A 72,089-nucleotide genomic window follows, 5' to 3' on the forward strand; every position below is an offset into this window, starting at 1 on the left:
AAATGGCAACCCACTCCAGTATTCTTGCCTGGGAAATCCCATGGACAGAGGAGCCTGGTGGGCTACAGTCTAGAGTGTCTCAAGGAGTCAGACACAGCTAAGCCACTGAGCATGGTACAGTATACCCATATCTATGCTAAAGCAGCCACTGCGCGCGATGTACCGACTTGCCAAAATAAGGGTAGAAAACAAAGTCAAGGATGCCCGCCAGTTCTCATCCAGCGTTCGTTCCTTACATTCAGGGTGGTGCCCGTGCAGGCCTCAAAGAGAGAACACCTGCATGCAGGCTCCCAACTCAGCCTCCATCAAACTCTGTATCCTTGGAGAAGTTTTCCTTTGCTTCAGCTTGCTCTTCAGAAAAATGGAGAATCACAACTATTCCTATCTTTCGGTGTGATTTTATGGGTTAGATGATAAAATACATTGAAGATGCTTGGTATCATGACTGGAACATGCTATCATGACATCCTGACTCAGAACTAGATGAAAGAAATAATGGTCCACCTGGAGCAAGCCCCCAAGCTGAGTTTGGGGGAACGTTGAGTGTGACACAGTGAAAACAAAAGTCGCTCTGCTGTGTCTGACTCTTTGTGGCCCTGTGGACTCTACAGTCCATGGAATTCTCCAGGCCAGAATACTGGAGTGGGTAGCCCTTTCCCTTCTCAGGGGGATCTTCCCAGTCCAGGGATCGAACACAGGTCTCCCACGTTGCGGGCAGATTCTTTCCCAGCTGAGCCACAAGGGAAGCCCAAGAATACTGGAGTGGGTAGCCTATCCCTTCTCCAGGGAGATCTTCCCAACCCAGGAATTGAATGGGGGTCTCCTGCATTGCAGGCGGATTCTTAACCAACTGAGCTATGAGGGAAGCCGGAGTGTAATTCCCAGGTCCTGTCCTTGGTGTTCCCACCCAGCGTTATTTATGACGCTGGAGTGTGACACATGAATATCCCAAATAACAGGGTGGGAACACCAAGGACAGGGACTGGGAATTACTGACACGGTATTGGCTTTTTGGAGATGAGACAGAGGTGTGGAGAATTGGTGCCAAAGTAGCAAAGCAGCTCTTGGATGACAGCTGTCCATTGCAAATAAGGAAGACCATGGAAAACCCATCTCATTAAGAGTGCTGCCAAGTACCGCTTAGGGCAAGATATGAGAATAAGGAGTTATATACAAGCCAGCTCTGTAGGCATCTGCAGAGGGTTGGCATGGCAACCCCAAGCCCTGACATCATACCAGACATTTCATTTCATAGATCCTAGGAACTCATCTAATGGGACAATCAGTTTATGATGGAATAGTCACTTTAACTGGAAAATGTCTCCAAGAGAGGATCTTAAACTCTTGGAATTGATTTGTGGAGCTCAGAGTGGTAGAACAGATCCACAAGTTAGGATACCCCTTTGACACAATGCATGTTAACTGACTTCTCTGCCATAGTATGGCAATTACAACGTCTCCGTCTCTCAGGGTGTGGGGAGGATTAAATAAGAAAGACAAAACACTGGAAATTGCTAAGCAAAGTCTTGGATGCAAAGTAAATGATAAACACTTGTAACTTTCCTTTCTTTGTTCCTCCTAATTCCTTCTACTTTAAAAAGGAGGAATTCTACCTTTTCTCCAAATTACTTGTCTTTTAGTTTTCAGGCTCCCCCATCCAAACTGTGGAGAAGGCTTCTCGGTACACTGCAGGTCTGGGGCTCTCATCCAAGAACACGGTTGTCAGCAAAACCATTTTGGGCTCGACTGCTTCCTGACTTCAGTTTCATTCTCTCTCACTTTACAGAAAAGTCTGCAATGAAAGATTTCTCATAGCAGCCGCCTATTTATTTTCATGAGCAAACAGCAAAAGATTGTGCAAAAATTAAAGAGCTCTTTTGACACACGGAAGGAAGACTTGTCTGGAGTCATTCTTTTCAACACCACCCACTTAGAGTTATAAGCATCTTAATCATCACTCCAGGTTATAAAATTCCATAATGAATTCTATCTTTGCAACTAGCTTGCAGGGTGGCTTTAGGTAATTATGTATAATATGCTGCTTTGTTGTTGTTCAATAGCTTAGTCGTGTCTGACTTTTCGACCCTGTGGACTGCAGGATGCCAGCCTTCCTTGTCCTTCACTAAATCCCAGAGTTTACTCAAACTCATGTCCACTGAGTCAGTGCAGTGATGCCATCCAAACATTTCATCCTCTGTTGTCTCCTTCTCTTCTTCCCCTCAATCTTTCCTAGCATCAGGGTCTTTTCCAATGAGTTGGCTCTTCACATCAGGTGGTCAAAATATTGGAGCTTCAGTTTCAGCATAAGTCCTCCCAATGAATAATCAGGGTTGATTTCCTTTAGGATGGACTGGTTTGATTTCCTTGCAGTCCAAGGGACTCTCGGGAGTCTTCTCCAGCACCACAGTTCAAAAGCATACATTCTTCTGCATTCAGCCTTCTTTATGGTCCAACTCACATCCATACATGACTACTGGAAAAATTATAGCTTTGACTAGACTGACCTTTGTTGGCAAAGCGATGTCTCTGCTTTTGAATACGCTGTCTAGGTTGGTCATAACTTTTCTTCCAAGGAGGAAGCATCTTTTAATTTCATGGCTGCAGTCACCATCCACAGTGATTTTGGAGTCCAAGAAAATAAAGTTTGTCACTGTTTCCATTGTTTCCCCATCAATTTGCCATGAAGTAATGGAACCGGATGCCATGAGCTTAGCTTTTTGAATGTTGAGTTTTAAGCCAGGTTTTTGACTCTCCTCTTTTACTTTCATCAAGAGGTTCTTTAGTTCCTCTTTGCTTTCTGCCATTAAAGTGGTGTCATCTGCATATCTGCGGTTATTGATATTTCTCCCAGCAATCTTGATTCCAGCTTGTGATTTATCCAGCCTAGCATTTCGCATGATGTACTCTGCATAAGTTAAATAAGGAGGGTGACAATATACAGACTTGATGTACTCCTTTCCCAATTGGTTAATTGGCTTATATAACATATGTAAATTCTATTATGTTTATATCATATATAATTGCATTCTAGCAAATTAGTATATATGTTATGATACTATATATCAACCATGCAGTATATAACATACAGTATATACATTGTTTTGTTATCGTGTAGTCTCTAAGTCATGTCCGACTCTTTTGCGATCCTATGGACTATGGCTCGCCAGGCTGTTATGTCCATGGGCTTTCTCAGGCAACAGTACTGGAATGGGTTGCCCATTTCCTTCTCCAGGGGATCTTCCCAACCCAAGGATCAAACCTCTGTCTCCTGCTTGGCAGGCAGAATCTTCACCACTGAGCCACTTGGGAACCCATATACATCATATGTTAGGATATTTTATACACTATTATATATCTACCACATATTATAGGTAGATATCTACTATATACTATGCTGTTAAATCACTTCAGTCGTGTCCGCCTCTGTGTGACCCCAGAGACGGCAGCCCACCAGGCTTCTGTCCCTGGGATTCTTCAGGCAGAAACACTGGAGTGGGTTGCCATTTCCTTCTCCAACTATATACTATAGTAGATACTTAATATTACATTATATATGTGTGTGTGTGTATTATATATATATATCTTAATTTCTTCACAATAAAAGCCTTACTTTCCTCACAGAGATTTTTTGATGAGCAAATTTGATAGATGATGATATAAAAAGTCCTTTGAAACATTAAATATTCCAATAATGCTGCTCATTTACTTATGTATAAATATGTATACATACACATCAAACTTACCAAAGAAAACAATACATATATTGACGACAACTCCACTTAAGTTTCTGACCACTGAACAAAATAGCAAGACCATAATTATTCATTGAAGATAAAAGAGAATTCTATGTAACTTCAGGGTTTCAGTACAATAAGATCATTGAGAGCATACTTAGTTTTGATTGCAGTCTGTGAGCCAGCAGTATGCTAGAGAGGGATGGAATATCCAGGGTGAGCGATTCACATGCAACCCTTGTCCTTGTGGAGATGAGCACTTAGACATTCAGTAAATAATGGCACAAATAGATGTATAATTGCAAATTGGCTCCATGCACTAATGGATAAGAATAGAGCAAATAATATGGGCATGGGACCTGATCGTCAAAGTGTTCCTTAAGGAACAGACGTCCTCCAGTATCTGAAGGGTGATTTGCAGTTATCTAGACAGACAGCGTGGGAAGGGAGAGGTGGGATGCCTGCTCCAGGAGACGGGGTCTCAGGTGTCCTGGCTGAAGGAGGGAGTGTCCTACCTGAGGCAGGAGAGCTTGCTGGTTGGGGAACTGGAAGATGGTCTGTGCGGGAGACAACTGGGGCCAAGGTTGCCAGAGAAGGCTGACCTTGCTGACTGTGTCAGGAATGTTGCTCTTTTTTATTAGTATTATTCATTCATTCACGAGAACTTTATTGCATCCACGTGTACAGACACTTTGTAAGCACTGGAGCTACAGATATGAATGGCCTAATCTCTGCCTGAAAGATTTACAGTCTAATAGAAGAGGCAATTTTCCAGATACACTGAGGATACAGGTAAGGAGATTGGTCAGTTCTACAGGGACTGGAAATCAGGAAAGACCTTGTGGGAAAAATGACCTTTGTTTGGGATCAAGACTTCAAATCAAGAAGTCTTTCTTGATTTCCAGTCTCCATAGACCTGACCACTCACCTCCTGAACTCAGGACAATCCTAGCAGCAAATGAGAATTAGTCACACTGTGACAACTTTTTTGGCTTGAATTATCCACATAGACTATTAGACTGACTCTCACAAGTGTTAAAAGTGTTAATCACTCAGTTGTGTCTGACTCTTTGCAACCCCATGGGCTATAGCCCTAGGCTTCTCTGTTCATGGACTTCTCCAGGCAAGAATACTTGAGTGGGTTGCCATTTCCTTCTCTGGGGGGTCTTCCTGACCCAGGGATCAAACCTGGGTCTCCTGCATTGCAGGCAGATTCTTTTTTTAATTTTTAAAAATTTATTTATTTTAATTGGAGGCTAATTACTTTACAATGTTGTAGTGGTTTTTGCCATACATTGACATGAATCAGCCAGAGGTGTACATGTGTCTCCCCATCATGAACCCGCCTCCCACTTCCTGCCACATTCCATTCCTCTGGGTCCTTCCAGTGCACCAGCTTTGAGTACCATGTTTCATGCATCAAATTTGGACTGATTATCTATTTCACATATGGTAATGTACATGTTTCAATGCCATTTTCTCAAATCATCCCACCCTTCCCTTCTCCCACAGGTTCCAAAAGTCTGTTCTTTACATCTGTGTCTCTTTTGCTGTCTTGTATATAGGGCCATCATTACCATCTTTCTAAATCCCATATATATGCATTAATATATTATATTGGTGTTTTTCTTTCTGACTTACTTTACTCTGCATAATAGGCTCCAGTTTCATCCACCTCATTAGAACTGGCTCAAATGTATTCTTTTTTAATGGCTGAGTAATATTCCATTGTGTATATGTACCACAACTTTCTTATCTATTCATCTGCTGATGGACATTTAGGTTGCTTCTGTGTCCTGGCTATTGTAAGCAGTGCTGTGATGAACATTGGGGTACATGTGTCTCTTTTAATTCTGATTTCCTTAGTGTGTATACCCAGCAGTGGAATTGCTGGGTCATATGTCAGTTCTACTTCCAGTTTTTTAAGGAATCTCCACACTGTTCTCCAAAGTGGCTGTACTAGTTTGCATTCCCACCAACAGTGTAAGAAGATTCCCTTTTCTCCCACACCCTCTCCAGCATTTATTGTTTGTCGATTTTTTGATGGCAGCCATTCTGACCAGCATGGAATGGTACCCCATTGTGGTTTTGATTTGCATTTCTCTGATAATGAGTCATGTTGAGCATCTTTTCATGTGTATGTTAACCATATGTATGTCTTCTTTGGAGAAATGTCTGTTTAGTTCTTTGGCTCAGTTTTTGGTTGGGTCATTTATTTTTCTGGTATTGAGCTGCAGGAGCTACTTGTATATTTTGGAGATTAATTCTTTGTCAGTTGTTTCATTTGCTATTATTTTCTCCCATTCTGAAGTCTGTCTTTTCGCCTTGTTTATAGTTTCCTTTGTTGTGCAAAAGCTTTTAAGTTTAATTAGGTCCCATTTGTTTATTTTTGCTTTTATTTCCATTTCTCTGAGAGGTGGGTCATAGAGGGTCCTGCTGTGCTTTATGTCAGAGAGTGTTTTGTCTATGTTTCCCCCTAGAGGCATGATATACTGCTTCTGGCTTTCAACTAGAGTGAAGAAGTTTGTGTTTTCTAAGTGATTATGGTAATCAATAGTGAAGAAGAGAATGGCATCTTCAAAACAGCTTTCAGATTTCACACCCCTAACTTCATCTTAGGGGAGACTGATCTTATACAGAGAGAAATGGCATCTATACACTTAAATGTTGACTTTTTTCCTTTTTAAAATTTTTATTAAAATATAGCTAATGTACAATGCTGTGTTAGTTTGGGATGTACAACAAAGTGATTCAGTTATACATATAAATATATGTTCTTTTTGTTGTGGTGTAGTCGCTAAGTTGTGCTGACTCTTCTGTGACCACATGGGCTTATGGCCTTCCAGGTTCCTCTGTCCATCAGACTTCCCAGGCAAGGAAACTGGAGTGGGTTGCCATTTCCCACTGGCAAGTGGGAAGTGGATCTTCCCAACCCATGGATCAAACCTGAGTCTCCTGCATTGACAGGAGAATTCTTTACTCCTGGGCCACCTGGAGAAAGAAATGGCAGCCCTCTTCAGTATTCTTGCCTGAGAAATTCCATGGCAATTTGTGGAAATGTAGATCTTGGTGGGCTACAGTCCATGGGGTCGCAAAAGATTCAGACATGACTTAGTGACTAAAACAACAAAAAACAGCAACATATTCTTTTTTTTTAATATTCTATTCTGTTATAGGTTATTACAAGATGTTGAGTATATTTTCCTGTGCTTTATAGTAGGTCCTTGTGGTTATCTATTTTATATATCGTTGTGTGTATATTTTAATTCCAAACACCTAATTTATCCTTCCTTTCCTGTTTTCCTTTTGGTGACCGTATGTTTCCGACATTTTGGTAATGCCAAAAAAATCTCCAGTCTTCACCTTAAGCTGGAAATATCATCCCCACAAGAGATCTGAAATTCCCAAACCAAAAGGTTTACTCCTTTGGCTTAAAGGCTTTATCCCTATTAACATGGTTTAAAAAAAGAAACATCCTAAGAAGTAGCAGATAAACCTCTTCTGTATGATTGTATGAATAAATCACTGAGTCTTTTCAAGGGAAGAGGTTTTGTTTAGGAAGAGGTGGAATAAAACCCAAATATTGGAAGATGGGTGGGATGAAATGAGTAACACCAAGGAGACAAAGAGAAGACCCAACAACCACATTCAGAGACTTTACAATGTAAGGCAGTCACTCCCTTGTGTGAGAAATTTTGTGTTAAACCCCCAAATCCCAAGTTCCGGCTTCACTATGGCTTCTGTTGACCTCATCTTGAGGATCTAAGGCTGGTGGCTTCTTTTTCCCTCCTGTGATAAATAACACTTGTGAAGCCTAAACTTGGATGTATCAGTGGCACTCAGGTATAACAACTCACAAAAGCTCAAAGGAGTATTGCATTTTTCCTGGGATAGAAAACGCCAGGTTTCCAGTTGGAAGCCGCAGCCGGAGGGGAGGGGAGGCTCGGCTGCAGTGAGCACGTGCAGAGAGGAGGGCATCTCTGAGCTTCCTGCCAACGCAGGATGCTGCATTCCCCACCCACTCGGAGGGATTAGGCAGACAAAACCCAAACACAGAAAGAGATGCAAATATCCCCAGGAACTGGGACAAGTAGGAGCCTCAGCTCCAAGTGTCAATTACTGGAAGTCTCCAGAGCCTGGTTAAAAATAGATATGCAGGTTTCTTTGTTCACAAGTCAGAAAGGGTCATCCCATCAAATCAGATTCCCATCACCCTCTTTTCACCCAATAGCCGAGTTGTCAACTGTTTGCAACTGTAAATCTTGGTTACGGTGCTGTCACAGGCTCTAAATTAGCAGGCGCCCTTTCAATTATATTCAAATACTGCGGTTTCCAGGTTTTCACAGGATGCGCATGATATGGAGATGTACATAGACATAATATGTATAAACATTGCTCTACCCAGGTTTGTTTGTGTTTTTTTTTTTTTTTGCCTCTGTGTGTTGTGCAGAGGGGGAGAGAGAGAGAGAGGGAGAGAGAAGTGTTTGGGGGAGCAGTCAGGAGTGCCAGCAGGCAAGTTAGGCAAACCAGGAGTCAAGACAGGACGGAGGTGAGGACAACCACATCCAATCTTCTTTTTCCGGCTTCACCGCACTTACAGAGCTTCAGAAAGTCCCTCACACTGCAGTTTTCCTGGTCTCCATACTTAGGCAAATCCCTCGGTACCAACCTTTGCCCAAGAAATACTGTACAAATGAATTAGATTTAGCCTGAATGACTCATGAACTTCTCCTGCTAAAAGTGCTTAAATTTGCAGTCAACTCCAAATTAGACTTGGTAATTGAAGGAGCTGTGGTACAGATATTCCCAAATAACAGACAATCTAAAAGTCATTTTGACTTGATTCTGGTAGGCGATGTTTGATTTTCAAGGGGAGCAGTGGATTTGCTTCCATAATTAGTTTTTGTTTAAACAGGTATCCAACTTGGATTCTCTTCTAGGAGCCCTGCCTGTCTTGAAACAAAAGGAAACAAAACAAGAAGGAGAAGTCCAAAATGCAAATGTTGCCACTCAAAGGGGATGTAGCCACAAAATGAACAATTTGCAAATTCTCAGAAAGTCTAGGTTATAATTGTGTCTATGTTTGGGACATTTAACAGCATATTGCATCTCTGCAGTAGTTCCTTCCATGGATATGAAAGCATTTCAAAAACTAGTCCACCCTCTGAAAACTGGTTCAGATCTATTTTTGGTGATGAACAGAATTTATTAGAACCCAGGAGGACCTTCCTTTAAATATAAGCAATTTTATTCCCCTGGACCTTTTCTAGCATAAGTTTTCTTCCCCGAAATAGGTACAAAATAAAAGATCCTATAAAACTGACTCTGCTTCAAGCCATTCATGGTGTCTACCCAAAAGGGCCATCCTGTTCTTTCTGACAGCAGTCAGCAATTCTGTCTCCGGTGGCCCTAGCCTGATCTTTTTCAGAACCCACAGGCATTGTAAAGTGGTGCCTTTTGCTTTCTCTGTCTTTTGCCCTCCAGATCCCTTTGAATAACAACTCCAAGTTTCCAGTTCTTGCCGTGTTTTGAAACCTATTCTTAACCTTTCATGTATGTTAACTCATTTAATCACACCTGTATGGTTGGATACCTTCATTAACTGTATTTTACCTAATAAGCGGTAGAGTGAGAATTCAAACCCAGCAGGTTGATTGCAAGACTCATGCTTCTACTCCTTACTTCTACCTGACCGTGTGATGGTTCCCTACCCTGGAATCTAGATGAATCCCCACTGCTGTGGCTCTACCAAAGACACAGGGTGTAATACTGATGATGTGACATGAAAACAGCTATTTGTGAGTCCTTTCGACTCTCACCACTCTCCCAGTGACTCAGTCAATTAAGGCAGAATTTCTGCACATGAGGAATGGTGTGCTCAAATAGCTCCCCAAGTGACTCAGTGGACAGCAGGGTTGAGAACAATTCATCAAGATTAACAGAGGGAAGAGGGGGAGGAGATGATGGGAAAATGATGGATAATAAAAATCTAAGTGTACATGTGTCTCCCGTCCTGAACACCCCTCCCCATCCCATGTACACCCATGGCTGATTCATGTCAATGTATGGCAAAACCCACTACAATATTATAAAGTAATTAACCTCCAATTAAAATAAATAAATAAATAAAAACAACATTGTTAAATCAGCTTATGAAATTGGCAATATCAATAAAAAAATGATTTACTAAAAATAATATCTTAAGTGTTTGAGATTCTGAATCCCAACATTACCCCTGGGCTTGGGTCCCATTCCACATATGAAAATGTGTAGCCTTTTCTCTGGCAAGGGAGCATTGCATGTTATTAAGTTGGGCCTCCTCCTTTCTTGAAGGGAAGATCATAAAATCCTAATCAATACAGCAGTAGAGTAGACAAGGAGGTTGTGAGAGAGAACACATATGAGCTCTCTTCTGCCTTGAAAGATCTGTGATTGCAGAGAAAAAATATGAGAGTAACGCTAAATGCAACCATTTGTTGTTATTGTTTAGTCATAAGTCGTGTCCGACTCTTTTGAGACCTCATAGACGGTAGCTCACCAGGCTCCTCTGTCCTTGGGATTTCCTAGGCAAGAATACTGGAGTGAGTTGCCATTTCCTTCTCCAGTGGATCTTCCTGACCCAGGGATCAAACCTGTGGTTCCTGCTTGTCACGTGGATTCTTTACCACTGAGCCACCCAGGAAGCCACACGATAGATTAAAACATCTTTTTACCTCTGTTCCTCACTTTGCATCTACAGTAGACCTTGTGTCATTTTCACTTCAGTACTCTGTAAGCCAGATAATTATTCACAACCCCCTGCAGTCCCAAAGCGATCTCTGAGCAAAGATTTAATGTCTGACTTCTATAGTGAGACTTCTGATTACTAAGACTTCATTATCTTTGTGAAATAAGCGACGATACATTTATATCGAGGTACTGGAAAGTTTTATCATAGACTGTGAAGTCTGAACTACCATTGTCAAAACAAAGGGATGAAGCATATTGTGTGGTTTACATTCCTTGATTCTTGTCTGTCTGTTTGCATACCCACTCATCTGAAAAATTTGGTAATTCACAATGGGGCTCTCTGTCATTAGTCTGAATTAGGAAGTTTCTACTGTGTTTTAGAAATCAAATTGAAGTCCTCAGGAGGTGAAACGCTTGAAATTATCTAAATGATTTTCATTATTGTAGCTCCGATTTTTATTAAACATGTTATTACTTTTCAGAAATAATGAACAATAATATAATAATTAACAACCAAACATACGTCAAGGGGTACTTTAATTCAAACTAGAAGATTAAAAGGCTGATGATCAGCATCTCTGGCAGTGGAGGGTAGCCTCTGGTTTCTCTGTGAGGGCTTTTTTTGCTGGAAAGTTTAGATGCGGAGGACAGACAAGCCTGGTGGGCTACAGTCCACGGGGTCACAAAGAGTGGGACGTGACAGTGATTGAACGACGGCAACATCAGCAACACTGGGCTTAGTTTCATCCGTACGGCACACTGCTTTCTCCTTCACTCTGTCATCTGCGTTAGTGTTCTGCTGTATCACGTCTACTGTGCTGTGCTTAGTCATTCAGTCATGTCTGACTGTGAGCCCGCCAGGCTCCTCTGTCCATGGGGATTCTCCTAGGCAAGAACACTGGAGTGGGCTGCCATGCCCTCCTCCACGGGATCTTCCCAACCCAGGGACTGAACCCAGGTCTCCCTCATTGCAAGTAGATTCTGTACCAGCTGAGCCACCACGGAAGTCCAAGAACACTGGAGTGGGTAGCCTACCCCTTTCTCCACGGAATCTTCCTGACCCAGGAATTGAACTGGGGTCTCCTGCAAGGCAGGCGGTTTCTTTATCAGCTGAGCTACTGGGTCCCGATATTTGCTCTTAATCATAGAAGCAGAAGTTTTTTTTAATGATGTTCTTAGTATTTAATGGTGAAAGAGTGCCAGCATTCCCATTAAAATATCCCCCACACCATCTCAGCAGACGTGAGGAAACTTATATAAGAATTTTTCCCTTTTCTCTTTCCTCTCCTTTCCATCCAACCCACTTACCTTCAGACTCTTCTATGAATGAACACAGTCACAGTTACATTTGTGAAGCTCTCAAACTGCGTGAATGTGTGAGATCCATTTTCCTCTCCTTTCTCTTCTGGCTCAGCCATGCTGACCTCACTGCAGTATAGAAGTTCACCTCCTTCCCATAGGAACCTGGAAGTCTCAGGGGCAGACTTTACCAATGGGCTGACACTCAGAAGCATTTGCATTTAAAATAATGATTCCTGTTTTGGAATGAAAGGCTATGTTTCAACTTTAAGGTGGGACTAGGTGTGTAAGTGTCCTACAGGGTAAAAAAATGCCACCTGGAGAAATGAAATAGACTTATGGACATGGGGAGAGGGGAGGAGAGGGTGAGATGTATGGAAAAGTAACATGGGAACTTACATTACCATGTGTAAAATAAAAAGCCAATGGGAATTTGCTATATGGCTCAGGAAACTCTAACAGGGACTCTGTGTCAATCTAGAGGGGTGGGATGGGGAGGGAGATGGGAGGAAGGTTCAAAAAGGAGGGGATATGTATACTTGTGGCTGATTCATATTGAGGTTTGACAGAAAACAGCAAAATTATGTAAAGCAATTATCCTTCAATAAAAAAATAAATACATTTTTTAGAAAAGAAATGCCACCTGAAATTATACACCTGAAAAATGTGAAGTGGAGCCTCACATGTCTCACTTACTCACTTAGCACTTCAGTTCAGTTCAGTCGCTCAGTCGTGTCCAACTCTTTGTGTTCCCATGAACTGCAGCATGCCAGGCTTCCCTGTCCATCACCAACTCCTGGAGCTTGCTTAAACTCATGTCCATTGAGTCGGTGATGCCTTCCAGCCATCTCATCCTTTGTCATCCCCTTCTCCTCCTACCTTCAGTCTTTCATTTAGCACTTAGAGGAGATCAGAAAAGAAAATAAGTTTGGGCTCATTTCTTTCTGCCAAAATCTTCTTGAATTTCCCCTGTCACTACCCATCCCCCACCCCCCACCCTTTGTGGAAATCAGGATGAACTACTATTTTTAGTAGCATTTTACTGGAACAGATAAAATGTTCCAATATTTCGGAATATCTATTATCATATCCATTCATTTATATATTACCTGTGGCTGCTTTTGGACTAACACTGTAAAGTTGAATAGTGTCAGAGACTGTGTGGTTCACAAAGGCAAGCATATTTACTCTCAGTCCCCTATAGGAAAAGTTTGCCCACCCAATGAACTTCTTTACTTTTTAAAAATTTTATATAATTTTTTAAATTCACTTTCCATTTGCAGTTATTACAAAATATTGAGTATATTCACCACACTGGACAACACATTCCTATAACCTATCTTATGCCCAAGTGTTTGTATGTCTCACCTCTCACCCCTGCCTTGCCCTAGTTTGTTCTCTGTACATGTGACTCTGCTTCTTTATGTTATGTTCACTAGTTTGCTTTGCTTTTTAGATTCCACGTATAAGTGATATCACTCAGATCCTGTGATTATTTTTTTACCTAGATTTTATAACTTTAAGCGTTATTATTTTACCAAAACTTTAGACAAATAGATTTGCCATCCACCCAAAGATTCCTTCTCTATATGTCCCCTACTGGTTTGAAGGAGAGAAGATAAAGTAGATGCAAACACCAAAACTCAGAAAGTCTTTAACCGTACAAGTAGGAGAGCAACTAGTCCACCAAGATTGGCCTACAACTCAGACTTTTATCTCCTAAAAACAAGCCAGTTTTTCAGTGGGACTCAACTCTTGAAGTAAACACTAAAATTGTGAGCTTGTGGGGTGACTGACTTTCCATCAGTTTATCGATCTAGGTTAAATATTCAGATTCATTCAAAATGCCGGCTCTTTGAGTACAATGCTCTAGTGGACATGTAAATAATAACACAATGTTAAGGGTGCTAATTACAGACCCAAGTCACTATAATCAGTGAACAATTTGATCTAGAAAGTCTCCAATGGAGTGTGTAACCTCGATCTCCAGGCACTTCATTAAATGTCAGCAAATGTCTAGCCATCTGATAGTATTCAGGGCTTTTGATTCCATCAGGCAGGGTGATAGAAGATTTCTTTCCTCTATTTAAGGTAGGAAAAGTTGGTCAATCAAATGAAGTTAATGGCAGATAATGGGGAAATGATCTTTATCATTAAATACTTGGATGGTGACAATGTAGATGAATTCCTTGTAAATCTAGAGGCAAAATAAGAAAAATTGAATAAAGTATAGAGAGACAGACTTTTGGTTCATGTACAGAAAACAGTTCCCATCAGAGCTGGTCAACAGTTGTAAATGACCCACTATAAGAATATGTGAACAACTGGTCACTGCTGAAGAAGAAGCAGACTAGATAACCATTTGTCAAGTGTGGTGAAGGTGGGATTCCTATGTTGGGTGGGGAATTGAACAAGGTGACTTCCTTTATAATAATTTCCTTCTAATAGCAGGTATGGTACAATTTAGAAATTATTAATTTATTTTAGTAAGTTTTATATTATTAGTTTAATCCAATTACTAAGCATCTAAAGATGCACTTTACTAGACACTGTTTTAAAATATTCATTTTTATGTTTTTATTTGTTTGGCCTCACCAGTTCTCAGTTGCAGCACACAAACTCTTTAGTTGTGGTATGTGGGATCTAGTTCCCCAACCAGGGGAGTTGGGAACCAGGCCCCCTGAATAGGGAGGGTGGAATCTTAGCCACTAGACCACTAGGGAAGTCCCTAGATCCTTCATTGAGAGAACTTCAGGAATGTGGGTTTTATGAACATAAATACATGTACACAAACAAGGGAATATGTAGGATTTCACATTTTATGCTTTTGGAGCTGACTTGAGAAAGAGAAGTTATGACAACATTGAGTGTTTGAGGCAAGAATCAAAATTAAAAGGGAAAAAGAGGAAACATTAACTGTTAAATAAAATTTGCCTGTTGCACAATAATTCTATTTCAGTCTACAAGTTGAGAAACACAGGATCATGTTTCAGTAGTATAACATAATTGTTGATTGAAAAAAACAAGCAAACACACACATACACACAATGGGAGAATAAGGTTTTGTTTGGGGCAAAATGAGAACTATAACCCGGAAGACAGCCTCTCAGATACCTCTGAGGAACTGCTCTGAAGAGATGGGGGAAAGTGAGTATACATGCGATTTTAGTGAAGGGGATCCATGCAGTCAAGCACACACTGTGGCAGAAAGTTGCTGCTGATCACAAACAGCAGTGTCTCAGTCCATGATCTAGTGATTTTCCAAATGTGAGAAAATGCAAGAATTTGAGCTCCTAAAATCTCTTCCTGAAAATGTCAAAGGCCTGTTTCTGCCAGTTTTCCCACAGCACAGAGGACATCATTCCTGATCTCCACCCTGAACTCCGTTCAGGGTGTGTTGAAGGTCAGCAACTGCTGTGGCCAGTGACTTTCTCCTTGTAAAGGCAAATGGCAAGTGCCAAACTTTAGTTAGCAGAATGAACACATTTTATTTTATTTTTTTATCTACCATTATAATTTATCTTTATTTCCCATTATTCTGTGAATTCTTTTTTTTTTTTTTCTTCATTTATTTATATTAGTTGGAGGCTAATTAATTTACAATATTGTAGTGGTTTTTGCCATACATTGACATGAATCAGCCATGGATTTACATGTGTTCCCCATCCTGAACCCCCCTCCGACCTCCCTCCCCATCCCATCCCTCTGGGTCTTCCCAGTGCACCAGCCCCGAGCACTTGTCTCATGCATCCAACCTGGGCTGGTAATCTGTTTCACAATTGATAATATACATGTTTCAATGCTATTCTTTCAGATCATCCCACCCTCACCTTCTCCCACAGAGTCCAAAAGTCTGTTCTGTACATCTGTGTCTCTTTTTTTGTCTTGCATATAAAGTTATTATTACCATCTTTCTAAATTCCGTATATATGCATTAGTATACTGTATTGATGTTTTTCTTTCTGGCTTACTTCACTCTGTATAATGGGCTCCAGTTTCATCCACCTCATTAGAACTGATTCAAAAGTATTCTTTTTAATGGCTGAGTAATATTCAATCGTGTATACGTACCACAACTTTCTTATCCATTCGTCTGCTGGCTTCCATGTCCTAGCTATTATAAACAGTGCTGCGATGAACATTGAGGTACACATGTCTCTTTCAGATCTGGTTTCCTCGGTGTGTATGCCCAGGGGTGGGATTGCTGGGTCATATGGCAGTTCTATTTCCAGTTTTTTAAGGAATCTCCACACTGTTCTACATAGTGGCTGTACTAGTTTACATTCCCACCAACAGTGTAAGAAGGTTCCCTTTTCTCCACAACCTTTCCAGCATTTATTGCTTGTAGACTTTTGGAAAGCAGCCATTCTGACTGGTGGGAAATGGTACCTCATTGTGGTTTTGATTTGCATTTCTCTAATAATGAGTGATACTGAGCATCTTTTCATGTGCTTGTTAGCCATCTGTATGTCTTCTTTGGAGAAATGTCTGTTTAGTTCTTTGGCCCATTTTTTGATTGGGTCATTTATTTTCCTGGAATTGAGCTGCAGGAGTTGCTTGTATATTTTTGTGATTAATTCTTTGTCTGTTGCTTTGTTTGCTATTATCTTCTCTCATTCTGAAGGCTATCTTTTCACCTTGTTTATAATTTCCTTTGTTGTGCAAAAGCTTTTAAGTTTAATTAGGTCCCATTTGTTTATTTTTGCTTTTATTTCCAGTATTCTGGGAAGTGGGTCATAAAGGATCTTGCTGTAATTTATGTCAGAGAGTGTTTTGCCTGTGTTTTCCTCTAGGAGTTTTAGTTTCTGGTCTTACATTTAGATCTTTAATCCATTTTGAGTTTATTTTTTTGTATGGTGTTAGGAAGTGTTCTAGTTTCATTCTTTTACAAGTGGTTGACCAGTTTTCCCAGCACCACTTGTTAAAGAGATTGTCTTTTCTCCTTTGTATATTCTTGCCTCCTTTGTCAAAGATAAGGTGTCCATAGGTACATGGATTTATCTCTGGGCTTTCTATTTTTTTCCATTGATTTATATTTCTGTCTTTGTGCCAATACCATACTGTCTTGATGACTGTAGTTTTGTAGTAGAGCCTGAAGTCAGGCAGGTTGATTCCTCCAGTTCCATTCTTCTTTCTCAAGATGGCTTTGGCTGTTTGAGGTTTTTTGTATTTCCATACAAATTGTGAAATTATTTGTTCTAGTTCTGTGAAGAATACCATTGGTAGCTTGATAAGGATTGCATTGAATCTATAGATTGCGTTGTATAGTATACTCATTTTCACTATATTGATTCTTCCAATCCATGACACGGTATATTTCTCCATCTATTTGTGTCCTATTTGATTTCTTTCTTTAGTGTTTTATAGTTTTCTATATATAGGTCTTTTGTCTCTTTAGGTAGATATAGTCCTAAATATTTTATACTTTTCGTTGCAATGGTGAATGTTATTGTTTCCTTTATTTCTTTCTGTGTTCTCATTGTTAGTGTATAGGAATGCAAGGGATTTCTTTGTGTTAATTTTATATCCTGCAATTTTACTATATTCCTTGATTAGCTCTAGTAATTTTCTGGTAGGGTCTTTAGGGTTTTCTGTGTAGAGGATCATATCATCTGCAAACAGTGAGAGTTTTACTTCTTCTTTTCCTATCTGGATTCCTTTTACTTCTTTTTCTGCTCTGATTGCTGTGACCAACACTTCCAAAACTATGTTGAATACTAGTGGTGAGAGTGGGCACCCTTGTCTTGTTCCTGACTTTAGGGGAAATGCTTTCAGTTTTTCACCATTGAGGATAATGTTTGCTGTGGGTTTGTCATATATAGCTTTTATTATGTTGAGGTATGTTCCTTCTATTCCTGCTTTCTGGAGGGTTTTTATCATAAATGGATGTTGAATTTTGTCAAAGGCTTTTTCTTCATCTATTGAGATAATCATATGGTTTTTAATCTTTCAATTTGCCAATGTGGTGTATTACATTGATTGATTTGTGGATATTGAAGAATCCTTGCATTCCTGGGATAAAGCCCACTTGGTCATGATGTGTGATCTTTTTAATATGTTGTTGGATTCTGTTTGCTTGAATTTTGTTAGGGATTTTTGCATCTATGTTCATCAGTGATATTGGCCTGTAGTTTTCCTTTTTTGTGTGGCTTCTTTGTCTGGTTTTGGTATTAGGGTGATGGTGGCCTCATAGAATGAGTTTGGAAGTTTACCTTCCTCTGCAATTTTCTGGAAGAGTTTGAGTAAGATAGGTGTTAGCTCTTCTCTAAATTTTTGGTAGAATTCAGCTGTGAAGCCATCTGGTCCTGGGCTTTTGTTTGCTGGAAGATTTCTGATTACAGCTTCAATTTCTGTGCTTGTGATGCATCTGTTAAGATCTTCTATTTCTTCCTGGTTCAGTTTTGGAAAGTTATACTTTTCTAAGAATTTGTCCATTTCTTCCAAGTTGTCTCTTTTATTGGCATATGGCTGCTGGTAGTAGTCTCTTATGATCCTTCTTATTTCTGTGTTGTCTGTAGTGATCTCTCCATTTTCATTTCTAATTTTGTTGATTTGGTTCTTCTCCCTTTGTTTCTTGATGAGTCTGGCTAATGGCTTGTCAAGTTTATTTATCTTCTCAAAAAACAAGCTTTTAGCTTTGTTGATTTTTACTATGGTCTCTTTTGTTTCTTTTGAATTTATTTCTGCCCTAATTTTTAAGATTTCTTTCCTTCTACTAACCCTGGGATTCTTCATTTCTTCCTTCTCTAGTTGCTTTAGGTGTAGAGTTAGATTATTTATTTGACTTTTTTCTTGTTTCTTGAGGTAAGCCTATAATGCTATGAGCTTTCCCCTTAGCACTGGTTTTACAGTGTCCCATCGGTTTTGGGTTGTTGTGAACTCATTTTAAAATAAATATGTAAATAAAATCTCCAAGCAGGAAGTCACTCTAGAATCCCATCATCTTGTTTTTCAGATGTGGGGATTGAGGTCCCAGAAGGTAAAGGACTTGCCCACAGCTCATGGGATGATCATGGTGTTGAGGGATTTGGGTGGTGTTTAGAGCCAAACTAACTCATTTTTGTTAAGCACTTATGTCTTAGAACACAAGACAGTGGCATTAAATGAACCTGAGAAAGGAAATGCAAATAAATTACTTGGCACATATTAAATACCTCCAAATGAAAATATAACAACAATTATGTCAGTGTGTGAAACTGATTGGAGAGCAAGAATATTGTGGAGATTTGTGATAAAAAAAGTCATTGACTCAAGAAAGAAAAGGAAATCATAGGGAAATGGTTATAGATTATTCCATTTTAGAGCTATTTCTCTTGTTTTCCTCTCTTTTTATGAACTCCATCTCATTGTGAGATCTTGCCTTGGGAGTTTGATATAATTGGTATTGTTGAGCCAAGAATAATGTCAAACATATATGATTGAAATGATATATGGAGAACAGTTATAAATTATCCTTAAGCTAAGAAATAATGATCCTATTAGCCTATTGGATTCACCTTGACCCTTATACACAGACACACATAAGCAGACTAAATTTTTATCTAAAAAATAAAGTCATTGTTACATAAAGCCTATAAAGGCACAAACTATTTCTGTCCTGTGGTCTTTAAGCTGCCTGCCTTTGCAAGGTATTATATATGCAATATGTGCTTAATAAATACTCATATATGAAAAGCATGATGATGATAACAACCTTTGCCAAATGCCAATTACAGGACATCCAGTCAAAGCTTCATGGGTCAATACATCAGCAGAAAGGAAGCAGCAAATGGAATTAAAATAATGTATCTGTTTGTTCATTGTTAATGGCTGCTATGAATTTGAATTAGTCCAGTAATTGCTTCCCTGATATGAGAGCAAAATGCCAAGGTAAAGACTGTAATTAACATTCAGAAGGAATAGAAGCGCAGAGTGTGCGGACTCTTTTGAAAAGAAATCTCTAGTTTCCTCTGTCCTTCTTCCAAATCTCTTCCGAATTTTTTAGCATTCTTTCCCCTCAATTCTGTTTTTGTTACTTTTGATCTCTCTCTTCACTTTTAACTACTGTCCCCAGTTTTTAAGCCAGCAAAATACCTATGATTACAGGTTGCTACTTCTTTCCTGTGAAAAGTTAGGGAATAAAAAGTAACTGCCCCACCCACAATAATGGAAGTCTTGATGAAGAGAACGTGGAAAGGATTCTGAGATACTCAAGTTTTAAAATAACACTTATTATCCAAGCTCCTTTGTATTCAAGGAGAGGCGAGCTGTTTCTTTTTGTCCTATTTGATTATCGCTTTATAGGGTAAGGGCAGTAGTATGGTCAAACAGCTTAGGTCCAAAGGAAACTGTCTCAATTACATCAAACAAGAATCAAACAATAGTTATGTTCTTGCGGTTCAGTTGCCAAATCATGTCCAACTCTTTGCAATCCCATGGACTGCAGCATGCCTGCCTCCCTGTCCCTCACTATCTCCCAGAGTTTGCCCAAGTTTTAGTATAGTATAGTTATTATAGTAAATTTTAAAAATCAAGCACTCAAGGTTTTTCCAGTTCCTATCAGTTGGGATCCATTAGTGATCTTGTACTCCTTAGAAGGTGATATGATGTGTCTTAGTATATCCTCTATTTTCCCTACAAATCACAGAATTCTAAAAGGAGCACCCATCTTTGCAAGGGAAGCTGATGTCTTGGTGCTTGAGTAACACGGCTCAGAACATTTGCTTTGTCCATTCCCTCCCCGTTGGCTCCTCACTCTGCCTTGGATTCCTCAACCCCATAACAATGTTTTGACTGAGGATTCCAGAATACTCTTATGAAAACTCAAAGAGCCCTGCTGGCCACTTTGCAAGGAGTCAGCTCCTGTGGCACTAAAAGAATGCTTTAAAGACCAAACCAAAACCAGTTTTCCTCTCTAGGATATGGAGCATAGGAACAGTATTTTTTTAAAAAGAATAGTGGGGAGAAAAAAATGGGTTTCTCAAAGTAAAACCTTCAGGCAGGATGACATTGTTACAATCATAAAGTGGGGTGAAGAGATGAATTTGAATTAAGAAACTTCGTCATCTGGGGATAATTAGTGTCCCAGACAAAAATTTGCTAAGACCAGGATTTCATATCGCTAAGTAGGAATAATTACAGGGATGCAGGAAGCACATGCCAATCAATGAGCTTCTCTGATTCAAGATGCATATGCCAAGCATTTACTGCATAGGTAGCACTGCCTTACAAGGATCACAGAGGCCAGCAGAACTGTGGTGTTGATTTGATAATATGATTAAGGAAAGAGTTGTTTGGTTGAAAATCAATTACAGTGGTTGCCCACTACCCGGTGAGCTTGAAATCTGAATTTTTTCTTTTCATTTTTGTTCCTCCCTCGAAATGACTTTAAAATGTCAAATTTTGTCATAGGAGCAGTGGGTGTTTCATTTACAATATCAGCATCACGAAATTTCACAAGGAATGCTAAAATGCATTAATGGATTCAGTAGATAGCTATGGGCACTTGTGTACTTCTTCTAATGGAATACCTTTCTCATTTTCTTTTTACAAAGTGAGACAAATGGCAAAAAATGGAGACAGAGATGTTGTTATATAATGATAGAACAGCCAGGAAAATGAACTCATGAGATGGTACACTCAATGCATTTGAAAAACTAAGTCTAATGCTAAGAATTAAAGACGGTTTTTTAGTTTTCTTTGTACGAGAGTTTCTCGGTCTTGACTGCATTGACATTTTGGGTCAGATAGTTCTTTGTTGTGGGGGAATCTTCAGTAGGTTGTGGGATGTTCGGGAGCATCCCTGGCCTCTACCCACTAAATGCAGCACAGGCCCCAGTGTGACAACTCAAACTGCCTGTCTCCAGACGTTGCCAACTGTCTCTGCTTTATACTGAAACCACCTCATTGAGAAACGCTGCTTTGTACTGATGCCTAAGGAAGAACAAGCTGTGTGAACGGCTCCTGGCTGTGAGAGCAAATTTTGGATTCAGTGCATCACTGATGCTCTAAGTTAAACCAAGAAATCACCTACTCCAGGAACTGTAGCATTATCAGATTTGTGTATTTTTTATACTAGTTGATATCCAATATTATGTAAGTTTCAGGTGTATGACAGAGGGATTCACAATTTTTAAAGGTTATACTCCATTTATAGTTATTATAAAAAATTGGCCATAATCCATGTGAAAGTGAAAAAAAAAAAAGCAAAAGTATTAGTCACTCAGTCGTATCTGGCTCTTTGTGACCCCATGGACTCTAGCCCACCAGACTCCTTTGTCCATGGAATTCTCCAGGCAAGAATGCGGAAATGGGTACCAATTACTTTCTCCACGTATCTTCCTGACCCAGGAATCAAACCTGGGTCTCTTGTACTGCGGGCAGATTCTTTACAGAGAAGGGAATGGCTTCCCATTCCAGTATTCTTGCCTGGAGAATCCCATGGACAAAGAGTTGGACACAACTGAGCAACTAATGCATGTTCCCTGTGCTGTCCAATATATCCTTGGAGCTTATTTATTTTATACAAAGTAGCTTGTATCTCTTAATCCCCTACCCTTTTTCTGTTCCGCCCCACTAGAATTCATATTTTTATTGTGTGACTCATAAGTTTCTTTTCTTAAGAAAAAAATGCACAGTGTTGTGATGTCCTGGTCCCAGGGTTGCCTTTCTGAGTCACCAAGTAGCCTCTGTATATCAAGTTCATGCCTTAATTTCCCTGAGCAGAGACCACCTGGAGCTTTTGCTCCAACTTGTGTGCATGGGGGTTAGTTATAATGACAAACCATGTGCACCATAGGAGAGGGAAAGATGAATGTGCTTATTCTACCATCTGTTTACCTCCTGGGAGGATGGCAAACTGTTTATCTCTGGACTTGCAAGGAAGAGGCCACAAAGAGAGTACTGAGCCCAAACAGTCCTCAGCTTTTCTAGACCTTTATTTCCCTATTTATAGATAGTGGAGTATCTTTTTCCCTTAGACCTTTCTTGTCGCAAAAGATTTGAGGATGACTCTGTAGTTTTATGGAGCTTCTTAGAGATTGGTAGGATTTAAACCTGAAGAACTGGAGTTTATCAGAATGGGGAAAGGGCATCAGTCACCTTTTAATGGTGTGTCAGCCCAGGCTTACATTGTAGGTCAGGAAAGATTGGTATCCTCACAAGACCCAGGACTTTTCAGAGCAGATGGTTCTTGCCTAAAGTTTCAGTAGGATTTGCCATGATGGAATACATTCTTTTTCTCTATTTACTGTCTTGATTTCCATAAACTATGTTTGTCTCATTTTCCTAACACATCACAGGTAATCTCTTTTACCGGTTCCTCCCTTCTATGTATGTGTGTGAATGTTAGTTGCTCAGTCAGGTCTGACTCTTTGCGACCCCATGGACTGCAGCCCACCAGCTTCCTCTGTCCATGGAATTCTCCAGGCAAGATTACTGGAGTGGGTTTCCATTCCCTTCTCCAGGGGATCTTCCCTACCCAGGAATCAAACCCAGGTCTCCTGCATTGCAGGCAGATTCTTTACCATCTGAGCCACCAGGGAGCCCCCCTCTCTGCTATAAAACCTACCAGTAGAACAGGGTTCACAGGGCCCTGTCCTCAACTCTGCTCTCCTCCTTCTGCTTCCTCCTGTGTGATCTCATTCAATTCCAGTTTCAAATAAATTCACGTGTCAATGTGCATTTCCACAGCCTACAATCACTGCACTGAGTTCTGTCTCCTGCATCCAACTTATACTTCATCTCAATACAAATGATCACCTCAAACTTAACCTGGCCAAGGGTCAGCCACTCTCTTCTCTCTTCTGTCCCTCAAATACCCAGTCTTCTCCCAAATCTAGGAGTCATCCTTTCTTTGCTTCATACACATACCTAGTTTTTCAAAATAGTGTTGAAACCTAGTTTTCCAATGTAGTTTGAAAACCTAGTTTTCCAGCCACTCTTCACATTCTCCACTCTCATACCCTAGTGCAGACCACCTGCATCTCTCACCTGGATCAAAGCAATCATCTTTGAATTACCACTCTGTCAACAAAGTAATTCTAAAGATTTCAGTTCTCTGCTTCCCATAATACTTAGGGTGCAATTCAACCCTTATTAAAATCCACAAGACCTCCAAATCCTGGCTGTCATTTCCCACCACCCCTCCCTCACTCACAACACAATTGTCACACTGACCTTACTTCAGTCCCTAACACATCTGATTTGTTTTGGTGTGTGTGTGTGTTTGAACATGCTCAGTCACACAGTTATGTCTGACTCTTTACAACCCCATGGAGGGTAGCCTGCCAGGCTCTTCTGTCCATGGGATTTTCCTGGCAAGAGTACTGGAGTCGGTTGCCATTTCCTTCTCTAGGCTATCTTCCTGACCCAGAGATTGAACCTGAGTCTCTTCCATCCCCTGTGTTGGCAGGCAGATTCTCTACCACTGCACCACCTGGAAAGCCCTTTGTTTTGATGGAAAAGTTCTTGCCTGTTTCCCTTTGTGTATGTGACACTATTTCAAGACTTTCTAATAAGCCAACTGCTTGGCTCTATCATGTGCTTGCTGACCAACAGAGTATCTTTATCCATCTTGAGATCTGCAGAGAATCCCATATAGCCCTTCAGTGATTTTTAAAGTCTGCATATAAACTAATCAGGTGAACTCCTATTCCTGGGTAGCTTGCTTCAAATTCTGGTATGTCATGCAATTCTGCTTTCGCATTTTTGGTTACCTCCTAGACCCAGTGATGCCTGATTTTTTTTTTTTTTTTTTTTAACAATAGGTCCTTGTTGGTTATCTATTTTATTTTATTGTTTATTTATTTTTGGTTGTGCTGGGTCTTGGTTGCTCTGTGAGGGCTTCTCATCGTGGTGGCTTCTCTTGTTTTGGAGCACACACTCTAGGCACATGGGCTCAGTAGTTGTGATGAGTGGCCTTAATTGCTTGACAGCATGTGGGATCTTCCCAGATCAAAGATTGAACTCGTGACCCCTGGATTGGCAGGTGGATTCTCAACCACTAGACCATCAGGGAAGCCCTGCTTATCTATTTTAAATATAGCAGTGTATACATGGATTGGGAATTTGGGATACCAGAATTCTTAGGCAACTTAAGAACAGAATGAGTCACTGTGTGTGAATCAAACTAACACCAAAAGGAAACAAAGGTATAGATGCTTTCAGAGCAATGGGATCAATGCAGGATTCTTCTTTTGGTCAATGTTTAGATGGTAATTAAAACCATAACCTCTCCCAAAATATTAAACATCTTTTGGCCACTAGAAAATATGAAACTTCCTTCAAGAGTAGCCTTTAAATTGAAGCAACTCTCCAAAGCTCATTTTTTCTTTTTTTGCATTTACACTGCTATTATTTTCTCTATAATACTTTGTTGTTGCCTACATCACAATTATCATTGGTAAAATAAATTTCTATCTGAAAAACAAAGCCAACATGCAGTACAATGACCAATATTGACCTGAAATATAAAATAAGATGGTAGCTGAACGATAACTAATTAGAGACAAGCCATCAGAATTAGGGAGCCCTGCTAGTTAGACATATTCAGCTTCAAGAGGAAAAAGAAGTGTGAACTACAAGGGAAAAAAATATCCGAATCTACCTCGCATCTTTCCACAGTTCGGCAATTAAATGAAATTCACACCAATTGAGATCAAGGATGCCTGTAGGCTGACACAATAAAAGAAGGTTACATATGCCCCTACGACATGTTGACAGAATTACAATCATTTCACTGCTAGAAGGACAGGAAATTTTTGATGAATTCCGTACAAATGATATCCTTTAATCATAGGGAAAATGATTTCTCCAAAATATAAAAGTAGGCATGTTAAAATACTTTTTTTTGCATCCCCATATGTATATGTTAATTGACAAATAATTATGTTGGCTTAGACCTACTGTGAGCTCATCCTTTACTCATTCCTACCCCATACAAACATAAACATATAAAAGCCATGTAAAACATAATAAACATCCAGCTTATTGAAAATGTAGTTTATACTACAAAGGGGTTTTATTTCCACCATATAAAAGATTCATCACTGGATGACTTTATAAAGAGCTCTCCTGTGTTTTTTAAGTGTTTGCTTAGAGATTATTATTGGACCTAGATGATAAAAAGAAAGAAATTTAAAGTTCACATTCCAGAAAGCCATAACCAATTGAAGAGCTATCAAAAAAAAATTTTTTTTTAAAAGCATCTCTAAAATCATTAAATTTGTCGATAGGAATGTAAGTCAACATTTTAAGAATTTCATGGATCACTTTAAAGAACAAATACATGATATAAAACAGGACATCGGTAGTTAACCAAAAGCCATGAAGGAAGAAAATAGACCCTTTGCTTTTTAAGTAACTGGAACAAAATAATCTTGTTCAACCATCCTCATAGAATTTTTAACCCTCCAGCCTCCAACTTAAAAGCTAGATGATCAAATTGTATATACAAAATAAGTTTTCATATATCAAAACTCTGGTCAGTGTTTAGTAACCTCCTTTTACTTTCAAATTGCTAAATTATATTCTTGGATAAAAGTGATTTTCTATTTTTTTTTGAAAGCTGCTTTTTCAATATTTACTGCTTACTACATTTATAGCAAAAAGGCTTAAATCATCATTTCTTTTATTAATCTATGTTACATAACATTGTGGGTTCAGATAGTGAGTCTAAATCACCATTGTGCTGTTCTCTGAAACCAAACATAGCTGACACATTACCCAAAAACTCTCGTAGAAAAATTACAACCCAGGATTGTGTTTCAGATGATAAAGAATCTGCCTGCAGCTTGGAGGCCTGGGCTCAATCCCTAGGCTGGGAAGTTCCCCAGGAGGAGGGCATGGCAACCCACTCCAGTATTCTTGCCTGGAGAAACGCATGGACAGAGCAGCCTGGCAGGCTATAGTCCATGGCGTCACAAAGAGTCGGATACGACTGAGTGATGAAGCATAGCACAGCACAAAACCATCATTTTCTTTAGCAGTGAAATAACTCACCTATCTGCTTGTCTTAAGGGACTTCTATAAGGATAAGACGGGCTGAACTACCTGAAAACTCTGAGAAGCATGAATAGCTGTCTATACAGCCATTAGAAACAGGGATAGTTAACACTGGTATGTCATTTGCATTTATCAGCCACCGGTGATTAGAAAGTTATCCCCACGTTGTCCCTGAAGGTGACACGGTGAACCTTCTGGCAGGTCCCCATCTGTGACAAAGGGGCACTTCCTCTTCCACGTGACCTGTTCTTTTGAAATCAGCTAGAGTTGGTATAGTTCAGATGTAATTTGCTCTGTACTTTAAAACACAAACTTCATTCTCCATTAGTTAGAAAATTTCTACTTGAACATCAGCAGAAACCATGTGGAAGGAAACAAGAATGTACCAGCTGATTTTTGCTAGCTGACCCACAGATATAATCACAGATAGAAATCCTATCACCAATAACAGAAGAGAGCAATTTTTATCAATGATGTGCTGCTGCTGCTGCTAAGTCGCTTCAGTCGTGTCTGATTCTGCCACCCCATAGACGGCAGCCCACCAGGCTCCCCTGTCCCTGGGATTCTCCAGTCAAGAACACTGGAGTGGGTTGCCATTTCCTTCTGCAGTGCATGAAAGTGAAAAGTGAAAGTGAAGTCGCTAAGTCATGTCCGACTGTTCGCGACCCCACGGACCTCAGCCTACCAGGCTCCTCTGTCCATGGAATTTTCTAGGCAAGAGTATTGGAGTGGGGTGCCATTGTCTTCTCTGCAGTGATGTTTTATTACTATTCGAATGGTCAAATAATGCATAAAGTTCTATCATAGTATCCACACTTATGCTTTGTAAAAACTTTGAGACTGATCATTGAAAAACCAATTCTTTTTTGTTGTTGTTGTTGTTTGAGTCAGTTAGTGTTACTTTCAGTTTATTGCCATGCTTGTGTCCCCGACTTCCTTTGAACCTCAGGTGGGTACTATATCTGAGTATCAGAGACCAAAGTGATCAGTACCACCCACAGCACAGGCAAAGATAATCTGTTGTTGGAATATTCCTTCCCACGGCAACATTCTGGACTTCCTTTGTTTTTATTACTGTGCCCAAAGTTTGTACCTAAATCTCATGACCCAGATGTTTTAATTACGCTGAGCATAACTAATCAATACCAGCGAAATGCTCCCGTAATTTAATAGAGCAGATAAAGCCTGGATGTCTAACAGATAAGGATAAATCATGTGGGTGTGTGAATCACAGTTTTTATCAGAGACTCAGTGGGATCATAATGTATTCTTTCAATCTGCACCAAAGGTAGTAGCAGGAAGCTATTTTATAGATTTCTTGGTAATCTGAGCTGATGTTATACCTGTTATAGGAGTTTTCCAATAAAATAGAAACACAGCAGGATAAAAAAAGATACAAATGGTGATTTTATAACAGTCAATAAAAGCATGACTCTATAGTAATGGAAAATTTGTTCATGAATTGGGAAGTATCAGTGGCTCAGTTGGTGTGGTAATAAAATAATTTGTGTCCTGCCATTGGAACTTTTTTTAACGTGCCAGCATGTACCTTTAATTTACTGGTTTTTTCTTCCCTTTGAGAGAGGAGTCACCAAAGGCAATGAAACTTATTAAGAAAATAATGTATCTTAGTCAAATACAGGCACCTCATCAAAATAGCCTGGTGAATGGCTTTTTAAACTACTTCATAGGCCATTACTTTTATTCATGAAAGAAAATTTAAGTCTATTATGTGAAAAATAAATTTATATTTAGCTCTCTCTTTTTATGCACATGGATTGAACCATTTTATGTATAAAATAGTTAACCTCATGCCTCCCAAATTAAGAGTTTTTACAACTCTTTATATTAAGTCGTGTGTTGACCTATAGGAAGTAAAATGCAGAAAGAATGAATCACCACTGTATGTGATGATTTAAGTGAAAGGAAGAAAAGCAGAGGAAAAGGAACCAGGGTCATTTGAGGGAGGAGGGCAGAAATGATATGATATTCTATTTGATCCATCAAAGTACATTCTATCCAAAAAATTTATCCCCAGTCTTCTCCAAAGGGAATACTTTGCTGTTTTATAGGTTTCTGCTAGTGACTTTGTGGATATTAATTGGCTTGGGAAACTTTCCTCCTCTACCTTCACCCCACCCAGGGTTGCTAAATTATTATAAATAATTCAGATAATGATTGAATCATGTTTCCTAGTAAAGCTATGGGAGAAGGAAATGGCAACCCGCTCCAGTATTCTTGCCTGGAGAATCCTAGGGACAGAACAGCCTGGCGCGCTGCCATCTATGGGGTTGCACAGAGTCAGACACGCCTGAAGTGACTTAGCAGCAGCAATGAAGCTATACTCTCAAATTCCTGAATTATATGAGTATTCTCTCCCAGTAACAAGATGCATTCACTTAAATTATATGACTTCAGATTTGGTATTAAAGACAGGAAGAGAAGATCACTGTTATCTCAAGAATGTGGGAAATGAAATATCAAAGGGAGAAAGAAGCCACTTATAAATGCTTTGTCTAACAAAACCAATCCTCTTTTCTTTAAATTCCTCAGATTTTAAATAAACACGCCTAAAAGCTGTGTTTGGGAATGTGGATGCCATGTTGTTCTTAACAGGAAGTAAAAAATCACTAGGAAATTTGAACCCAAGACACATCTATTTGGTCTGCTCTCTTGCCCTTTTGGTGACTTCCCATGAGTCTAGTGTGCCTCATCCATCATATTTATGAGATGGAAAATCTGTGTGTACCCAGGAGCACAGGTCTTGACCAAGGCTCCTATCAAACCACATGACATTGTGTGGGGCTGATCAACATCACATTCCCCTTGAGCTGTTTGCTTAGCTTGTCTTCATCCCTCATGGCAATCCCCCCTCTTCTTTCTCTGGGCTGGTCCCAGAGTGAGGTTCATCACTCAGATCCAGCGCGGTCAAGGGCATAGGAACAAGACCAAAGCTGCTGCACTGCAGTTGGTGGTGTTTGCAGGGTTCTCAGAGGTGAAGTAGGAGCGGCCCTGTCTCTGCGTCTGCATAATCCAAGCTGTGTGACATGTTCAGGCAGCACCTAAGTGCTGGTCCCTGCTCACGCCAGCACCCTCCTGCTGGACTTGTGGTTCTTGCTCAGGGGAAGCCCTTTGTTGCTCTTCCCTCCCTCAATTCATTGAGTGGAGAAACCGCTGTATGGGGGGCTCCCCACACTCCTGCTGAAAGCTAGGCTGAAACCTAGCTGTCACAGGGATTCTCTTCCAGGAAGCCAACCAAGGTTAGGCCACCATACACCACGCCCCCAGGCACCTACTGCTGTGTCCTCCTCACACCTGGGGAAAGAAGCCAGCAGGCTTCCCACATGTGGCAGTGAACTCGTCACCCAGTGACAATGAAACTGAATGCCCTCTGCACTAACTCCCCAGACTTCTTCGGCCCAAACATTTTAAGAAGCAAAGATAAACTATTATTTAAATATTTCCATTCATTCTGGGCTCCAAAATCACTGCAAATAGTGATTGCAGTCATGAAATTAAAAGACACTTACTCCTTGGAAGGAAAGTTATGAGCAACCTAGACAGCATATTAAAAAGCAGAGACATTACTTTGTCAACACAGGTCCGTCTAGTCAAGGCTATAGTTTTTCTAGTAGTCATATATGGATATAGTCCAACTCTCACATCCATATATGACTACTGGAAAAACTATAGCCTTGACTAGATGGACGTTGGACTATAAAGAAAGCTAAGTGCAGAAGAACTGATGCTTTTGAACTGTGGTGTTGGAGAAGACTCTTGAGAGTCCCTTGGACCCCAAAGAGATCCAACCAGTCCATCCTAAAGGAGATCAGTCCTGAGTGTTCATTGGAAGGACTGATGCTGAAGCTGAAACTCCAATACTTTGGTCACCTGATGCAAAGAGCTGACCTGTTTGAAAAGACCCTGATGTCGGGAAAGACTGAAGGCAGGAGGAGAAGGGGACAACAGAGGATGAGATGGTTGAATGGCATCACCAACTCAGTGGACATAAGTTTGGGTAAACTCCAGGAGTTGGTGATGGACAGGGAGGCCTGGCGTAGTGCGGTTCTTGGGGTTGCAAAGAGTCGGACACGACTGAGCAACTGAACTGAGCTGATTCATTCTGAGGAAGCCTAAGTTTATTCCAAAATAATTAGCTAATGGAAGTTTGATATCACTTTTGAATGCTGTATGATAGTAGCCAAGGGCTTCCTTCAATGCTGTGAACTACATGACAGCCCTAAATCCAAATGGCCTGGTCTGTCTTCCTGACCTTATTATCTAACTGTGTGACCTTTCCTTTCTGAGCTTCATCTGATCTCTTAAGAAGGAATTAATGTAATACTGATCCTGTAGGAAGATTAGAAGGACTGATAGAGGTAAAATAGTTAGCTTACCTCACAGAAAGTAGTAAACACTCAATAAATGTTAGCTCTTGATTCTGATTTGGATGGTGGGATTAAAGCAATCCATAACCTAATTTGAAAAGGACAAAAGAGGCTGTTTTCATCCAAAGACAGACAGTCAATTAATCACAGATTATAGATACTATCAACCCTTTCATCTGCCTGAACTTCATCATTTCTTGATTTCTGGTTCAATCCTCAAATGATACAATTTAATGCAATTGAGTGGATCCAGTCGGACTGCTTTTCATGCAGAGGGGTAGGAAATGTCAGATGGGAAGTATTAGGCTATATGCTAGTCTGGGACTCTGGTTTAACGCTGAGTAGGACACCTGGTGGGCTTCCCTGATGGCTCAGACAGTCAAGAATCTGCCGGCAGTGCAGGAGACCCTGCAGGTTCAATCCCTGGGTCAGGAAGATCCCCTGGAGAGGGGAATGGCTACCTACTCCAGTATTGTTGCCTGGAGAATTCCATGAACAAAGGAGCCTGGTGGGCTACAGTCTATGGGGTCTCAAAGAGTCAGACACAACTGAGTGACTAACACTTTCACTTTTTCACTTCCGGGACATCTGACAAGTTACTCATTAATTAATAGGAGTTATCATAATTCTACAAATCTTATGGTTTTGGTGTAATAAACAAAATTCTAAAACATGATTATGTTAAGTATAGAATACCAGGCAAATATAAGGGACTGTTACCATCTTCAGTAGCACGTTCCTTGCCCATGATGAATTTGTCTGCTTCCTAATTGCTTTTTTGAAGCTGCTGTCAACACCCAATGTCTTGAGAGAGTCCCTGTGGTCAGTACCAGCTCTTGAAACCCCACAAAATGATATCAGTAATGATTACATGAGAACACTTAGGTAAGCAGCTAATGAACAATAAGACAGCTTCCTTAGATACTAGGCCCCTTCACTAATCCTGTGTCCTCCTATACCTGCTCCCCTGTGGAAGGAGAAGGAATTGCACAGATTCTAGGATGCAAGAATTTTGAGAAGAAAGGGGAATTGCCAAGGATCAGATCATCCTAGCTTCAGTCAATGTTGACTGGATGTTCTTTGTTCAAAAAATAGAGAAATTAAAAAAAAAAAGAGAGAGAAATTCAGAGACACCATGAAAAGCTTAAGAGTACCATTGAGGTTTGTTTATCTAAACTTCCTTATTCAAAGTAATGGTTCTTAATTAACAGTCCAGTCATTTGATCCAGACTCAAATAATCTTTTTTTTTTTTTTTTTTTGCTGACCATAGTTTATTGAGAGCTTCCCATGAGCCGATATCATTCAAAACTATTTGAACATATTGTTCCTTATCATCACACTGGCGTGGAGACGAGGGAAGAGGCTCGGAGAGGTTCAACAGCTGCCCAAGCTCACACAGGTGGGGAGCAGCAGAGCCTGGGTTCAAAATCCTGGGCCCAGAAACCCAAGACCTTCCGGATTGCCACAGAAAACTCCACTGACAGAGAATTCTGTAACAGTTGCCACAACTCCACTGACAGCTGGTGTTGGACCCAGATAATCTTAATAGGCCACCATTGCAGGTAATCCAGTTGGGTTCTTGCCTGGGATCAGTATGCAACCCCCTCCCCCAATTGAATTCAGCATCAAATGCACCATAAAGTAAGCAGAAATCATATCTTAGGAAAACCAGGTGGAGAAAAAAAAAATGAATGCAAATTCTAAAACTATCATTTAGAACCCTACTGGATGTAAAACAAAAATGTTCTGCCTGGTAACACAGATTAATAAAATAATTAAGCCGTGTTAGACAGGTAATGTTTTAGTCAATTTAGTGTGGGTAAAGCACTCCTGCACAGATTGCAACTTCTGCACAGAGACTATAAACATTTGCCTTTTATGAGTTTTTAAAAGCATATCTTACTTTAAATTCAAAACCTTAGTGTCACACACAGCTGTATTTGATGAAGAGTTATTCCTGCACCGCTTGCAAAGAGGAGCCTGCCCCTGGGTTTTGGCACAGGTTTAGAAATAGGGTGAGGTCAGTCTTTAAAAGTAACCAAGTAGATCCAGCTTGAAATATTAATCATTTGTTTACCCTCACTTAATGCATTTTACTCCTGTTCATCTACACGGAAATCTCACTTGGAATTTAACAGCAATCTATACCCACCCATCAAATATTTAGTGTCTGTTTAGGAAAAGTAATCGGTATAACTCAAAGTTACTGTTTGTTCTGTTTGATTAATGTTTGCCAAGTGGAAGTTTTGGAACAAAATGATGCATCAGCATTCTATACCTTCCTCTGCTTATCGATACCATATCTCCTTCTGATCATTCCTTGCATTGCCCTTTGGAAGTGGAGCACAAGGAGTATTTTCTTGAATTAAATCTTAATTTGTGTAAAGAATTTGCATTTCTCCTGGATGGCAGATGATTCCTTCACAAAATTCACCCTTGATAAAGCAGTATATCCACTTCTCACCACATATTTGCCTTCTCTACAGTTTCACTAATCACAGTCAGTTACAGCCGAGAACGGCCTTCTCCCTGTTCTGGCTCCTTTCCTGTTGCATTTCTTCAGATCAGTCCTTTCATCTCTCTGGGCAGCACAGTACTATAAGTTGAAAGTTTGATGAATGAATTAATGAGCATCCTCACATGTAAATTGAGGATAATGGAATCCACCCCACTTATCAAACAGGCTGTTGCAGTGATTAAACAAGTCAGAATCTAGGCAAACATTTTAAAAGTAGTAAAATGATGTATAAACATATATTCTTATTACTATTGCCACCCTTTGAATAGTGCATGGTAAGAAATTTTTGAAAGAAGTTGAAGGTAGGAAATACCTGTAGGCTCATAAAAATGTGCATAGGTTAAATAACTGTGTTCTATAAAAGGTAGCGTAGTTTCCTCAATGCTTGAATTGAAACATTGAAAACAAAGCAATGCCCTTTATTTTCTCCTCTCAACTCTGACTCTGAACTAGAGCCTAGTTCTCATAACTGAAATGTTTTTCTAAGTAAAAGTTATTTTCTTCAAGAACAGAATTTTGTAGCCCAATGCTTGAAGTCATCAATGTAATGAGTTTCAATAGGGGAACAATTCTGCTGTGTAAGAACCATGAATGACACCTGATTTACTACAACCAGCCATCCAACAATGACCGGAAAAATTAAGACTAACTTGCATGGATACATTGAAGCAAGCTTTAGCATTTCCTTTTATAATAACCATCTTGATTATCTTAATTTGGGTAAGATGCCAGCAGAAGTGAGATTTCAGGACTGGACAGACTAAGATATTGAGCCAAGATACTTCCTCTTCTGACAAGGAAACAATACTTCTCTTCCTTGATGTTGGATCCTGATGTTAATCTGATTTTGATTTTTCTCAGAGGAAATGCTATAGTCTCAACTGCAAAATCAATTCCTTCATCATAAATCATTATGCTCTATGTTATTCAAGGATTTTATCTTTTCTCTGAATTTGATTTAGTGATATCTATAAGGGACAAGACTTTAGACCCAGTTGTCACCAATTGAAAGTACTAAATATTTCCTAAATTTATCTTTTTTTCTTTTTAATATGACCTTGGGCTGGGTCTGTGCTTTCCTCAGGATGGCTGTTCTTAGAGTGGTTATAATAGGAAACATTCTATAAAAAGTATACCAAAATGAATATAGCTGTCTCAAAACAAAAAAAAAAGATCAAACATTTCTTGACTTTCAGTAAGCTGAAATAAGCAAGATTCTGGTCTAAAAGATTTTCTAAGCAATGTCCCCAGCATCCTAGAAAGGGAATTCTCAGTGTCTACTCAAACAGATCCAGTTAAAGAGAGAGACACAGTCAGAGACCAATAAAGACAGTGTTTGTGCAAGTGTGTTTTCAGTTCTTAGTTCATTGTCATTTGAATAGCGTTTGAGCTGCTGGAAATTCTTCTAGAAATTCCAGGCAGTTCACCAATTAGCTTTTACCTTGAAATGTGAGTCTTTCTTTGTAACTTACTTAAACCATCTAATGTACTTCTACATCTTTTGCTGTCCCTTCTTTTTTTAAAAGCCCGGAACCTGATTACTAACCTGCAAAAGTGAATTAGTGACATTAGGGTGGATAAAAGAATACTGCTTTGAGAACTCGGGAAAGCACCAGCATGTCTTTCTGGGAGGAAGAGAGAGAGAATTCTAAGGGAGGTGAAAATTAAAAGCATTAGAACATACTTGACAAACAGTCAATGATTTCAAAATGTTTTCTTACATTTACATAAATCACATTTCATTGGTAGTATTCTTCACATCTTGGTCAGATAATTGCTCTAAATACCGTCAGAAGGGTAGTGGGAAGACTAAGGATTGTGTTTGCTTTTCAAAGTAAGCATGATATTTGATTTTTAAAGGGCCAGTAATATTACCTATCAATCTGTTAAAGCAATGTAGAATCAGTGTGTTGATATATTCAGCAGATGAATATCTGTGTTTCTCCCACTTGTGTCCCAAACCCAGCCCCAGGATGGCTGACTTAGAACTGCAGAAAAATCAAGGCCCCATCCTTGAACTTTCCAACTATTGTAAATCACCTCATCTCTGTGCATTTTCACAAAAAGTTCTATTCCTTTTGTTTTTAATGAAAACAAATCAAAAACAAAAATAATAACATCTGGGTAGTAATCCTGACATATTTCTATTCCCAGGGCCATCTCTTCCAGGATGTACAAATTGGGAAGAGTCATTTCACCTCTTTTGACTTCAATCGCCTGAACTAAAAGTTAAATTTATAGTTGAAGCATGGATTAACTCTTTTGTGCTTCAGAAGTCCAAGGTCACACTATAACCTTAATTATGTGGATTTTGTCAATAATAGTAGTCAGCATGGTGTTCATACTGAAAACGTACTAATTGTTCATATCTTTCTCTCAAATCCTTGCCTCCTGTAAATATTTCTAGCCCATAAGTTTCTATATAAATGACTCCAAATGGCCACATAGAGTTGACTTAATCATTGAATCTATTGGGATATTTATAAGTGATAATGATCTTGATGTACATTCAGAAAGCTCTGAAAGGATTATGATTTTTAATTTAATTCTAAAATGTACAAGATGGCAGTTCTACTTAAAACATTTAATCCTGATTAGTAGAACTAGTTGTCAACCTCTGTTTTCTGCTGTTTTGGAAACATGTTCAACTTCAGGACTAACTTGTATAGAATAATCTTGGATTTCTTTCTGTTTTTACCAGAATACCAATTCCTAGCTCAATTATTGACTATCATTTCCCTAAGGGTATCTTTCTTTCTCTATTACTGGAAAATCTGTTTTCTTTTTTGTTGTTGTTTCTGGATATGAATTGAAAAGTGACTCTAATGAACTGACACTGACAAGAATAATAATAATAATATATTTGTAGGTGCTTACATTTATATAGGATATTCTTTCTATCAAAGGAAGATAGAGGCCTTATCCTGTTTGACAGGGTGATAAACAAACTGAATCAAAGTGATCGATTCCATCACCAGGGGTGAAATGTTGCAGCTATTAAATAGTCCACAGCAATGTAGGAGTGAAGAGTGAACACAAAAACAGATTTCTTTCTTTATCATCTTATGGGATATATCTCCTCTGTTGGTGGTCCTTCTCAGACTGCCAGAGAAAATCCCAGTGCGCTTGTAATGAATTTCACCTCCAGTCGTTCGTGTTCCCACCTCGGGTACAACATTAAGACAGAGCGTTGAAATGGGGCAAGTGTGGGATTAGAGACAGATGGGCCTGTTCTCTGTTTCCATTTCTTCCACTTACAAACTTCCCAGCGTGGGCCAATCACACAGCTTCTGTGAGCAGTGTTTGCCATCCCTGTGTGGTCAATGCAGCATGTGATGATGGCTCCCCTGGCAGGATGTTATAACCATTAAATGATATAAAATATTCCAGTTGCCTAGTGTATGCCTCAGTACTCCACATGCCATAATTCCTCAAGGAGGAAAGTACAGAATTGGTATCCAGGGCTGAGAGTGGGACAGTGGGGTTTTTTCCCACTTTGTTTGACTGGTCATTGTCTACACATTTTCTCTCTTGCTAATTGGTCCCTTTCTTGGTCTTTTGGTTAGAGAAGAGAGTTTTCTTCTGCTTTTCTTCTGACGTTTTTTGTCTACTCCCATTGTAGTTTCGGGGTTGTCACTTTCTACAGTCCCCAGTTGGGGATATTTGAGGCATGAAGAAAACCCTGCGGACTCACTGCCATATTGTGGATCAAGTCCCATCGAGTTTAGCTGGACTGCTTTCTCCACTTGTCAGTCTTCTTAGGTCTGTTTCATAGACTCAGTGACCGAGTGTTTGGCTGTACTTACTTATCATGTACTCCATCTTGGTCATGAACGTGCAGATTTTCTGCATTAATGTTTATTTTTGAAAATACATCTATAAAGTATGTCCCTATCTTCCTACCTTCCTAAGCATCCTATACAAAATACAATTTAACCTTTTATCATTAAGATAGCACTATGTTAAAAAAATTTTTTTAAGAATAATGGTATGTTCACTATCATAACTGCATAGTATTGTAGACACAGATGCTATAGGGGATTTACCTCCACTATAAGCTAAATCCTAAATATTACTTTCAGGCAAAACTAAGGCCCCTGTAATGGTTAAATCAGTTTGCTTCCATCATCCTGTGTTACTTTTCTCTTTTTATGCAACTATGTATCCTAACATTCTCAGAGACTTTTGTACCTTCTTCCTAATATTCCTCACATTGTTTCTAAACCACTCCATACTGATAGTGAACTAAAGTCCAAGGTGACTCTATAAATCCTCATTAGCAACAACACAGAATACCTACCCTTGAAGGCTTGATGAAGAAAAACAGGGTGCCATCTTAAAGATTCCTTTATGGCATACAATAACCTGGTCAAACAGAAAATATCTTCTGTTTAATCCAATTCGTTTTAATCAAGCACTATGATAAGCCAGGCACTGAGCTGCTAGGAGACACAAATATGAGAAAGATCCTCCCTCCCCAAGTTGCTTACAGTAGAGGGAGGAGGCGGAGGTCCCACACACTAAGGACAGGTACTGATGGCAGAGCGCAGTTGGTAAAGAATCCGCCTGCAGTGCAGAAGACCCCGGTTCGATTCCTGGGTCAGGAAGATCTGCTGGAGAAGGGACAGGCTACCCACTCCAGTATGCTCGGGTTTCCCTGGTGGCTCAGCTGCTAAAGAGTCCACGCACAATCTGGGAGACCTGGGTTCGATCCCTGGGTTGGGAAGATCCCCTGGAGAAGCAAAAGGCTGCCCACTTTGGTATTCTGGCCTGGAGAATCCCATGGACTGTATAGTCCATGGGGTCACAAAGAGCCGGACATGACTGAGTCACTTTCACTTTCAGCGATGGCATAATGCTGATGGATTGAGAGAAGAGAGTTGAGGACAGCTGCTGCATAGAGGTGACCTTTGAGTTGGATTTTGAAGTATGAGAGGAATGTTTTTGTTTAAGTAAAGGGAGAGGGAAAAAAATACAAGTATGATCATGGGGGCTAGAAAACACCTGGAAAAGTCCAGAGCTTGGCATGGTGCCTGATGTGCTGGGGATTCTCAGCTGATACTTGCAGAGCTGTTGATTTAAGCTTGCATGGTGAGTCAGAGAGAGAGGAGAAAGTTAAAGGACTTATGCAAGACATTTCTTCTCTGTTATTTTCTATTTATTAGGTGCTTCTCTCTTTATTTCTTCTTGCCTGCCTCTGGTGTACAGTGATAATATGTGCACATGGCAAACTGCACAATGTGAGAACTGCCGCTTTCAGGAAAACTTGCCACAAGTAGGCTTCTTTCTCTTTTTAAAAAAATCATAAGAACATGAACTGGTTAAATTACTTTGCCGCCTCTAAATGTGGAATCTAGTTGAGTTCTGGAGGGGAAAAAAATTGATTGCCATAACAAGGTCTACTGCTAAACTGAACATATGTTGCTCATAATGTCACTTTCTAAATCAATGAAATTATCATTATAGAACATGTCGACAAATTAGACATGTAAAACGCCGGCTGTATGTGGGAGAGATGTAATTTGGCTCCATAAAAAGAAAATTAAACAATAAAATATCAATGACAGATGTAGTTAGCTAAAGGTTTTGAGGTTTAAATACCAATTTGTGGGGAAAAAATTATGCAGACAAACTGAGGGTACCAGATAAAAATACGAGTCTTCATGAGAGAGGAAGTTTCAGTCTTTTGACCAGATGTTCTAAAACCTTAGCTATGCCCTTTATTTAATGGATGAGTCTACAGACAAGTTCCTAACTTTTCTAAATCCAAATAAAGTAGGTTAGTTAGTAGATGATAAAAGAAATAAAGCTAATCAAATATTTAATTCATGTCTCTGACTCTAGTCCATGGAATTCTCCAGGCCAGAATACTGGAGTGGGTAGTCTTTGCCTTCTCCAGGGGATTTCCTAACCCAGGGGTCAAACCCAGGTCTCCCGCATTGTGGGTGTATTCTTTACTAGCTGAGCCACAAGGGAAGCCCAGGAATATTGGAGTGGGTAACCTATCCATTCTCCAGCGGATCTTCCTGACCCAGGAATCAAACTGGGTCTCCCGCATTGCAGGTGGATTCTTTACCAACTGAGCTATCAGGGAAGCCTGATTTGAAAGATATAATAGATTAGGTTAGTTTGGTCAAGCCACATTCTCTGAACCTGGGCTTCTTCAAGTGGAATTTGTCTTGTGTTTCTTTCCTTAAGAAAGTAACATGACAAAAAACCCCACAGTTTTCAATGTATTTCTAGTTGCGGTTAATTATTCCTAACAATAACAGCATCATAGAATTCCATAGAATCTTAAAGATAAGTATGAAAAATAATCAGCACAATTATTGATAATAAGCTTATTGTTATCACTAATAAAGTTGTGGGATGTATTACAGTAGTAATAATAGCAAAATAAGTGAAAATTAATCATCTTTTGTACTCCAGAGAATTTTCGTACATTGGCTATTCCTAGCGGGTTTCAGACTTTCAATGTCTATAGCTAGAAAAATAGATAGACCCAAACAAACTTTTCTCAGCATTGAAGCCCAGGACAGAGTAATGGCATATAAGCAGTAGAAAACACCTGATAATGGTCTTTTCAAATCTTCAACAACCCCTATAGATTAAGATAGGAAACACGACATATACCAAGATTATATAAATGTTAGAACATTTCAACGTCTATGAAATTTACTAAGGGACTTCTCCAATCTTTTATAAATCTTCTACTTTTTCCCTCACTGTGCCCTCAAACTTGGAAGTCAAGAATTGGTTCATATCCTGTCTCCTAGCATTTAGTACAGTAACGGGCACATTCATTTCAGTTCAGTTCAGTCGTTCAGTCATGCCCATCTGTTTGTGACCACATGCATCGCAGCACGCCAGGCCTCCCTGTCCATCACCAACTCATGGAGTCCACCCAAACCCGTGTCCATTGAGTCGGTGATGCCATCCAACATCTCATCCTCTGTCGTCCCCTTCTCCTCCTGCCCTGAATCTTTTCCAAAATCAGTGTCTTTTCAAATGAGTTAGCTCTCCACATCAGTTGGCCCAAGTATTGGAGTTTCAGCTTCAACATCAGTCCCTCCAATGAACACCCAGGACTAATCTCCTTTAGGATGGACTGGTTGGATCTCCTTGCAGTCGAATGGACTCTCAAGAGTCTTCTCCAACACCACAGTTCAAAACCATCAATTCTTCAGCACTCAGCTTAGTAGTAACTAAATAAACAGATGTTAAAATGATGTTTAGATGGATAAAGACAGAAATTAAAAGAAGAAAAGTTAAAATATTTCTCAAGTGAAAACCATTCATTCTTTCCATAAAATAGTTCCGTTTCTGCATGTGGGAATGTTTTAATCTGACCCTTGGGTAGTTAAGTGGGGGTTCACATGAATGGTAATTCCAGCAATCAGTTGTAAGAGGAAGTGGCCATGGTCACGTCCAGGATGGCCAATCTGGTTGCTAGTGTGAGACTTTGTAGAGTGTACTTTCACTCTCTCAGTGCTCATGCCCACTTCTGCCTCAGCCTGAATTATAATCCCAGGTTAATTATAATGAACAGAGTCCCAAACTAACCTATGGACATAATGTAAGAGTTAGAAATCACGTTTTGTGGTTCTCAGTCCCTGAGATGATGCTGGATGGTACAGTAGGCAAAGATAAAGTGGCTGCTATTATCTCCCAGGAAACATTCCTTCTCCTATTTAAATGCCATATGGTAGGCAGGTGTGCATGCTAAATTGTTTCAGTTGTATACAACTCTTTGTGACCCTGTGGACTATAGCTATACTGCCAGGCTCCTCTGTCTATGGGTTCTCCAGGCAAGGATACTGGCATGGGTTGCCATTTCATCCTCCAGGGGATCTTTCCAACCCAGGGATCAAACCCAGTCTCTTATGTCTCCTGCATTGGCAGGTGGGTTCTTTACCACTAGCGCCATCTGGGAAGCCTACACCATATGGTATACATCTTCCCGATCATCTCAACCTCATTCCCAAACTCCATCCCATTCCCAGAGGGACCAGTTTGATTAAACTTTCAAATATTGCAGTTGTACATATCTGAAGATTTTCCTCCAGTGGAAAAACTCTTTTTAGAGTGGGCTTATATACTAAGTTGACAAGGATGACTCTGCAGAACATTACACACACACACACACACACACACACACACACACACATACATACATACATCTCAGCAACTTCATTCACTGTCTTCTTAGTCAATATAGAAAAAGACTTGATATAAATAGATAGATTACCATGATCATTCAAGTAGATATTATATTCATGTCTAATGTTATTGAATGGATGGAATTCCCATGTCTAATGTTACTGAATGGATGTTTCCATTATATTGCACACAATATAATTAATAGGGAAAAATGACAGTTTTATAAAGTAGGAAGAAATGAGGATCTAACATAAATGACATTCTCTTCTGAAAGTTGTGGATCAGAAACTTCCCCAGCATCTGTTATGGAAATATGGAAACTTATATTTTTAAATGCAGTGTGAAATGTAAAATAAGAGATAAAATGTGGTGAGTCCATATTTGAAGATCCATGCTTGTCAAAATAACACTTTCAAAAAAAATCATTTAGAAAGGTTACCCCTCAGAATATTGCCACCAGCAGTGCTACTTTCAATAGTTTGTGTGTTTGGTACATCTATACAATATTCAACCCTACCAACTCATAACCCCAAGAGAAAAAGAAAAAGAAGCATACCAGTATAATAGGTAACCTCCAGACTGTGTGAAAGGAGACATTTTTTGGCAGGCAGGTTGGGATTGGGAAGCCCAACCTCAAACTAGCCAAAGAGAGAAAGAAGTTATGATGGGATCAGTTAGTTGGCAATGAAAATTAAGAAAGAAACATCAAGTGATAAGGAGTGTGATGCTGTAACTGAAAGTGGGGTTGGACTACTCACTGCCCTTTTGGATGCCGGCAACTGTGGGGGCAGGTATGGGGCAGAGGGTGGATGCCTGTCCAGAGGCCAACTCCTGCAACTGACAATCAGTGGGCAAGAGCTTTTATAGATGGAGGGAGGGGGCCACGTGTAGAAAAAAGCACAGTCAACTCTGAGAGTCATCTTGATAACTGTCATCAGTGGTCTGATGTTCCATTTCTTGAGTCCAGTTCTTGGCGTTGTGGGAGTTTATGTCAGGACTGCAGTCTGGTCATCACACAGTCAACCTCTCCACGCCCTGGGGGTTTCAGTATCTATAAGACAGCTCAGAGGCTATGGCTCACAGTATTACCTATTGCCTTTGCAGAGGTCCTTGACTTTGCTTAATGACTTAACTATTATTATTTGGTCTCCGTTGACTGTCTCCCTTGGTTTCTGCATTTTCTCACTTCTCTGATTACACTTCTTCTTTGGCTAAAGTTTTTTCCATAGACAAGAGGCAGAGGACATGGCAAGGGGTAAAGACCACAGTGTCCTGCTCAGTTTCAATGTTCCATGGAGTAGCTGTCTCCTGGAAGGTAACTCGCACCATTTTCTCTATTTTAAAAAGTAACAAGAGTTCCCGGACAGTCTAGTGGTTAGGGTTCAGCACTTTCACTGCTGTGACTGGGGTTCAATCCCTGGTAGGGGAATTGACATCCTGCAAGCCATACAACACTGCTAAATTTTTCTTTTAAGTGGTATCATAATACAACCTGCTAACAGTTTATCAAGTGATGAAGACCACACTCCTCAGGGAGAAGGAGAGGGCCTAAAGGATGCTTCAGCACCTGCATCCGACTTGCCCACAAGTTCAGTCTATGCCTAGGCTTATTCCACCTGTCAATTTCTATAAGAGATTTGCTATTCTTGTTTGGATTGCATGTAGCATGTCCATAATCACATCCATAATTTATATTTTTCTTCAAACTTTCCCTCCCTCTGCCTTGCAATAGAGATAGATATTCCAACAACAGTCATCAGAGAGACAAATTTTAAGCATGTAAAGAGAGTATGCCCAGGAGAGGCAGCAGAAAGGGGACAGCCTACAGAATCCATAATACCTGAGACTTTACATTCATCCAGGATTGGCTGCAAATTTTGTGGGGCCTAAAACTTAAATTTGGTAGACCCTTTATAAGAATGATACAAAATTACAAAAACAAAGTCCACTTAAAAGAAAGCCTCTTTTGAACATGAGAAATCATAGGAAATAACAAATTTTACAAAACAAAAAATCCAGAAATATAACATATGTATATTTATTAATAGCTGAGAAAAGGCAGACTTAAAACTCACCATTAAAACTAAGATCATGGCAACCAGTCCCATCACTTCATGGCAAGTAGAAAGGGAAAAAGTAGAAGCAGTGACAGATTTTATTTTCTTGGGCTCCAAAATCACTGCAGATGGTGGCTGTAACCATGAAATTATTTAGAAGACGCTTGCTCCTTAGAAGGAAAGCTATGACAAACCTAGACAGCATATTAAGAAGCAGAGACATCACTTTGCTGACAAAGGTCTGTGTAGTCAAAGCTATGGTTTTTCCAGTAGTCATGTATGGATGTGAGAGTTGGACCGTAAAGAAGGCTGAGCGTGGAATAATCAATGCTTTTGAATTCTGGTGCTGGAGAAGAATCTTGAGAGTCCTTTGAACTGCAAGGAGATCAAACTGGTCATTCCTAAAGGAAATCAACCCTGAATTTTCACTGGAAGAACTGATGCTGAAGTTGAAGCTCCAATACTTTGGCCAACTGATGCGAAGAGCCAACCCACTGGAAAATACCCTGATGCTGGGAAAGATTGAAGGCAAAAGGAGATGGGGGCCGCAGAGGATGAGATGGTTAGATAGCATTAATGACTCAGTGCACATGAATATGAGTCAACTCCAGGAGATAGTGAAGGAAAGGGGAGCCTGGCGTGCTGCAGTCCATGAGATTGCAAAGAGTTGGACACAACTTAGCGACTGAAAAAAAAACCACAAAAATACCTCAGTATTACTCCTTCTCCAATAAGCATTTTGGTTACAAAGTCTTTGATCACCTTTTGATATGATAAATAATCTTTTTTATTTTTTAATGAAGCGAGTGGAAAGGTGACTCCATCTTCCAGAATGACTGACCAGAAGCTGGTGGTGATTGTTACTATTGTTATGACAGCTTCCAACTTCATAACTTGTCATTGGTAGTAGCATATACGCATTTAGGATTGGAGCTAAATTTGGGAGAAGCTCTTCAAGTTTCTTTCCTATAAGAACCGTGAGATTTGGAAGAATTTTCTGTAGGAGAGCTTCACAATTGTACATTTCACATTTTGTTTTCTCTCCACTTCCCACACACTTCTGTGCAGGATGCTATTAGGGCATATTTATGTCACCATTGGATCTCCACCTCAGCAATATCATGTTACAGTGCTAAGTAGGTTGGCCAGGTGGGCATAGGAGCAACCCTGGCAGCCATTCATAATTCAGAAATTCTGGCAAACTTTTAATTGATCACAGAACCAACCATCCACATAAATATATGAATCACAACATAATGTCCCCTTAGCTAGAACCCCAAAATACAATGGAATACCACTAACAGAAGGGGAACTATCACAGATGAGAAGGTAATATGAGCGGGAAAAGGCATCTGTCTTAATCCATTGGAAGCACAACATCTCACTTTTAAATGTTTTTACAAGCCTAGGACACTTTATAATAGGGTCCAACCAACCATCCCAGCTTGCCCAGGACAGCCCCAGGTTTACCACCAAAAGCCCAGCCTCTCCAACAAGCCATTAGTCTCCAACAACCAGAACACTCAGTCACTCTGTCTTATAGACACATTTCTGGGGCACCTCCCAGGGCCTTGCAGGGGCCAGGTGAGTGAGCGGCTGTGGAACTCAGCCTTGTGGTCCACCAGCCTTGTGGTCAATCTCTCTCCAGTTGCAGACAGTATCCTGAGAATTACTACCTTGTGACACTGGGCCATATTCATTATCTTCTGAGTTTCTTTCTCTTTTAACAGTTGTAAAATATGGTTTCTTGAGATGATTGCATGAAATTATAAGCATCCTGTGCAAAGTGGGAAATTGACCCTTGGAAGTTATTGTTATAGGCTATTATTAACTGCAGAAACCAAGTGATTTCCATGGTTACTTGTCTTCCATATTTTAATGTAAAATCAGTGATAAAAAATTAAAAGTTAAATTCTGAATTTATTTAAGCCAACTTTACAGACTCCCATCCCTGTCATGTTTTATGAACTATTTCTATGTAGCCGTATGTTGTGAAAAAAAGTCACAATTAATTTTTTATGAACTTTGCATCTCAGAGGGAACAGCAGTGATGCACTTTATACCAAAAACAACTTTGCAGCTCAAACCGTTGGAATTAATAGTCTGAAACAAGACCTCACAAGAAACAAAAAGAATTATTTAGAAGAAAACTAGAGTTGAAGAAGAGGACTATCTATTTCATTCTGTACTATCAACATACTCCCTTGATAATTTCAGGGTTTAATCACCATAGCATCCGAGAAACTGTTTCTTATTTTTAACTAAACTTTATTCTACTGTAACATGGACCCATTTGTCTTATTTTCATCCCTATGGTGATAAAAACAAATGGTCAACATTTTCCTCAGAATATTTCCATGTTTGTGGATGATTATTGTCACATAGCCTTTCCTAGCCAAAATTAAACAACATTGTGTCTTTATAGCCTTTAAGAGAGAAGCAGTGTGTCAGCCACAGGATAGCTTGTATAGAAAAGAAAGTGAAAGTCACTCAGTTACGTCTGACTCTTTGTGACCCCATGGACTATACAGTTTATGGAATTCTCCAGGCCAAAATACTGGAGTGGGTAGCCTATCCATTCTCCAGCGGATCTTCCCAACGCAAGGATTGAACCCAGGTCTCCCACATTGCAGGTGGATTCTGTACCAGCTGAGCTATCAGGGGAAGCCCAGGAATACTGGACTGGATAGCCTATCTCTTCTCACGCAGATCTTCCTGACCCAGGAATCAAACTGGGGTCTCCTGCATTGCAGGTGGATTCTTTACCAACTGAGCTATCAGGGCAGCAGGATAGCTTACTTGACAATATCTTTTCTGTGCCTGAAATTCAGCAATACTCAATATAAACTCAACTAATGGGCAAAAAACACGTGCTAAATGAGTAAGCCAATAGCTCAATGTGTGAATTGAGAGAAGTTACCAATGTCAATGGACTTGATCATTCTAATCTTTAAAATAAGGAAATTAGATTGTCTTGAGCACTCAGCCCAGCCCTGAAATTCTGCCATCTTAGAATCTATTGTTTTATTCTTCATCCTGGACTCTTTCTGAGTAACAAGAGAAGGATATAAAACCCTGAGAAAGGATCTAACTCAACATACTGGCAAGACTTTATTCTTGCCTCTTTGGCTATTTTCCTGTAAATGTTCATTAAACCCGCTTGCTTTTGAAACAAAGGTGTTGGGAAGGTAGTCCATGCTCTAGCCCAGAGCTTTTTGCTACTAAGATCATTTCTACTCATTTTTTACCCGTCTCTTAACTGTTTTTGCATGCCTTCTTACAGAGATGTATCAAGCACATCAAATTTGAGTTTCTGTAGATCAATACCTGATAAAATACTCCAGTTACAAATAATACAACTGAAGAGAAATATATTGAGGGTTTTGTTTGCTTGTATGCTTGTTTTAGTTCATGAAGCCATACTTATATGGTGAGATGATTGAGTTGGGAGGGGGTGGGGGAAAAGAAGGAAAAAAAACAAAAAAACCTCTGATCCAGTCTTGTCAGCATTCTTAGTAGCCAAAAGATGCTGACTGTCAATTTTGCTGGATTCAGTTAGTAAGATGATTTAATCATTTTTAAAACAGGAGACCACTAAGACCAATCTGTTCAGTGGTTTCATGTGAATGTTGGCTAATAATTTTGATCATGAGGATGTGGTGCCCTGGTATACCAGTTTAAAATACTCTAAGAACTGAAAGAATCACTGTGCCTTCCAAATGGCACAGCTTAATCCCACAGAGAAAATGACTCACGTGGGATGAGAGGCCCCTATCTGTGTAATTATAAATTATAAATAAGTAATTAAAGATTAATTCTAAATCTCAGTAGGCCCTAAGATGGATGGGCCATCTGGTTATTCCTGAGATGCTTAAAGAGCATTGATGCTCATATGTCCCAATCAATGGTAAGACCTTTTAGAGAGAAAAAAAAAATGCAAGAAGTCTCAGTGTTTTGTTCTTGAATTTATTTATTTATTGGTCCCATCTAACTCTTCCCCAAACACGTAAAGTTTTTCTGGTGGGCCTGTTTAGTAGCTCATACAGTGTTCCTAGGAATTCCCTGGTGGCTCAGATGGTAAAGAGTCTGCCTGCAATGCAGGAGACCTAGGTTCAAATCCTTGGTCAGGAAGATCCCCTGGAGAAGGAAATGGCAACCCACTCCAGTATTCTTGTCTGGAGAATCCCATGAACGGAGGAGCCTGGCGGGCTACAGTCTACAGGGTAGCAGAGTCAGACACGGCTCAGTGACTTCACTTTCACTTTTCTTTTTCATACTGTTCCTATAATTCTCATTAATCCTCATTTTTTGAAAAGCTATAAAGATTTAGGAGATTCTGCAACTTTATATCAGCCCTTTGTCATCCCAAGTGTTATAACCATCTTTGTATGAAGAATTACTAAGTCACACCAAAAGACAGATCAAGATTGCCAGGAGAAATATCAATAACCTCAGATATGCAGATGACAGCACCCTTATGACAAGAAGCAAAGAACTAAAGAGCCTCTTGATGAAAGTGAAAGAGAAGAGTGAAAAAGCTTGCTTAAAACTCAACTTTCAAAAAACAAAAATCATGGCATCCAGCCCCATTACTTCATGACAAATAGATAGGGAAACAGTGGAAACAGTGAGAGATTTTATTTTGGGGGGCTCCAAAATCACTGCAGATGGTGACTGCAGCCATGAAATTAAAAGATGCTTGCTCCTTGGAAGAAAAGCTATGACCAAAAGACAGCATTTTAAAAAGCAGAGATGTTACTTTGCCAACAAAGGTCTATCTAATCAAAGCTGTGGTTTTTCTAGTAGTCATGTATGGATGTAAGAGTTAGACTATAAAGAAAGTTGAGTGCCACAGAATTGATGCCTTTGAACTGTGGTGTTGGAGAAGACTCTTGAGAGTCCCTTGGACTGCAAGGAGATCCAACCAGTCCATCCCAAAGGAGATCAGTCCTGAATATTCCTTGGAAAGACTGATGCTGAAGCTGAAACTCCAATAATTTGGCCATCTGATGTGAAGAACTGACTCATTGGAAAAGACCCTGATGCTGAGAAATATTGAGGGAGGGAGAAGAAGGGGAAGACAGAGGGTGAGGTGGTTGTAGAGCATCACCAACTCTATGGACATGAGTTTGAGTAAGCTCTGGGAATCAGTGATGGACAGGGAGGCCTGGTGTGCTGCAGTCCATGGTGCCTCAAAGAGTTGGACATGATTGAACAACTGAACTGAACCAAGTCCCTCCCAGTGAGCCATCTCTGAACAGCTAGCTCTCTCTGGTGTTTTCTCATTCCCTCCTTATCCTGGGTAATGTATTTGCTGCCAGGGTTCAAAGCCAGCAGAGAACGGTCAGCTGTCAGGGAGTCATTACTTTCACCTGTCCATTGCCCTTCGTTGCACACAGTGCAGCACGTTGTATGCAGCAGGCAAGGCCGAGTTTGTGAGCAGAGTCGCTCAGAAAGCTGTCAGCAGGGGGGCGGTTCTCCCCCATTCTCTGCCCTCCCCATTCTGCCAGCCAGCACCCACCCCGACCCCCAATAAATCATCTGGCATTCCCTCTTCTCATTCTAGTTCCAAATTCTGCGTTTCCTCACCCAATGGCAAGTTAGATTGGCATAAGAAAGAATGACAGGTCATCTGTCATGTCATCTTTTTATGCAGAAGAACTTGAGTCAAGGTTGAAAGAGACACTGTCAGCCATAATCTCATGGACCATTTTGAGAACTCAAACATGGTTCCCATCACATGAAACTGATCAGCCTCTCCCCTGTGAACCAGCTTCAGGGCCTCCATGACACCAGGAATAAAAGGTGAATTCTGCACACCCTGCCCAGCTGGTCCTCTGCCCACCATTCCAACATCATCTTGGACCACACTCCCTCACCTTGGCGATGCGCAAGTAGTACAAGGGAACAGCACACTCTCACTGGTATAGGCTGGTGGCACTAGGAGCTGCCACAGATATTCTGGAGATCTGTTTTGCACTATATGTCAAAAGACTTGCTGTACATATTCTTTGACCCAATTTCACTTCTTGCTTTTTACCCTAAAGAAATAGTCAGGACACATGAAGAGATCAATATACTAGTTTAGAATACATTGCAAAGTTCTTTGTAGAAGTTAAAACTTGAAAGCCCTCTTTATATCAACCAAAAAAGAAGCTGATTAAATATACAGAAATTCGTTCATGATTCTGAACCCATTAAAATTTTATTGTCTCCTTAAATGTGGGATATGCATTGTAATTTCCTTCTGAAGAGTATAGTATGGAAAAATTGCTAGAAGAATCACTTTTACAGTGGAGAAGCCTGATAAACGACACTTAGCCAGATGATTAATATTGATATCAACATGTTGATTTAATCATCCTGGTGGTGGCAATGGTGGTTGTGGTGGTCGTTCAAACACACACACACCAGCTCCTTTTGTATTTCTCTGGGGCAAGTCTGGAGTCAGCTATGTCTCCAAGGAACCCTGTTCCCTTTTGTTGGAAAATGATATTTAGAAACAAAATCTAGACCCAAGGTATGCTATTAATACTGGAAAACCATTTCTTCTAGGACCTCTAGCCAGGAAATATATGTATGTACATCAACCCACACATAAACACAAACACCTACATTTCTACATCTGTCTTTCTGCCTAGATGATATATAGACAGATGATTGATAAATTCCAATCCACCACTGTAGATTCATTGTGTCTTCCTTGTTTATAATTTTTCTCTAATATTGGAAAAAACCGGTCCTCGTTATCTGTATTGCTTGTACTTATTTATTCAATCCTAATAAACACATAAAGCAGTTTCAGACTTGCTAACCCATACCTATAACAAATTTAATAACTGAATTAAACTCTAAACATATTCATGTTTTTTCATATGTTTAAGAGCCTTTTTATATATATTTTATGAAGTTTTTCTTTGACTCTTTCCCCATGTTTCTATTGTGTTTTTGATCCTGTGTCTCTAAGTTTTTAAGGGTTCCTTACGTATTAGGAATATTCTTCCTTTGTGATACATGTTGAAATATCATCTCCTAGTTTATCAGTTGTCTTTTGATGTTGTTTATGAGATATTTTTGCCATGTGAAATATTTTAATTATGTCATCAAATTTATCAATATTTCATTACCTCTAGATTTTAAGACATAGTTAAAAAGTCTTTTCCTATCCAAATTTAAAGAGGAATTCACTCATATTTTCTTCCGATGCCTGTATGGTTTCATTCTTAGATGTATAACTCAGTCAAGTTAAGGTTTATTCCCATGTTTGGTCACACACTCCTCTCTCCATCATCTCTTTACAAGAACATTTTCATTTGAGTGAAATTACCTTGGAAGAAATCAGGTTAACAGAACGTTGCAGCATTAAGTTACCTGTGAAGAAAGAGCAAAGCTTTAACTTGAAATGGCTAGAGGCAATGCCAGTGCTTATAATGGCTTTCAGGATGGCTTGGGCTCTACCTGCCTCCCTAGCTTCAGCTCTCCATGACCAGGACAATCTTCTCCACAGAAGCCAGGCTCTTATATCAACACTTCCCTGGACATGTACATAAAGGCAAGATCCATGATCTCTATTAGCAACAATTGAGAATGGCAGCTTCTTCTGGCAAAGGATGGATTAAGCTTGTATTCTTAACTTCAGGGTGAAACATTCTAAGTTACATAATAGGCATTTCCATCTTTGCTCTCAAGGTATCCATTGCTATGTTTGACTTACATACTTTTTTGTGCCCATGACTGTTATCATTTCTGGGTAAATGGTGAAGAAAATGATCTTGCCTCTCAGAAAGTTTACCTTCCACAGTAGAATTTATGTCCACAGTTCACAGATTCTTCTGATTCCAAATAATGTTGATAGTCTTTACCCAAAAAACTCCCTCCAAACTTGGAAAGTTTCTAAGGACACCCTGTGACTTAGGGTGCTAGAAATCTCCATTGAATGAGAGATGATCTTTAGAGGCAATGTAAGCCTCTAAATGGACTGGAAGAAATGGGAGCATTTCTGATGAAAACCAAAAAAATGGCAAGTTATGGGTACCCACAATAATATAGTTTTTCCACAAAGAATTTCATTCTATGCAGCCAGCTCAAGGACTGCCCTTTGAGAACATAAGGATAGTTCTAATATCTAAATGGCAACAGAGAGTTGGGCCATTATCACCCCTGATGAGAAGACCCTATCTGCCCAAACTCACATTTGAGTATTCCCTCTGTCCACCTGCAATGCAGGAAACCTGGGTTCAGTCCCTGGATTAGGAAGATCCCCTGGAGTAAGATCCCCACTCCAGTATTCTGGCCTGGAGAATTCCATGGACTGTATAGTCCAAGGGGTTGCAAAGAGTCAGACACAACTGCGCAACTGAGCGACTTTCACTTTCACTTTCTAACAGGCAACTTACAAGTACAGTGAATTTTTTTGATTGGAAAACACTGTTGTTCCATTTTGTCTATTTCCCACTCGTGCACTTAATGCCTAAGCAGCATCTTTGTCTTAGTGATATTTTGTTCCTATTGTTTATTCCTCACCTAAAGCCGTAATCCTCGTTGTGACATCTTAACCCATATGGTTGCTATGGAAATGACTAGAATGTCACACACAAAAGGATTATTACCTTTGGTTTGGTGCCACTCAGACCATATAAACTCTTAAAAGACATTATTTAAGGCAAATGTTTCAATGAGAAATTAGAGAGAAAATAGATTTCTGGAAGCATAAACATAGTGATACAAGAGGAGTGATTCCAGTTCAGCAAACTTGGTCCTCCCTAGTAATTCCAGAATATGAATTAAGAGGAAAAATTTTTCTTAGTAACTCATTTTCCTTCTTTACATTAATTTTTTTCAATACAAGTTTTTAAAATGTGTTTCTTTGTAAGAGGATCTTTTCTCCAAATAGTTTGGATAAGACTATATTAAAAATATTTGAGGCAAAAAAAAAAAAAAGAATGAGCCCATGCTGCTCAAAGAAACTCTAAAATCTCAAGGGAGAATAAATAAGTATAAATGTCATCAGCTCACTCCACCAACTATATATTGGAAACAACTTCAGAAACCATACCCTCTTGTAAACACATATTTTTCTTCTCTCTGAATTTAAAAAAGATCAATGTTGTTTTGCATCATAAATCATTCAAATGCATATCATTTTTAGTGCCTGGAGATGTTAGGTGTAATTATTCACATTTGCAAGAAACGAAAAGACATCTTTTGGTCATAGATTAGCAGTAATAGTACATGTAATTCAGTACTTATTTATATTAGTGCATTTCCAAAATGTTTAAAGAATTCTTTTCAGAGCAATTCCCTAGGATAATCTGCTTGTTCCCAATTAAGGAGAAGTTGGCACAAGTGATATTTTTGACCCTATGCCATACCAACCACCTCTAGCCATGGACCACCTGTGTGGAAGGCACATGTACCTCATTCAACCCACCATGATGTCTGTGCTCCATGTCAATTCTCAAAAGCCTATGCAATGAGAAGACACTGCATTTTTTTTACTTCAAAATATACATTTTTTACTTCAAAATATGCATTTATATCTATTATGCTAGTAAAAATGATTCCACTATTTTTTTTAGTAATTCATTGAGTACCTACTTGGAGTTGGACCCTTTCTAGTTTGACATTTAATTGGCCAACACTGCCATTGATTTTCTTTTTTCCTCACGCTCTGACTACAGGATCAAGATTTGTAAGTCAAAGAGAGGCTCTCTACCAAGAGAAGAGATCTTTTCTTACCTGAATGAACTCTCTAACTAAATTGGAAGCCAATTAGCAACATATCCTTTTCATAATCTACCAACCTTTTCTGCTACACAAGATTCATACATGGTGTTCCTAAAACAGCCCACTCATTGCCAGACTTCCAGGAAGATAACCAGAGCAGGGAGGCTCAGAAAAGCCAACTCAGAGACATGAATATGAGTTTATTCCTGTGGGAAAAGCTTCTTCCATAAAAGATAGGCAGAATGTGCTTGCTGTCAAATCCGTCAAAACTATGCCATGTAAAGCTATAGGCAGAAAAAAAAGAAAACTCTGAGAAAAACCGAAGAGATATTTGCAAAGAGACCTTTTTTATGGGCATGGCCTACTTGTGATTTTTTTTTTTTCCTTCATCACTCAGCAAGCACAGAAAATTTACAGAATGGGGGGTTAGAACTAATGCCAAGTAACACTCTAGTGGTCAAAGCCGTGCCTTCATCACCTTGATTTCTTAATAAATTATTTTCCTTTTTTTTGACTCATATTTCTTTTTATAGTACTCAAGGCAATTTTCTAGTCCATGTGAATTTGTTCAATCTTTTCTCCTAGATCCATGTAAACATTTTCACATGTTCATCCAAATTCTTCCTTTCGCCGGCACCCCTTCGGAGCTCTCTTTGAAGTGGAGAATTTGGCAGATCCTTCCTAGCAGAGCAGCGAGCTTCCTCCTGGGGGTTGGAGATGTGTGTTGTGTTTAACCTCCTCCTAACTGGCCTGCCTGCCAATAGTTAGTATAATTTTAAACCAGTTCCATTTCCCTCCAGTGGGTATATCTAACTCCACAAAGACCACCCATCTTTGTTCTGCTTCACTTTTTATGGATTACTTTCTGCCGGCCTCTGTCTGATAGTGGACGATCCCTCTAAAAGGACCATGGAACTAGCTGACCATCAGTACTCATTATCTTTGACTTTGATATAGGGATCTTTGGGTAAGTAGCATAACGCTTGGTAATTTCTCATTCCTTCTGGACTTGACCAGGGATGATCTCCTGCTCTGCCCATCTATTTTGTGCTGTCAGAGGGTAAAACATTTTTTAATGCTGTCTGCATCATGTTGATATTATCTCCTGCCTGTCGTTTGGATTGGAGGACATAGGGATGGAAATGAGCACTCTAAAAGATAGTGTCCTTATTTTGCATTTGTGGCTGATTATTAATTCTCCCAACTGCTTAACTTCCACCCATGCCATTTCTCATTTTAATCTGATGGCCCATCCAGGGTATGAATCCTGCTGCACCTAAGTCTTACCCATCCATCTAAGGCAAATCAGCTGCCTTATCATTCATGCTTCCTTTCATTGTCTTACTTTTGAGTCTTGCAGCAGAATTCTTTATTAGGAAAACTTAATAGTTGGGGTTCTTTGAGAGTAACAGGCAAATCTGCAGAAAATTTAGACAATAGTTAATAGTGCTGGACAATATTGACCCAGACTTTTTAAAACTCAGATTGTTACTATTAATTATGCATTTATTATCAAAGCATGCTGTCATCATTATTTTGGTGGATGGAGAATATAAGAATTTGACTAACGCTGGCAGCCTCTTGAAAAGATTCTGTGTCAAATAAGCCAAAAATGAGACCTGAATCGGGTATTGATTAGCCATTGGATACAGAGTGCTAGTTCAAAAATTTTAGAAGTTTATATGAATCATTTTAACTTCTGAATAAGGCCAAACTCAAAAAGTAAGTTTTAATGCATATTGTTAAAGAGGGAATTCTCTTTATCCTTCTGGTATCTTTCTGCCTAAAACTGAACAGAAGCCAACAATCACAGTGAAACAGTGTCTTGATGTTTTAAAACTTGTTACTAAATCTTTTAGACCTCAAAATTGAAAATGTGGTGGCATTGACTTTAGAGTTGCTATTTAATAATTAATAAAATAAAATAATTATATTATTACATTATTCAGACAATAATTTAAATATCTCAAATGCACCGAAAATAGATGACTGCCATGTCACCACTGAATCATACATAATTCTTAGCAGTCTTACAAAGCATCACCATGTGTGAAACAGAAGTGTGAGAGAACTAAATGGTTGTGGTAATTTCCAAGCAAAATCTGGGTTGGATAGCATCAGAGTTTAGCACTGCTAGAGCCTTTGGCTACCTCAAAGTAGGCTTGCTTAAAAACTATTTGGATTTATCCAGCACATTTTTTCAGAAGTAGAATTCTTTCAGGAAACTTAAAAAAAAAAAAAAAAACTGCAACCGTTTCTCATGTTGCCCAACTAGAAAAAGATCCATCCTTTGGGAACCTGTAAGCTTGTGCACCTATAGATGGAGATTATTGTAAGTTATCCCTGCACCACCCTGGGGTGATGGAGCCTAAAGCCTTGTCTCTTTCAACAAATATTCCTGAAGGGTCCACTATGCGCCATGTACTGTGCTGAGCATTGAATAGAGCATTGTAAGTAAAGTACGTGGGATGGACCCTGTTTTCTTATAGTTTTCAGTGTAGTGATGGAGACAAAGAATAAATAAGTAAGCCAATTAATAAATGTATTTGCAAATTATGGTAAGTGCAGGGAAGAAAATGAAAGAGGCACGTTGAGAGAGAGTGACAGGTATTGTAGGAGATGGCAAACGGTTAAACCTAAAGTCTGAGAGGGATCCAGCTTTGTGAAGGGCAACAGAGAAGAGGTTGAGGGGTACAGAACAAAAGAGGATAGCCTTGGTGGGTTCTCAGAGAACAGGAGACATTGCTTTAGCCACAGAACTTACAGAGGACCTGTGACAGGAGACAAATCAGGTAGAGTCTTGCAAGCTGAAGTATGGAGCCTGAGTTTCTATTTATAAAAGTTCTAAATGCAAAAGTAGTGTTTTTTTCCAAAAAGAAGTAGCAAAATCCTTAAATGTATTATTTTAAAAAAAGTCTGTCTGGAAACAGTCAATAGTGGAGGTGGGAAGACCAGGAAGAAGGACTCAAGGTTGGACCACCATGGCTGTAGCCATGAAGGGAAGTGGATGGACTGGAAGAGTGGTTCTGTCAAGGAAGCATCAGGACTTGTTGAGTGGAGAGAGGGAGATAAGAGTGTCAAGGGTGATTCCCAGCTTTCTGGTTTGACAAAACATGTAAATTGTGATCCAATTTGCTGTGATGGGGAGGAGAGAGAGAGAGAGATGGATGATTTTTTTTATCTGTTTTCTGAGCAATTCATAAGTTATAAAGAGTTCAGCATGTGGACGTGTTAAGTTTGAAATGCTTGTAGACTACCAAGTGAAGCATCAAGTAGACATTTGGATATTCAGTTAACAGTTTTTCATTCAATACCTACTGTGTGTCTTACACTGTTCTATTATGACAGAAGAAAAGTGATTCTGGATTAGAGGAAGTTTGGGCTAGGTATAAAATCAACCTAGAGCTGCTATAAGCACTAGCTTCATTACAGACGTTGTGTCGCCCTGTCTGTTTCCATAACAGACCATGTCCCGAGACACATAATGGCAAGCCAAGAGTTACCAAGTGCTCCTAAAGAAAGAACTTTATATCCTATCCATTCTACAAATTGTAGATTAAATGGCACCTGAATGACAGGAATCAGTTCACTTAAAAAAAAAAAAATCAATATGCAAAGAATATTACCATTTATTTATAATAGCAAAACAACTAGACAACCTAAATGTCTAGTAAAGAAGGAAGAATAAATAGCATACATTTTTAAAATGCAATGTAAAACAGCCATTGTACATAATAGTTTAGAAAAATATTTAATGGCTTGAGATAATATTTAAAATGTATAGTGAAAAGTAGACTACTGGAACACATGTAGAGTGTATAAGCTTTCTTTAAGGACTGAAATATATGCATAGAAGAAATAGAAAGACAATTAGTAAAAATGTCAATTACAGTTATCAATAGATGGTAAGATTTAAAGTGGTTATCATGTTTTTCCTACGCTTTCACGCATTTCTCAAGTGTTTTTATAATTAATCTACCATCAATTATTTGCAAGAAAGAAGACTGTGATAGGAGGCACTTTGGGGAAATAGCAGGAACAAGTAGATATGATCCCTACCCTTAAGTAAAATGTATGGAATAAATATTAATATACGAGAAACAGGCTGGTTACTTTCTCTTATGCCACTGAAAAGATCAGTAATTCTGTTATTTATAACCAGCATATCATACGGAGAGAATTCATGGGGAAAACGTGCCAGAGATCTGAGATGGTCTCAATAAGGCAAGACAAATAAGATACAGTGTGAAATTGTCACTGTTAATTAATATCTATGGTGCCCTGACTGTGTGTCAGGCGCTCTTCTAAGTATTTTTCGTTCTCAAAGAAAGACAAGTGGAGAATCTTAAACATATGCTGGATTAATTTGGATTAAATACTCTCCCTTTCTCTTTAAATGCTCTGATGTAAAACAAGGATATAGAAAGATTTAATTACTAAACAAACAAATACATACATACACATGTAAGTGTGTGTGTATGTGTGTTCCCATCTTCATATAAAGTTAATTGAGATAAAGGTAAAATTTAATTAAAACTTTTGTCGCTAATTCTAGCCCCAGTGATAAGGTGGAAGAATATAACGGTTGTCACCTGTCTGTCTGTTGATTTATCATTAATTAAAGCCCAGCTGGCAAGGCGTCCTTGAAGCCGAAGTGGTGAGCTCCACTGCTCAGTTGCCATGGGTGCAGAGAGTGAGGTCCCTAGAGTCACTAAATCCATTCCATTCTTATTCCAACCTTGATGCTAGCATCTGTACAACCCAAATCCCTTTATTAAAGCAGATAGAAAGACCCACAAATGTATTGTAACAAACATCACTTCTCAAAATAATTGTTCCAGGATTTCAAAGACATTTCAGAGCTATCTAGAAATCCCTGAATATTCTTTGTGCTCTTTATAAAATTCAGCAGGCTTAAAATCTCATTGCACTAACCATATCTCTCCTTCTTGGAGAAATATTGGAGAATTCAGCTTGTGACAAATCTTTCTGGAATCTTGGTTGGGAAGCTACATTAATAAATCATATTTTCTGGTAGCCCACCCCCGTCTCCCATGCTGTCCTTTTACTTAAAAATAAGTCTCACTGCCTTACAAGCAATTGCACCAAGTGGAGAGACTGTCCACTGTGTTTTATGAGGATGCTTGCTTCAAAGCTAGGTCAGCGACTCTAGTCCAGTGGTGAAGGAGTGAACGTTCTAGAGTAAAAGAACATAATTCCAAATCAGATATAAATCCATGAGATAGAATCTAGTCTGCATCTGAGAAGGATCAGAATTATAATACAACTCCTTAAGGGCGAGTAGGGGCAAAGTAGACACCAGAGAAGAGCCATTATTTGTGACAGTCACTTTGTAACTCCATGTTGGTGGTACCTTTTGCCTTTTTCTTCTTTATTCCCTTTAAATAGCTCTTCATGCTGATGAAGCATTCAGTTTCGATAGTGACCTGTCAAATGACCTTCCTTCTAGGGCTGTAAATTTTGTGACTACCAAGCTTTATTTATTGTTGATTTGATCCCTGGGTCAGGAAGATCCCCTGGAGGAGGAAATAGCAACCCATTCCAGTAATCTTGCCTGGAAAATCCCATGGATAGAGGAGCCTGGCGGGCTAGAGTCCTTGGGGTAACAAAAGAGTTGGACATGACTGAGTCTAATCCCTGTGCTCACAGAGTAGTAAGGTGAAAATGGAGATAGATCAGTGCAAATCTTGTGCTGGTTTTGGATAAATAAGCTTAACTTTATGTTTTAATGAGTTTAGATGTGTTTGTGAAATATATCATATTTCCAATTTGCAAGTGGGAAGTTTTGAAAAACTGGGTGAGAAATTAAATACTCATGCATGGTTTCTGGTGCTAATACATTCTTTTGTTGCCCAGCTCTCCTGACCTCATCTTCCTTGACTAAAGTTTAAAAGGTATACCTTCCCAAATGAGCTGGACCAATATTATTGCTGAAAAAAGATGTCTAGGTCATTGAATTGACAAAGATAAGCTTTTACCTCATCCTCTGATGTTGTAACTGATAACATTGAAGTGGATGCAGAGAAGTGTTGCTTTTCAGCATTGCCAGCAATAGCTGTGCTGCTGCTAGGTCTTTTTAGTCGTGTCTGACTCTGTGCGACCCCATAGACAGCAACCCACCAGGCTTCTCTGTCCATGGGATTCTCCAGGCAAGAATACTGAGGTGGGTTGCCATTTCCTTCTCCATATTGCAACAGAGCATGTGCCAAATTCAAATCCTGGTTCCCATTGACTTGTGCTCCTCCTGGAAGAGAATCTGGCTTATAATTCAGCCCAGGGATACTCCCAGAATGTTTTCTGTCACTATCAGCCTTTGCTATCAACCATCACATTGTGGAATCCTCCTCGTGCTCAAAGATGCAACTCAGAGCATGTGAATAGCAGAAGCTGTTATATAAAGTTGGTCTATAAATATGACATGGAAGGAATGAACTGCTTTGATGTTTCTTTATGTTTCAAGGCATTTCTGAAAATCTGAAAGAGCTCAAGATCATTTACTGATCTTACCCAGTCAAAAGAGCTGATAATAAAAATATTTCCTCTGTAGACATTAAAAATGAAATACTAAGTTTCAGGATTATTCTATTGGCAATCCCTGGTTCAAGAGCGTCCTAGTTCACATAATAAAAAGCAAATATGTGCACATTTACATATGTAAGTATGTCTACGTATATTATACATGTGTGTGTGCTCAGTCACTTCAGTCATGTCTGTCTCTTTGCTACCCTACAGACCATAGCCTGCCAGGTTCCTCTCTCCATGGGATTCTCCAGGCATGGGTTGCCATGCCCTATCCAGGGGATCTTTCTGATCCAAGGATTAAACCCATATCTGCTGCATCTCCTGCACTGCAGGAGGTTTCTTTATCCACTGAGCCACCTGGGAAGCCCATATATTGGAGTTGTCTATGAACATTATCTAATATAACTAAAGACAGAGTTTTTCAACTGACGTGTCCCATTAGTGTTGTGAAACTAATGCTCTGGGTTGCAACTTTCTCTTTCATTTTTAAATGAAACATGTGTATGTGCATGCTCAGTTGTGTCCCACTCTATGCGACCCCATAGACTGTAGCCCGCCAGGCTCTTCTCTCCTTGGAATTTTCCAGGCAAAAATAGTGGAGTGGTTTGCCATTTCATACTCCAGGGGTCCTCCCGACCCACAGATCGAACATGCGTCTCTTGTGTCTCCTGCATTGGCAGGCCAGATCTTTACCACTGGCACCTCGTGATACTATAGAATAAAACTCCTCTGAGCCTGTCTTATATTAAGAGGTAAGTATGGCTTAGTGAAATGTTTGTTTCAGTTTGTGTGTATTTGGTGAGTTGTATATTATGTTACAATATGAAGTAAAATTTAAAGCCAATATCATAGGAAGTTTATGTCCTTTTGATAATAAAGGGTCATGTTTTTTGGAAATTCTTCTCTAAAAATGAATTCTAATTTTCAAAGCTCTGTGTGTGTGCATGCACATATATATGCAAAACAAGAACGTGTGTGGGCTTTTACTTACACACTTGTATGTATGTGTGCTTGTGTGTGATTCTACAACATAAACAGTAACTGACTTAAAAATTAATTTTTAAACATCTATTTTTTTTTTTGCCACACCATGTGGCATGAGGGGTAGTTCCCCAACCAGGGATGGAACCCATGTTCCTTGTAGTGGAAACAGATTTTTAACCACAGGATGACCAAGGAAATCCCTAAAAGAATTAATATTTTACTGCAGCGTTCCAATAGTCCCCACAGCTATTTCCAATCTTATCTACTTAGAAGTAGTAGAACATTCTCTTCTCTTGCTCACCTATAACATTATGGAAATTCATTAATGAACAGTATCTTATGAAAAGTAAACACACTCTGAAAAAAGAAATACTGTCAAGGATTGGGAAATAAAAGACCACATTATTGAGTAATTACAGCTTTTACTCCTGGGTGGCAAAACCAGAGTAGTGTTTCTGTTTCTTATATAAAGAAATCCCCAAGTCTTTTGGGAGAACTCCTAGGGTGAAGAGCTGACTTTTGAAACCGTAACATTTCTAGTGTTATCCCTTCCTAGGGTATACAGTCCCAGGTTTCTGACGTTCCAAATTAAAGCTAAAGTTTACACAAAGAAGATAGGCCCTTTCTGAGGCTATACAGATAAATCCAAAGCAAAATTTATGACATCTAGAAAACAGGCCATGTGGCTTTACATGGATGCTGAGTTTGTATCTTCAATGTGTATTTATAGGTAAAGCTTTATCATGGACAGGATGTTCATCAGATCAAATGCATGGATGTAATTAAATTTCTGCTTGTTGAGACTTGCTTTGCAGCTCTTATTAAAAGTAAATATAAATATAGCTTGTTTGGAGATTTATGCCTTTTTAGCATTTAACTAGAGAAGCACAGGAAGTTAACCATTTCAATGATGAAGTAGAAGCACTCTTTTTCTGTTCTTTGGGATACTAGATGAGAAATGAAGACACTAGACCAGTTTCAGGTGAAACAGACAAATAAGTGTGGTAATTTTTAAAAATGGCTTCAGAACAGCCTCTGCTGTCTTAGAATTTAATGATTAATGGTGTTTATGTCCAGATCCTTTTTAAAAAATAGTTATTTATTTATTTGGACTTCCCCGGTAAAGAACCCACCTGCCAATGCAGGAGACTCAGGTTTGATCCCTGGGTCGGGAAGATCCCCTGAAGACGGGAATGGCTACCTACTCTAATATTCTTGCCTGGAAAAATGCCATGGGCAGAGGAGACTGGTGGGCAACAGTCCATGGGGTCATCAGGAGTTGGACATGACTGAGTGACTGACATTTTCACTTTCACTTTCACTATTTCTTTATCTGGCTGCGTCAGGTTTTAGTTGTGGCATGCAGGATCTTTGTTGCATCATGTGGGATCTTTTTATTGTGGCACGTGGACTCTCTAGTTGTGCATGGGCACAGTAGTTGTGGTACGCAGGCTTAGTTGCTCCGTGGCATTGAGATCTTAGTTCCCTGACCAAGGACCTGCATCCTCTGTATTGCAAGGTGGGTTCTTAACCACTGGACCACCGGGGAAGTCCCTCCATCCAGATTCTTTAGCTGTGTTTTCTTGGGCATCGATCATTTTTGCCAAACTCGGTCTCCTACTGCTCTGAAGCCAAGCTCTCCTTACAGATCTGAGTTCTACTGGTTCTCTGAAGTCCCAAACGACTCTCTCTGTGACTCCAAAGCCTCTCCTGGCTACCAATGCCTGAAATAACACCCTCTTGAATTACTAAGCCACAAGCTATCTGCTTCAATCAACTGACAATAAGAATATACTTTGTGTATTCTCTTAGTTGTTGCTGCTATTTAAAATTTGGAGGGTTTAGAAAATAGATTATTTGCTTCCAGTGAGCAGAGACCATTGTCACTGTGTTCAAGGATGATACTAATCAGGAACTTTGAATAAATTCCAAGGTCATGTCTACAAAAAACAGTGAGATGAAAACTTAAAGAGAAACAAGGAAAAAGTAAGGTATAATTAACTGTAGGCTTATAATCTCAAAATATCATAAAAGTCCTCATATTAAGGTGTATGAATGATTAATATAATTAATAAAACTTAATAAAATTAATTAATAAAAACAATTAATAAAATTTTATAATATAATTAATAAAATAAAATTTTACACCAGATATTTGAAGTTAGAACATGCACTTTTTTCCATTCTCATATTTATCTTCTATTGCCTCTTGTTCATATTATACTGATATTACAATTATTTAGGTATCATTTAGGATGATTGTAGCTGCAAGTAACAGAAAACCCAGCTGAAATTGGCATCAACAATAAGGACACTTATTGGCTTAAAACACTGGAAATCCAGAGGCTGGACAGGCATTATATTTCTCTTAATCTGGCTCTTCTCCTTGCCTGCAGTTCATTTGGTTCTGCTCTCCCATGTCTGTTGGCTTCCTTGGGTTGGTCTTGATAGACCAGCAATAGCTTCACATACAATGTTTGCACAGGACAAATTGTCCAAAGGCAAAAGAGAAAGGGGCATTTTCATAACCTTTTTCAAAACAGCAGGGAAGACCTCTCCTAAGATGATTCTATAGTGAAGTCCATGTGCCATTTTGCCAAGTTATATCAGGTGACCCTTCCTGCAAGCCCAGTCGCACCAATCACTCTTGGAGCTGTACCTGTGTGCATACTCAGTCACCTCCAACTCTTCACAACACCATGGACTGTAGCCCACCAGGCTCCCCTGTCCTTGAAATTTTCCAGGCAAGAATACTGGAGTGGGGTGCCATTTCCTCTGCCAAGGGATCTTCCTGACCCAGGCATCATCCTTCCTGAACCACAACTCCAACATCTCCTGCTTTGGCAGTCATATCCTTTCCCACTGAGCCACATGGGAAACCCCTTGGAGCTGGTGGCTCAAACTGTAAAGAATCTGCCTGCAATGCAGGAGACCCAGGTTCAATCCCTGGGCTGAGACGATACCCTGGAGAAGGGAATGGCTACACACTCCAGTATTCTTTCCTGGAAAATTTCATGGATAGTGGAGCCTGGTAGACTACAGTCCATGGAGTCATGAAGAATTGGACATGACTGAACCACTAACACTCGGAACTGTGGGTGTGTTCAAAGTCACTTGAGACACCTGAGCTGAGTAGGAAATAAGAAGGAACCTCAGCAAAACTAGAGTTCTTTGGGAAAAAGAAATGAGAGAAAAGATGCTAAATAGAAAACCAATAGCCATGACTTCAACTTGCCTTAAAAAAAAATCTCTTCTTCCCATGTAAACCCAAAATGTACCTTTCCAATGACCAACTCTATTGTTCAGTATGACTATATACTGCTTCTGTTAAACACAAATTTATCCCTGGGAAGTGTCTATTTTTCCCACAGTAAGTTCATAAATATATTAATAGGAAAAACTAACTAGTACATATTTGATTATTTTGGAAGAATCCATTTCATATGACATTAAAAATAATTTTTCCTTTCTATTCTGCATACCTGAAAAAATTCAGGAACATAGTGATTCACCAAGAATACTGATGCTGATTCTTTCCATTTTTATAGATTTTCTTTTAGAAAAAGGCTATACTTTGCAGGTCACTTAATATCTGATGCAGCAGACCTTTCAAAGTTCCTCAGTCTATGCTTAACAGTGTTTAAGAAAATGTAGCTCACTGATTACTAAGGCTGATGTTATTTCTCACTATTACCATCATGACTTTTGGTAGTAAGAAAACTTCATTTCTGTCATTTTATTCATAAGAAATACAATAATAAAATACCTTTGCTTATAAGCATTGGCTTAAAATATCTAATATTCCCATTATTTGATATTTGAGTTAAAAGTATTATGTTTGGGTAGAGTTTATTTTTTCTCCTGAAAATAAACGCACTCAGTTTTCAGCTAGATATTTTATATTCACTTCTCCTAAAATAATACTATATTAAATCTTGACTTATAAAATCTATCCTATATTACATAGATTTATTCCATATTTGATTAGTAATTTTTCCCTGAACGTTAGAGGCAGAAGTAGATTCATATTGAGTATTCTCTCAGATATGTTGACTTTTAATGGCTTAGTTTATATTGATTCAATTAAACTAACTGGTGGCAATAATGATATTTCTATTGATCCCTTTATTTTTCTTTTCTTGAAATATCACTTTATTAAAATTCATTTGTGAGCAGTAATTTTCTAGGATTCATTGGCCTAGAACAGTGTGAATATCAAAATCCTATAAATCAGATTGACTTAAAGAATCAATAGTTTTTGTTAATCACTAGGCAAAAGCTCAATATTTATAATAAAAAACTTCTGTGAATTCACTGAATTCAACAATGGCAACGACAAACACACACAGACATGCAAACATGGAGAAGGAAATGGCAACCCACACCAGTATTCTTGCCTGGGAAATCCCATAGACGGAGGAGCCTGGTGGGCTATCGTCCATGGGATCCCAAAGAGTTGGACACGACGTAGCAACTGAGCATGCGCATGCAAACGTGCGTGTGTAGTGTATATGCATATGTGTGTGTATGAAAGCCCACAAAACCAAACGTACAAATGACTGAAAAAGAGAAAGGAATGGTTAAGAAACATCTGAAAAGATATTCAACCGTTTAACAATTAAAATAACAATTAAATCAACTGTAAGCTATTTTCTAAAAATACAAGAATAAGCTGTCTTTAAATATATAGTATGAAGAAACTGACTGCATATCTGTGGCAGGAAGCAATAACACATTATGGCAAATACTCCTTTTTTTTTCAGTGCAAAATGAAAGCAGCACAAAGAGAAAAAGAAGGAACAGTTCTTGTCCTTATTTTCCCACACCATCGAACCCATTACAAGGTAGTTACAGTTTATATAGTTGAGAACTTGTAAAGAATTCTTCCGTAATGAAGAAGCAAAATTTGTAAACTTGGCCTCTTGTAGAATGGAATTGTATGAGCCCCAGGACTTTCTCTCCATTTATTGATGGTTTCAGATGCCTACACTCTTACCTTGAAGCACCTCCAATAAAGTGTTGTTAGCAGCTGACTGATATTGACAGAGCCATCAGCAATCTGCAGATTTTCATTTTGAACTGTGGCATCCTGAAATAAGTTGAAGCAGAAATAATATCTCTGTGTTGAAAGATTTCAAATTCCTTTTATTGATAGGTGAAGTACAGGACTAGAGATGAGTGACTGAAGGATGCTTTGAGAGGGCAGAAATAACCAGTGGACTGCTGTCTGAAATTGTGGAAAGGAAAAACAAGAGGAAGGATGAGAAACCAGCCGTGCTCTGTGCTGCTTTGGTGTATTAAGCTTCAATTCACCGTAGGCACTTTACTTTTCATCAGGTTTGCCTATCTGCTTTATTCTCTTCAGAGCTCTAGGAGGAATTATCAGCATTGCAACCCTTTGGCAACACTTAGTGGGAAGCCCTGGGAGGTTGGCAATCTGAGCCAGTGATTACAGTGACATCTTCCTGCCTGGACCAAAGATAACATTCATCATCATTTAAGTAGACACATGATGCTGCTAGACCAAACCTCAGCCCTGGATTACATCAGTGTCCCTTAGAGAGCTGCCTTTGTCCCAGTGTCCACGTGGAGTAGGAATCTCGAGGCTAGATGGTAAGACACTTGTTACAGCTTCCAGGAAAATTAATGCACTAAATCAGCTGGTTAATTATCTGTATCATTGACCTTGGTGCCTTAATGGGAAAGAGAGCTCAGACATTGCATGGCTGTAAACAACTATAACATGGCATTCATTGCATACTTGACAAACTTCAGTGCATCTGCATAGTGTGGAGTGGAATAAGCCACCCCGTCCGAAGCAAGTGCCTCCCCTTTTCCTTTCTTTATTTCATATATTTCTTGTTCCCTTGACATATGCCTCACTGTTTCCCTAAGATCAGTACAATGTGTCTTCTAACTTCATTTGTCTTTTACTTAAAACTGCCTTCCTTGAACAACACTACTCAGATAGCTGTCTCTGTCTCCTGATTTGCAGACAGCCCTCTGAATGCTTATAAACTAGCAAGAAGCTACAATTCTCTTTGGTTGGCACTATCTTTGCTTCACAGTGATATGAGCTATCTAATCTTGGATTGCTTCATAACACAGTTCTGCCATCCTTTGTCTGAGTCTGAGCATAGTATCCAAATTCATCATTGAAGCCAAATCCCAAAGGCATAATACTCCCTGAAACCAGATGAAAGAAGAATATACAGATGACCGTGCCAAGCCCACCACACCCAGCCTGCAATAAAGCAGGTATTGCGTGTGTCAACTGAACTCGGGCACCTCACCGGGCAGCCAAACATGGCTCACCCTGGACCTCACCCCCAGTTCAGCCACAGGGCCCAGCAACACACAGAAGAATCATCATTGCCATAGAAGATTCTTTTAGTGGTTGCATGAGTCTCAATGCGTATCTTCCTTTCCTCACTGAAAATAAGAATATCAATATCAGATGCCAAGTTTTTTCCTAGCTATTGATCCCTTTTGGAAAACCACACAGAGAGCACAAATTATATTCTTGAAAAGGAAGTACTGTTTTTATTAGGAATAGCCAGGTTTTTATCATCTTTACCATTGTTCTTCTGACTCTTCGCCTTCTGCACCTGGAACCTCCAGACCTCCTCTTTATTCCTGCAAACATGGAATAAAGAATCCATCTAGGAATCATCTGCTACTACTGTCCTTTGGATTCTCCACAGATTCCAGACTGACACTTGGAGTGGGAAGAGATTCTGCAACTGTTACTTGGTTTGGTATCTGATTGTGTAGAAAGAGCCAGCCATTTCATTGGTTCCTTCATTGCATCCATTCATTTGTTCACTAGATCATTATTCACTAGACAGCTTGTACCTTATATAAGCCCTGCTTAACTTACAAGATGCAAGTAATTCAGGGGGATAAAATACACAGTCTGAGATGGGAGATGGTCATTAAATGGAATTACAAAAGCAGTAAATTAATGATGCCTGTGATTAGAGCTGTAACAGAGAATCATGGGTACCATGAGCACACAGTCACCACATCATGGGACTCAAGAAGAGTTCCCAGGGGAAATGACTTGTAAGCTGAGTCTGGAGGCTTTATAGAACTTGTCCAGGAAAAGGCAGTAAAAGGCCACAAGTGTTTCTAGCAGAAAGAACAGTGTCTGTAACAGTGTTGAGGAGGGGAAGGGCTCTATGTGTGGGAGGAAGAGGAAAAAATTACCGGCAAGGCATCGTGAGTGAGAAAGAGCGACAAAATAAGGCTAATGATGTTGGCAAAGGTCACATCGTGCAAGGCTTTGTAGGGCTTGTTAAGGAGTTTGGATTTATCGTAACAGCCATGGGAAGCCATAGAGGAACTTTAAGCTGGGTGTAGCATGATATAATGAGCATTTTAAAAGATTTCTCAGTGCTTTATGGCACATGAGTTGGGGTGGTGGGAATTAGAAGTCTGCAAACCAGTTTGGTCTGTAGTGTTAATATGTTGGTGGCCTGAGGTAAGTGACAATAGAAATGGAAAGAAGTTGATGGCTTTGACATCTGCAAGAACTGAACTTGGCTGAAATTGATGATTTGGGGGAATAGAGGCAAAAAGGTATAAAAGATGGCTCTCATGTTCTAACATAAGCAGTTGAAGTGGTGGTGGTACCATTTTATAGTTTTGAGGAATACATGAGGTGGTATGAATTTGAAGAAAAGCACTATACATTAATGTTTTAGCAGGTTAAACTTGAAGGACCTGTGTGAAGAGAAAGTGGACCTAATAGGTTGTTGTTGTTCTTTAGTCTCTAAGTCATGTCTGACTCTTTGTGACTGCATGGACTGTAGCTTGCCAGGCTCCTATGTCCATAGATTCTCCAAGCAAGAATACTGGAATGGGTTGCCATTCCCTTCTCCAGCGGATCTTCCTGACCCAGGGATCAAACCTGTGTCTCCTGTATTGACAGGCGGATTCTTTACCACTGAGTCACCTGGGAAGTTGACTAATAGGTTGTCAGAGGTGTATGTTTCTGAAAAGTTGTAACAGTTAATTTATGCGTCAGTTTCACTGGGCCATAGGGTGCCCAGTTATTTGGTCAAACATGATCCTGAATATGTCAGTGAGGATGCCTTTTTGGATGAGATTAATACATATGTTAGAAGCCCTAGGTTTTAATCTAAGATTTACCATACACAAGTCTCTTCTTACCCTATTTCAATTTGTCCATTGAAAAAATACATGTGATGATACTTGCTCTGTCAAATGTGGAGAGTAGTTATAGGCATCAAATGATATCATGCATGGAAAGTTGTGTTTCTAAGTATGAAATATTGGCCAGATTTATAGCTATGGGGCAATGGCTTCTCTCCTGTGAAAAAGAAGTCATTTGAGCAATTTCAAAATTTTGCAAAAGATTTTTAACTTCCCATATACTGTACACAAATGCAAACCACATCTCTTGGAGTGAACCTTATGATGTTTCTTGAGATATTTTGAATAGTCTTAGAAGCAGAGATTCCAAAAAACCCTCCAAGTCTGTGCTTATGAGATGGAAGCCCTTGAACTCAAATAACATATACAGGTTTCCAAGGTCAAGAAACCCTCTTTGGATGGTCTTACGACTGACGAGCCCTTTTCTAAGGAGTCATGTACTCTTTGTAGAACTGCCCTGAAATAAATGGCAACCCACTCCAGTATTCTTGCCTGGAAAATCCCATGGACAGAAAGAGTCTGGCAGGCTACAGTCCATGGGATGACTAACAGATTGAGCCTGCATGCCTGAATTTGAAAAAAGAGGGAGAGAACTGTAGAGGAAGAAATATAATTTTCCCTCTACCTTTCTAGGTTCCTGGCTGGGCCTTTGTAACAAACAACAGCAACAACAACAAAACAGATTAACAAGAGGAAACAGAAATTTAATGATGTGTCTACCTCCTGTATGCAAGGGAGAGACCCAGAGAAACTGAGTCACTCTGCAAAATAGCCCAAGCCATCATCTTAAATACTATCTTTAGGTAACGACAAAGGAAAGATGTTGGAAGGTAGAAGGGCCTATTAAAGGGAGGCGACCAGGAAAAGCACAGGAATGGATAAGAAGAGCAGATCTAGGTCTTTGCCTTCTCTGTCAATAAGAGCAATAAGAATTTCTAGAGATTTGATCATCTTTCTCTTCCTGGTATAGAGTGAGTCACCCTTAGAAACTGAGATGCCCCTTATAAATGTAGGTATCTCCCACAAAAGGAAAACTTCTACTCACTTTTCAGAGCCTTCCTTATTTCTGCTGTTTCTTTAATCAGCCTAGGAATTTTTCTGGTTAAGAGTCAGCCTAGGGATTTCCTGGATAAGAATCCTCCTGCTAGTGCAGGGGACACGGGTTCGATCCCTGGTCTGGAAGGATTCCACATGGCTCGGAGTAACTAAGCCCATGTGCCACACTCCTGAACCCACGCTCTAGAGCCTGCATGCTGTAGGGCCCACAAGCCACAACGAGTGCGCCCCTATACCTCCACACCGAAGCCCATGTGCTTAGAGCCTGTGCTCTGCAATAAGGGAAGCCACTGCAGTTAGAAGCCCATGCACCCCAGCGAGAGAGTGACCCCGGCTCGCCTCAACTAGAGAAAAGCCTGCATAGCAACAAAGACCCAGCACAGCCAAAAATAAATTAATTAAAAGTATAAAAAATAGTCATCAGCCTAAAATAATCCTTATGCCAAAAAGTCGTTTTCTGGGATAACAGATTCTGCTCGCCTTCAAGGAAGAGGAGGTGGAAAGACAGCTAAAGGCAGGACAAAGTGAAGCACAGAAACCATTTCCCTTCTGTGCGTGGTTTCTGCAATTGTGTGCTTAGTCAAACTGTGCAGCTATTTTGAATAGAAATAGGCAGGAGGCTGTGAACAGAGGGGCAGCGTGTCTTCACTGGGCAAAAGTATAGGATCCAGCTGGAAGGGAGAAGGAGGAGGATGATTAAAAATGCCAAGCAGAAGGAGACTGTCTCCTATGATATTTATTTGTGGCAGGTGAGTCAGTCCATCATACCACCTGAACCACGGAGAATTGTGCTATTGTATTAATTACTCTCCTTAGTGACTCTCTGAGCTTTGGACTATTTAAATTGCAGCATGAGAAGGCTCTAATGGATCTGGTATTGTGGATGTAATGAATTAGTATTTCACGCTGCGCAGCTGCCTGAAAGAGTTCTAAATGGTAACCCACAGACGAGCAGCGCCCCATGCTTTTAGAGTTCATTCAGCCATTCTTTCCTATTAGTAACAGAGCAACTCTGGGGTCATGTAAAAATTCAGAAAGGAAGAAAAGGAAGTGGCTGTCAGTGGGATGCTTTGGGAAGGGGGACCTGTTTGCCGGGAGGCTGTTTGTGATACCCTTTTTTTGGTACACAGTGACAATACACCCCCACTAGCTCACATCTGAAAGGGAAATCATGTGTCCTTTAAAAATTCCAATCAAAGCTGCTTTGAGTGGGATTTTTTTTAAAGGTGTAGTTTCCACAAAAGCTCCACTTGGCAAATTGACAGGGATCTCATCCGGTGCCTTCATACTTTGATAATACAGTCCCACATACATAAGTGGTACCAACCAACACACTCATGGCAAACATTTGAAAGTTCCAACACGATTGTTCACGAAAAGTTAATCCAACAGGCGGGGCACCATATGATGCATGATGTATCCTCTGAGAATAGGCAAAGCCAAGTTGCCCAACAAGAGGAATGAGTCTGGAGAGCAGTCTCTGAAGGGAAAAGCACCAGGCCAGGAGTCAATGTCAGGAAAACCCATGTCAACCGGCCCCCCTTTTCACATGTCTCAAAATCTTACTTTTCCAATCCTTCTAATCTCTTTTTAATAATATTGTAAATCATCATGGCAATACTTTACTTGAAAAAAATTTTTTTTTTTAATTTCCACCAACAGTATAAGAGGGCTCCCTTTTCTCCACACCCTCTCCAGCATGTATTGCTTGCAGCCACTATGGAGAACAGTGTG

This window comes from Muntiacus reevesi, chromosome 2, assembly GCF_963930625.1.
Source record: "Muntiacus reevesi chromosome 2, mMunRee1.1, whole genome shotgun sequence".
In the NCBI taxonomy this organism is placed as follows: domain Eukaryota; kingdom Metazoa; phylum Chordata; class Mammalia; order Artiodactyla; family Cervidae; genus Muntiacus; species Muntiacus reevesi.